Source organism: Schistocerca cancellata, chromosome 3 (assembly GCF_023864275.1).
Source record: "Schistocerca cancellata isolate TAMUIC-IGC-003103 chromosome 3, iqSchCanc2.1, whole genome shotgun sequence".
NCBI lineage: Eukaryota > Metazoa > Arthropoda > Insecta > Orthoptera > Acrididae > Schistocerca > Schistocerca cancellata.
In genome coordinates, this window is record NC_064628.1 from 22,221,387 (window position 1) to 22,293,475 (window position 72,089).

Here is a 72,089-nt window from a genome sequence, read left to right on the forward strand (position 1 = left end):
GTGCTGAAAAAGCGTTATCATGTCCAGACGACGCAGTGTTTGCTATCTGTTTCAGCCATTCGCAGATTCACTGTTGACCCGACAAATACTGTGGAGGGGAAGACCATTACCCTTTTGCTGCAACGTTTCGTGCTACAAGATGCTGTCAGGAACTTACTATCAATGACTGAGCAGTCTTCCGAAGAACCATAAAGAAGGGGTCCATCCTTTCTGCTGTACTGTAAGTGTTACAACGACATATTGTGTAGCAAAACACCTCGACTGAAGAGCCACCAGTAGTCGGGGTTGTACCACGTTCTAGAACTGAACACATTTACACGTCTTTGCAGTAGACTCTGAATCTCAGATATGGTATCTCTCGTATTCCTCTGGAGATTCATTAAAGTATGTGTATGTCACCATCTGGCTTAGCATAAAAGCGTAGAGGAAAGGTGCCTAATATGAGACACACATTTGTAAACCCATTTGAAAGATCTAAAAGTAAGTGCAATTGTATTTTTTATGATGATAATAAGATCTTGCATTATTTAATTTTATCAAATATTTCTCGTATTTGCAGTAATAAACAATCTTTCAGAGTAGTTACTAAATCTTCACAAACAAGGCATTTCGTGGAAATTTTTACATGTTCAGTCATTCCTATTATCCTTCACCCATTTCACACTACTTAGGGGCAAACAAAATTGTCTTCTGTGGCAGCGCAATCTTCATGAGCCCAGCGATAACATTTCGTGCACTGTGCCCACCTCTCCCCGTGTTTGTCTTCAGAAAAGCGCCCAGTACAGAACAGACACTCTGCGTCATCGTCATCACTGCTGTCTGAATCCCCACTGTCATCAAGATGGACATCGGATGCCGAGTCACTAGACGATTCTTCTGCTTTACGTCTACGATTGGAAGATTTTCCACTCTTCTCCCCAAATAACTTTCTCGCTGCTTTCTTAGCTTCGGCCTCTGATTTCTTCTGCTTATATTCTTGCTGTTGCTTCACATTAGGAGTTGAAGTTAGTAACGCAGCAGCGCACGAACGTGATGTTTAACCTATTTGACTATCTCCAGGTTGTTTTGCGATATGTGAGAGAGGTCTGATGTCTGCCGGGCTGACAGCTTGACCTTCACCATCAGTAGTTTCATTTTCGTTTTTGGCATCTCTTTCTTGGAGAGCGTTAGCATGGCGATGAATTGAAAATTCATGTTCCCTAAAGATGCTTCTGTTGCATGGGATGAGACCTGTTTTTCTGAAGGCATTCACAGATGCTTCCATTGTTGCTGCTCGGTTGTGAGCTGCCCCAAATAACTTGGCTATAAATAATGGGGTGATAACACGACCCGGGTTACTTGCCAACCACGTTTCTATCTCTTGGGCATAGTAGGTTTTCAAAGGCCCCATAAATCCGGCGTCAATTGGCTGCATTTTATGCTTTGAGTGAGGTGGCAAACATACAATATGAACATTGTTATAGCGTGCTTTATCTAACACATCGAGATTCTTTGTGGGGAATAATGCCAATCAAGAATCAAAATGACAGGGCCATTTGAAGATGGCCTTACATGACTCACAAAATGACCAAACCACTGAGTAAAAATGTAAGTTTGTATCCAGCCAGTTGGATGACAAGCTGATATTGATTCTGCAGGTGCACCGTTCGTGAAGTTCCAGAAAACATTCCAATTTCTGATCATAAGACTGGTCAAAGTAATCCCTGTTTATGATAATTTAATCGAATTAAAACAAACGCAGTTGCCAAAATTTTACTACAAAAATGTTATCTCATGATAATATGGCGTAAATTACATATAAAAAATCGTGAGAGAACGAGTTCCCCCCAATATGCGACAGGTATCGTAATATGCGACACTGTCGCGTATTTGGATCCCCATACTATCGCATATTAGGAATTTCGCCATCTTACACAAAGAATCACGCACTTGCTAACAACGTTCGTTGGAAAATGAATCTAATTGCCAATAATTATAGGTAATACCGTTACAAATAACAACAACAAAAGAATGCAATTTTGTCATATGATGACATGTCGGAGACCGTGGCTGTTTTTGAAGACAAATGTTGATGGTGTAATGACAGCAACCAGCCACAAATTTACTTTGAGTTCCTTTATTCAAGGGAAACCGTTACCGGTTTCGAATCGTTGCGATTCATCATCAGACGGTTTACATGCTTTCTTTCTGACATTTGGTGTGTTTTTTTATAGATTAATTGTCCTAAAATATAAATAAAACATAATTACAAACACGCCACACACAGATGGTTGCGTTGCAGATTTTCGTTGTATGTGACTTACGTGAAACGTCGGTTTCGAGTGATTGTTTCCATAACGTTCATCCAATCGATGTAAATGCATTTCCACTGCATCCTCGTTGTTGCACACGTAATAGTTCTCACTGTACACTTTAGATTTGTCGCTGAGATCATTCCAACCACGCACCACATGTTTTGGTACATACAAAGAGTTTACAAACATATGGGTGTCACAGATGCTATGATATATCGTAACATTTGACAATGATGTCCTATGTTTGGAAAGGATCATATATTCTTTTACAAAACTGGATCATAAATTCTTTTACAAAACTCTAATGTCTATTACATTAGTACAGAGAGATTGAAATTATTTTTTTTAAATATATATCTGTTATTGCTAAATTAATTATAAAGTTTTTTATATATATGTAGAACTGTATAGGCAAAATAGTATATTATTTTATTACATTTGGCAGCATGAGAATTATAGTAACATATAAATTTTCTACTTGATCTGCAGATAGGTGTATTAATATTATTTGCTTTGGAGGCTGGAAAGTAATTTTTGGAAATTTTTCAGGAAAGGGGTGTTAGCCAACTCTGTTTGTTCATTAAGGATATAGTCTGGGGTGCTGTTTTTGTGTGTGTGTATTTCTAATTCTTCTAGTATATTCATAGTGGCTCCTTTTTCTGTTAGATGCAAAATCTTTAAGTTGTCCTCAATGCTGAATGGTTTTCTTCAGCAATATGGGCTGCAAATGCTGATTTGTTCAAGTTACCAAGTCTTAGAGCGTCAATATGTTCTTTGTACCTAATTTCAAAACTTCTGCCTGTCTGTCCAATGTAGAATTTTGGGCATGTATCACATTTAAGTTTGTATATTCCTGATTTACGGTAGGGACTCTTGGAGGTGTATACATCATGGATTACTTTTTGCTGTAATTTATTATTTGTGGAAAAGCTGATTCTGATATTTTTCTTCTTTTTAAATAAGTTTGCTATTTGGTATGAAAGTGGGCCTATGTATGGGAGAGTAGCATATTTAGGTTTGTCTTCAGTGTCACACTGATTTGGCTTGAAGTGACTGCTGTGAAGTGGAACTGTGGGTTTTGTCTGCATTTTGTTGTGGAGTTTTTCTATTATTGTGGGTTTATATTCATTATTATGAGCAACTGTTTTAATTATATTGATTTCATTTTGTTGGTCTGTGTCACTCATTGGTACTTTTTTAATTCGGTGTAGCATCGTTCTGAAATATGCCATTTTTTGTTGGCGGGGGTGGCAAGATGAGTTGCTAATACTGACATCTGTGGTGGTAACGGTTTCCCTTGAATAAAGGAACTCAAAGTAAATTTGTGGCTTGTTGCTGTCAATACACCATCAACAACAAAAGAGTACAGTAATATCCACTCACCTTTAAGCTGATATATTGCCTCAACACCGATGTCGCAAAAACTCCAAACACAAGAAATTTCGTATCAACCTCTACGTACTGTGTCCGGCTCAACTATAGCGGCCTACTCCCTGTGTCGTCGTCTGGTACGCAATAGACGTGTTTAAGAAACCCTCCACCACAGTGCTACCCCTAACATGAGCACTGTTGGGGTGTCTCATATTAGGGAACTATCGCATAATAGGCACCTTTCCTCTACTTTGTACACTCCTGGAAATTGAAATAAGAACACCGTGAATTAATTGTCCCAGGAAGGGGAAACTTTATTGACACATTCCTGGGGTCAGATACATCACATGATCACACTGACAGACCCACAGGCACATAGACACAGGCAACAGAGCATGCACAATGTCGGCACTAGTACAGTGTATATCCACCTTGCGCAGCAATGCAGGCTGCTATTCTCCTATGGAGACGATCGTAGAGATGCTGGATGTAGTCCTGTGGAACGGCTTGCCATGCCATTTCCACCTGGCGCCTCAGTTGGACCAGCGTTCGTGCTGGACGTGCAGACCGCGTGAGACGACGCTTCATCCAGTCCCAAACATGCTCAATGGGGGACAGATCCGGAGATCTTGCTGGCCAGGGTAATTGACTTACACATTCTAGAGCATGTTGGGTGGCACGGGATACATGCGGACGTGCATTGTCCTGTTGGAACAGCGAGTTCCCTTGCCGGTCTAGGAATGGTAGAACGATGGGTTCGATGACGGTTTGGATGTACCGTGCACTATTCAGTGTCCCCTCGACGATCACCAGTGGTGTACGGCCAGTGTAGGAGATCGCTCCCCACACCATGATGCCGGGTGTTGGCCCTGTGTGCCTCGGTCGCATGCAGTCCTGATTGTGGCGCTCACCTGCACGGCGCCAAACACGCATACGACCATCATTGGCACCAAGGCAGAAGCGACTCTCATCGCTGAAGACGACACGTCTCCATTCGTCCCTCCATTCACGCCTGTCGCGACACCACTGGAGGCGGGCTGCACGATGTTGGGGCGTGAGCGGAAGACGGCCTAACGGTGTGCGGGACCGTAGCCCAGCTTCATGGAGACGGTTGCGAATGGTCCTCGCCGATACCCCAGGAGCAACAGTGTCCCTAATTTGCTGGGAAGTGGCGGTGCGGTCCCCTACGGCACTGCGTAGGATCCTACGGTCTTGGCGTGCATCCGTGCGTCGCTGCGGTCCGGTCCCAGGTCGACGGGCACGTGCACCTTCCGCCGACCACTGGCGACAACATCGATGTACTGTGGAGACCTCACGCCCCACGTGTTGAGCAATTCGGCGGTACGTCCACCCGGCCTCCCGCATGCCCACTATACGCCCTCGCTCAAAGTCCGTCAACTGCACATACGGTTCACGTCCACGCTGTCGCGGCATGCTACCAGTGTTAAAGACTGCGATGGAGCTCCGTATGCCACGGCAAACTGGCTGACACTGACGGCGGCGGTGCACAAATGCTGCGCAGCTAGCGCCATTCGACGGCCAACAACGCGGTTCCTGGTGTGTCCGCTGTTTCGTGCGTGTGATCATTGCTTGTACAGCCCTCTCGCAGTGTCCGGAGCAAGTATGGTGCTTTTGACACACCGGTGTCAATGTGTTCATTTTTCCATTTCCAGGAGTGTACTTTGGATCACAGAGCCTATGTCATTTCAGAGCAGAAAATCTGTCGGTTGATATAGCCCATCATGAAACTAGCTGTCATCTCAATGGGTATAGTGAGAGACACGTAAGACGTGCATTGCACTATCAGCCAACTATAAATGAGGTGAATGACAATGATAATGAGATGACCCGTGGAGAACAGCTCTCTTCGCCTGTAGGATTTGCAACAGGAGTGGTAATATTCCCAAGAAACGTAGTGTAAAGTGTGTTTCTCGATCACCATCTACGATCAAGGACCAGATACTGGAAAGCATAATCTTAGTTCACTTAAGGCGAATATTTACCGTATCCACAACAGATGTGTCTCATCGCACAACGGTCGGACTATCGGGACTGTTGAAGACTACTGTGTATAGCATAAGCGTCACACAAGCCAATAACAGCCTGGAAAGTCTGCAGTTGTAGAGTATTGCCTACTTACCGGTCACCCCATGGAATGTCACAATACAGATATTCTGGAGCACACTTCCAGTTACTGGGATAGTGTTATTCGGGAAATGCAGTTGTTATTATTCTTGTAGTGGACTGACAAGACAGCCAGTCCACAGTGACGGGTAACCGAAAGGCACGCGTTTACACACGCCGGCTGGCGTTAGGTCTGAAACAGGATACGTAATGAATGCTATAAAGAAAAGTACGTAGCTGCTGGAATACTTAACTTTAATCCATCATTTGTATACAGTATTCTGGATGATACAAGTGAGACTCTCTCTAGAAATGGTTAATGGCGCCTTGCTAGGTCGTAGCCATGGACTTAGCTGAAGGCTATTCTAACTGTCTCTCGGCAAATGAGAGAAAGGCTTCGTCAGTGTAGTCGCTAGCAAAGTCGTCCGTACAACTGAAGGGCCGAGTGCTAGTACGTCCCTCTAGACCTGCCGTGTGGTGGCGCTCGGTCTGCGATCACTGACAGTGCTGACACGCGGGTCCGACATGTACTAATGGACCGCGGCCGATTTAAAGCTACCACCTAGCAAGTGTGGTGTCTGGCGGTGACACCACAATTCTGAAGAAACGTAGTGTGCAGTTTGTTTCTTAGCCACCGTCTGTAATTAGGAAACAGTTAGTGTCTGGAATTTACCGTATCCCCTGCAGTTAGTCGGCAGGACCCAATGGAGGATCAGCGCCTCTGAAGATGCTCATCGCTCTTCTCGACGAAACATTAGGATCAGAAGAGTTTCGTGGACCACGACCTTCTACCCCCGAAAGTTTTACCAGCAGAAGTGTCATCCGGCCGTGGAAGCCTTCATTCTGTAATTGGAGAAACTACTGAAATAAAACTGCAAAACAGTCGTTTTGCCTGAATTCTGCTTCGAATCCTTCTCACTCCTCAGTAACACAGCATAGGCTCAGAGTGGTAGCTACCTGTCTTTCGTCAACGTTACACTGTCGGTAGCTTCTGCCGTGATCATCCTTGGCTATGTGATGTTATAAGTTGTTTATTGTGTGCATATTATCTTTCTACATAACCCATTGTTTGGTTTGTTCGTCCACCACAGAATGTCTATATTTTTACGATCACATCAGTATGTTAAGGAGATACGCTCCCAAAATTTTTTATTAATTAAGAAAAAGACCTGTTACGAAGGAATTATCCGAATGGGACGGAAATCGATATGATGTGCATGTACAGACAAACAAAGGATTACAATTTCAGGAAAAGTTGATGATTTATTAAAAAGAAACAGCTTCATAAACTGAGCATGTCTATAACGTGTTGGCCATTATTCAAGCAGTTATAAGGATTGGCAGTGAGTGACAGAGTTGTTGGAAGTCCTCCTGAGGGATATCGTACTAAATTCTGTCCAAATGCGCGTTAAACAGTCAACTTGAGATGGTTGGCCGAGATAGGTTTTGACAAGCACGAAAACAGGTTCGCCGTATGCGGACGGGCATTATATCGCTGAAAAGCAAGTCCAGAGTAGCTTGTCATTAAAGGCAACAAAACAGTGCGTAGAATATTGCGGTCATATCGCTGTGATGTAACGGCGCCGCGGATGGCAACCGAAGAGGTCCTGTTATGAAACGAAATTGCAGCCCAGAGCGTTACTCGAGGTTGTCGCGACGCATGCCGCACGAGGGTCGAGTTGGAACCCCACAGCGGTCCTATTCGACTTCTGACATGTCGTCGCTGATTATCGGGGCTCGGTTCGGAGCGGGACTCATAACAGAAGACAACTGTATCCCCAGCCAGTGAGGTTCTAGAGCAAGGGCGGGCAGGAATTCTGCACGTGTGCAGTGCACATGCACGTGTGCAGTTAACAGGTGTTCCGCGTGCACACAGGGGCAAGCTGGCCACCCGCTTCTCACCCCTCCCCACCATACCGTCTCTCCGCTTCTTCCTCTGTAATGCGTTTTGTTACCTCGCCGGCTTTATTAAATGAAGGAATAAGGTTAGTAGGGGTGCTTGACAGAAATCATGGTTTGAAAGAGTACCTATTACCTACGAAACGTTATATTTAATTATCACAGATGGAGTTTACAATACGTTTAATGTCTGGAACAAAATTTCTACATACAGACAAATGCAAACAGTTACGTAAATTTTCATTACTGATGTTTGCTCTTAACCGAGACTTATTAATTTTCATAACAGAAAAAAACCTCTCACAAAAGTATGTCAAGCCCAACATTGACTATCTTCATGGCTTCACGATGGAGACGAGGAAACTGTTGCTGTGGAAAGTCGTGATAAAAATCTATTACACGTCTCGCCAAAAGGATCTTGTCTCTCAGACGAGAATTACACTGTAGATCTATTAATTCCATTTGCAAACTGAGATGAATATCATCTACAGAAACTCTCTAGAACTATTCAAAACCTTGGGATAAGTAAGATATATCCCCAAATCGCTTGATAAATTCCTCTTTTATTGCACTAAGAACGGCAACATACTGAAATTTATTATAATGGCGTTCAATATTAAACTTCCGCTCACCAGCGTGAATACTGTCACATATTATACATTTCCAATTTTCACGTTTTTCCACAGAGAACAAATGATTCTCCCATTCCTTTTTAAAAGATAGCAAATCTCCAATTCTCCGTTTCCTTGATTCACTCTGCATTTTCCGGTTATTGAAATACAACGTTCACTACGTAGTGGACGCTTCGCTTCAACGTCCGCAGCTTAGCCTGGTACTACACTGCCGCAACCTGCAGGCTATGGGCACTGTCCCGTTCGACGATTGCACGCGAGCAGCACACGTGCAGCGCTGTGTGCTCATGAGCCGCGTGCAACGTTTGCCCGCCCCTGTTCTAGAGAGAGATGGGTACCAACCTGACTGTCGCCCGCCGTAGTCGTGGATGGGTCATAGCAGGACCCATTTGGTTGTCATCCACAGCACCCTTCCGGTACAGCGATTCGTCAACGCTATTCTACGCTCTGTTTATTTTTTTTTTTGCGCTTCATGGCAAGCCTCCTATATTTCAGCAAGATAATGCCCACCCACACAAGGCAAGAGGTTCTACTGCCTGTCTCCGTGCTTGCCAGACCTCTCCGGATCTCTCCCCAATTGAGAACGTTTGAGCGTTATGGGCAGCGCCCTCCAACCATCGTAGTCTATTGACGATCCAACGCGTCAATTGGGCACAATTTCGCACGATATCTCAGGAGAACATTCACCGTGTCTGTCACTCAATGCAAATCCGAATACCGCTTGCATAAGGGCCAGAGGTGGGCCAAGGCGTTATTGGCTTGCACCGTTTGTGAATTTCTCCTGTATAAATGATCCAGTATTTTTTCAGATTGTAATAACTTGTTTGTCTGTACATGGTCATGACATCTACCCAGTTCATTCCGATAACCCCTCTTACAGTGTATAGAGAGGGTGAACCAGAACTCCACCGACTAAAATTTCGGAGATGGTTCAGGGATATTTCCTGAGTATTTTGGTGTAAGGCGCCGTGCTCTCCAGTTGCTCGTTACGTTTTAATGATGTAGTTATTATTTATTCCATTTGTTACGCGAATAACATTTATTTATGGCGAGATACCTTTACAACGACAACACATGCGAGCGTACTGTCATATCGCTGGCTTAGTTGCCGAGTATCTCTGCGGGCAGCGCGTTTGCAGAGTCGAGCACGGGACACGGAACTGTTATGTTGTGTTGTGGGCAGCTCTGCATGTGAGGGGCATTGTTAATATGGGAGTTCGCATGTTGCAACAAGTGCTATTATAGTAAAGTGATGAAATATGGAAGTGATTCAGAGGAAAGTGCGTAATGATTTAATTAAAAATGAGCAGTGCCGCCGATAACATATTTGCGTATCCTGTCGTTGTGTGTCGCACCGTACGTCAATCATCCGCGCCGTGTTCTGCCTCTCAGAATGAACTAATGCCGATCAGCAAGATAGTTTACCATGAAAGAGAGCATTCAAGTGCCAGTGTGTAACGCCGCAAATGTATATCCTCCTATTTCCATCTATTGTACTATAATTTTTTTTCCCTTGCTTTGTTACCTCAAGATATGACATTTCTGTCTCTTTATATATTGTAATTGTTTTACTGTTTGTATATATATATATATATATATATATATATATATATATATATATATATATATGTTTGTTTGTTTTGTGAACATTATTTGTATTTATACGCTGGGTCTGGCCTAGGGAAAACTATGCTATCGAACGGATACATCGATAGGTCGTGTGGAGAACCAAAGTGTTGAGGATCTTTGGTAGTGTTAACTCTGTCGCGTGGAGCGCGGGCAGAGAGGGAGTCTGGCTGGAGTAGCGAGTGGAGCAGGTGTGTTGTGGGAAGCTCTCGCGAGTTGCCACGCTTTCGGGGTTTGGCAGCATGTAATTGCGCTCGACTTGCGATGATAGTTTCTGACATGGTGTCGCGGACGGGAAGCATTAGCTGGCCACATCAAGAACCCGTTTCGTCTGATGACCGTGTCGAGAAGAAGGGGCGCCGACATCCAGCTTCTGCAACAGCGACGGCCGACAATGAGTGACTGTCGCCACCTCCTCGATCGACGGCTTCAAACCTTCAATCAACCAACAAGGAAGACAGGAAGCACGTAAAGTTTTAGAACTGTATGGCAGACCTCAGCTTTTCAAACTTTTAAAATTGTTGCATCACAAAATTACAGCAACTTAGCATGAACCTTTGTTGCTCATTGTCCCAATTGCATTACCAAGCAGGGTCCCTTCCTTTTCCGGAATGAACCCGAGTGTCGTTGAAATTCGCATCATTCCATTTCACTGCTTTAATTTCAAAGTTCAGTTAAAGTATTCATAGCTGGCTACAATATTCAGATTACGCAAGCACAAATTAAGAGTGCGAGTTTTGTTACCGTATTTTAGCTTACCTGTGACAGCAGCTCAGCTTGGTACGTACTTAATTTTACTATTGTCAATTGTTCAGAATCATTTAATTCAAGTTCAAAGTTAAAACTCTTATTTCTAAATTGCGTAGATTCAAGTAGCTTTTGAAATGATTGTTGAGGTAGTCCAAGACTAGCCGTATTTTACTGAATTTCGATGTGCTTCAGAAAGAAAGTTCACTATTAACTTCAGTCACTAAATTAACTTTCGATTTTCCGGTTTTATTAATTCTTTTGCTAAATTAAGTCAGAGTGTAGCGAAATTTATTACTTCTGACAAACATTCAGTTTTCACACTACATGTGTCAACCTTCAGTTGCCACGCTTCTAGTGCTAATTATATGTGTAATAATCTTTCTTTTTCAGTTACTATAGTAATTGTCCTTAGGACTGGCGACCGTAATTTCCCCCAAATCTCAAATATCTAATTACAGCTAGTTGATTGTTAACGTAACGGCCGCACATTTACTTTCTTTATTAACCTTACCCCTATTTCAAAATTAATTTCCACCAGTTTCATTAACATTTTTCCTTTCATTTAGATGTAACCCTTTCCTCCCTCTTTACCGACAAATTAACCTCGGTGACGATTGTTTTTGCCAAATTTCCATTAGGCACACGCGGTTTAATTTTTCACTGTCATTAAGGTCGATAAGTGAGGGGGAGGTTACAAGTGTCTTGTAGTGACCGTGAGAACGTGCGTTCGGTTATCGCGTTCCGCATCGTCAACAATCAGCCGCGTCGCGACGGTTACGCGCACACTCGTACAAGTGGGAACTGAGAAAAATTAACTTTATGAACAGTGTTATATCATTAATATTGTCAAGGACGACTGGTACTAAATATCTGTGTATGTGCGACGAGCGTAAGAACTTTCGTTTGATCATTCGGCCTCTGCATCTTCAACAATCACACACGTCGTGTCCGTTATGCGTACACTCGTCCAAGTGATACTGTAGACTGGTAATCATCCATTAATTGGGATAAACACTTACGACTTAGAATGTAAACAGTGCAACCGACGACTTTCTTATCGCCTCAGAATATAGTTGTTCATACCAGACGTAGGACAGTGTTGTGTTTAATGTTGAGTAACTGCCCTAAAAAGGCAAACCTACGTTTATAGCATTTGTAGACTTTTGACAATGTTAACTGGAATACTCTCTTTCAAATTCTGAAGGTGGCAGGGGTAAAATACAGGGAGCGAAAGGCTATTTACAGTTTGTACAGAAACCAGATGGCAGTTATAAGAGTCGAGGGGCATGAAAGGGAAGCAGTGGTTGGGAAAGGAGTAAGACAGGGTTGTAGCCTCTCCCCGATGTTATTCAATCTGTATATTGAGCAAACAGTAAAGGAAACAAAAGAAAAATTCGGAGTAGGTATTAAAATCCATGGAGAAGAAGTAAAAACTTTGAGGTTCGCCGATGTCATTGTAATTCTGTCAGAGACAGCAAAGGACTTGGAAGAGCAGTTGAACGGAATGGACAGTGTCTTGAAAGGAGGATATAAGATGAACATCAACAAAAGCAAAACGAGGATAATGGAATGTAGTCAAATTAAGTCGGGTGATGCCGAGGGAATTAGATTAGGAAATGAGACACTTAAAGTAGTAAAGGAGTTTTGCTATTTAGGGAGTAAAATAACCGATGATGGTCGAAGTAGAGAGGATATAAAATGTAGACTGGCAATGGCAAGGAAAGCGTTTCTCAAGAAGAGGAATTTGTTAACATCGAGTATAGATTTAAGTGTCAGGAAGTCGTTTCAGAAAGTATTTGTATGGAGTGTAGCCATGTATCGAAGTGAAACATGGACGATAACTAGTTTGGACAAGAAGAGAATAGAAGCTTTCGAAATGTGGTGCTACAGAAGAATGCTGAAGATAAGGTGGGTAGATCACGTAACTAATGAGGAGGTATTGAATAGGATTGGGGAGAAGAGAAGTTTGTGGCACAACTTGACTAGAAGAAGGGATAGGTTGGTAGGACATGTTTTGAGGCATCAAGGGATCACAAATTTAGCATTGGAGGGCAGTGTGAAGGGTAAAAATCGTAGAGGGAGACCAAGAGATGAATACACTAAGCAGATTCAGAAGGATGTAGGTTGCAGTAGATACTGGGAGATGAAGAAGCTTGCACAGGATAAGGTAGCATGGAGAGCTGCATCAAACCAGTCTCAGGACTGAAGACCACAACAACAACAACAACAACAACTCCCCTAAATCAGATGCATATTTAGATACATAATTTCAGGAAAGCCAGCAGCAGTGTGGAGCAGAACAGTACGACCGCCGTGGGATTTGTCAGGTACGTGGTGTGGACAGGGCGCACGATCAAGGAACGCGAAGCGAGAACCAGTTTAAGAGGGGACCCCGCCATTTGTACCCCAGGTGTGTTACGCACAAAATACTGAGTACTGCCACAATCTTGAAACATGTTCAGAAGTAGTGTAATGGAAGAAATGTTTCCAAATAAAACACACAGTGCATACCGTCGACATTCGGAGTGTTACGCAGATATTTTCAGTGCAAAACAGATACAAAATTGAATGAACACAAGAAATCAAACGAAATTCAATTACCCTATAGTGAGAACCCGCAGACCATCTACATCTACATGATTACTCTGCAATTCACATTTAAGTGCTTGGCAGAGGGATCATCGAACCATAATCATACTATCTCCCTGCCATTCCACTCCCGAACACAGCGCGGGAAAAACGAACACCTAAACCTTTCTGTTCGAACTCTGTTTTCTCTTATTCTATTTTGATGATCATTCCTACCTATGTAGGTTGGGCTCAACAAAATATTTTCGCATTCGGAAGGGGGAGTTGGTGACTGAAATTTCGTAAATAAATCTCGCCGCGACGAAAAACGTCTTTGCGTTAATGACTGCCATCCCAACTCACGTATCATATCTGCCACACTCTCTCCCCTATTACGTGATAATACAAAACGAGCTGCCCGTTTTTGCGCCCTTTCGATGTCCTCCGTCAATCCCACCTGGTAAGGATCCCACAGTACGCAGCAATATTCTAACAGAGGACGAACGAGTGTAGTGTAAGCTGTCTCTTTAGTGGACTTGTTGCATCTTCTAAGTGTTCTGCCAATGAAACGCAACCTTTGGCTCACCTTCCCCACAATATTATCTATGTGGTCTTTCCAACTGAAGTCGCACAACAACGGGTCCATCGTTTCAAAAAAAAAAAAAAAAAAAAAAAAAAAAAAAAAAAAAAAAAAAAAAAAACTCAGAAAATACTCCTGAACAACCTCCGAAATTTTGTCGGTGGAGTTATTGACCACCCCGTAAATAAAACCGTAGAGATGATAAAAAGCACTTTTACAGACTTTTACACTTTTGGTATACAACAAGGATCAGGAATCACATTGGAACTGGGGGTTGGAAAGGCCATCTGGGGCTACTGGATGGCGTTACAGTTATTTAGTCACGTGCTACAAATAGACGCCCACTACAGGTGATGCTCCAAGTTTTGTGCAAACGCATCGAGACATGCCTCACATCCGCGCTGCATAGAACGGCGCACTCTCTCAAAGATACTTGCTGTACCTCGAAGACATCCTGCTGCAGCAACAATCTTGCCCACTAGGTGCTCCTGTGATGTTACTTACACGTGCTTCATACACAAGCCCCTTCAGATATCCCCACAGGAAAAAAAAAATCGCGTCAAGACAGATTGGGTGCTCGTGGTGGCCACGCTACTGACCCACCGCGACCAATCCAGCGGTCGGAAAGGGTTGCTTGAAGATGTGTCCCCACTTGTCTGTTGAAATGCGCGGAGCTTTCGTGGAGCTGAAATCGAATGCTGCGACAAACGTGAACGTGCATGAGAACATCATTCAGCATGTCCGACAGAACGTTTCGCAGTAATACGAGGCACGAGCGACCATCAGGTCGATCCGGGAGAACGTACACCCCATTTAAACAGTATCCGAAGATTCCAGCTGATTCGTGACCGTAGCGCCCTCTCATGGCGTTTGCGACCCCCGGTTCCCAGGTGATTACTGGTCCTTGGACATACCTGATGTTTCACGTCAGTTTGTAAAAGTTTTTTGAATCACGTTTTAGATTTACAGAGGTGAAGAATATATGATTTCAATCATGAATACTTGTTATATTAGGTCAACTCCACACGTTGTTTATGCTGCCATTTTAAATACTAGTTTTAGGATTGTCGAATCGCACCCTCTGAAATAATGGTCGTCAAACTGCGACCCGAATCATGTATTCTTGTGATCCGACGTATTTTATAATAATATGAATCTAGCAACTAACAGCCGAATTAGAAAAAAAAACATCAACTACCGTTAATAGTTGCTTAAGGGTGTAGTTTTCCTTCTAATTAACAAACAGCAACACTTACAGAGACCTGAAGACGACAGAAAAGTCTGCCAAAACCGGTTGTTTGTAAATAAAGAAATATTAATGCGGAACTCATGTTGGCCAACTCGGCCATGAGCTAAGGTGGCCGCTTACCTCAGGGTCAGAAGGGTAAGGAGCGCGACCACTGCGGGGTTAGAGAAGGAGGAATGTTTTTGTTGTGGGTTGGCAGGAGAGCCAACACCGGTCTGAGAGGAAACCGAAAAGCACGCAGGCTGGCGTGAGGTCTGGAACAGGACAAGGAAATTAGACTGTCGCAAAAAAGGACGTAGCTGTTGGAGTACTTAACTTTAATCCGTAAATTGGTGAACGTCGCTCTTGACGGTACATATTTTACAGCATCAATAGTAACTGGTAATGGCGCCTTGCTAGGTCTTAGCAAATGACGTAGCTGAAGGCTATGCTAACTATCGTCTCGGCAAATGAGAGCGTATTTTGTCAGTGAACCATCGCTACCAAAGTCGGCTGTACCACTGGGGCGAGTGCTAGGAAGTCTCTCTAGACCTGCCGTGTGGCGGCGCTCGGTCTACAATCACTGATAGTGGCGACACGCGGGTCCGACGTATACTAACGGACCGCGGCCGGTTTGAAGGCTACCACCTAGCAAGTGTGGTGTCTGGCGGTCACACCACAGTTTTAATGTTTGTCTTGCTGTTCTGACAACTCAACGGGCATGGGCAACGCGTACCGGTCACTTCCTACGGTACAAATTTTGACACGTTTGTAACGTGGATTCGTGAATCCGCATTATAGAGAGGGTTCTCTTCAAAAGTGGTATGTATTTGCAGCGAGGAACACGATATTAAATTAAGGCTGTTGTAATGCAACGTAGTGAGTTGAAGAAAAATCACATCCAAATAATTTAGTTAACGTTTGTGATCGTGTCTGCAATTAAATATAAGTGCAGTTACTTTAGTAATGAATTAATTATCCATTCACACAGACAACACAACAGCAATTCGCCCGTCAATTACAGTGTCACAGCTTTGGAGATGCTAGGAATGGCAGCAATACAAAGCAGACAACAGTCAACACGAAGTATTTCGAGAGATACCGATTTTTAACGATCGGTATTTGAGACCCGTCGGCCAATTTTTCGCGTATGTACTGTAGCTAGTCTGTTGCTGGCTCAAAACTAACTATACTTACTAATTAATAATAAGATCGGTACGTATGCAATCCGAGGGACTGCCCCAAAATGTCAGTGCTGACTCCTGACCCAAAACATTTGACGACACTGCTCTGAAATAACTGTAATCTTATTTCCAAATCGGATGATGGTAATTGCCGAAATATGGTGTAATACAAACAGTGGAAGTAACGTAAGCAGTACGAGGCGCATTCAAGTTCTAAGGCCTCCGATTTTTTTTTTCTCCGGACTGGAAGGAGATAGAAACATGCGCATTGTTTTAAAATGAAGCCGCGTTCATTGTCAATACGTCCCAGAGATGGCAGCACCGTATGGCAGATGGAATTTTACCACCAGCGGCGAGAATGAGAACTGTTTTAAATACTTAAAATGGCGACGTTTTCCTTACTTGAACAGCGTGCAATCATTCGTTTTCTGAATTTGCGTGGTGTATAAAAAAATTGAAATTCATCGACAGTTGAAGGAGACATGTGGTGATGGAGTTATGGATGTGTCGAAAGTGCGTTCATGGGTGCGACAGTTTAATGAAGGCAGAACATCGTGTGACAACAAACCGAAACAACCTCGGGCTCGCATAAGCCGGTCTGACGACATGATCGAGAAAGTGGAGAGAATTGTTTTGGGGGGATCGCCAAATGACTGTTGAACAGATCGCCTCCAGAGTTGTCATTTCTGTGGGTTCTGTGCACACAATCCTGCATGACAACCTGAAAATGCGAAAAGTGTCATCCAGGTGGGTGCCACGAATGCTGACGGACGACCACACGGCTGCGCGTGTGGCATGTTGCCAAGCAATGTTGACGCGCAACGACAGCATGAATGGGACTTTCTTTTCGTCGGTTGTGACAATGGATGAGACGTGGATGCCATTTTTCAATCCAGAAACAAAGCGCCAGTCAGCTCAATGGAAGCACACAGATTCACCACCACCAAAAAAATTTCGGGTAACCGCCAGTGCTGAAAAAATGATGGTGTCCATGTTCCGGGACAGCGAGGGCGTAATCCTTACCCATTGCGTTCCAAAGGGCACTACGGCAACAGGTGCATCCTACGAAAATGTTTTGAAGAACAAATTCCTTCCTGCACTGCAACAAAAACGTCCGGGAAGGGCTGCGCGTATGCTGTTTCGCCAAGACAACGCACTCGCACATCGAGCTAACGTTACGCAACAGTTTCTTCGTGATAACAACTTTGAAGTGATTCCTCATGCTCCCTACTCACCTGACCTGGCTCCTAGTGACTTTTGGCTTTTTCCAACAATGAAAGACACTCTCCGTGCTGCTATTGCCTCAGCGACTTTCCAGTGGTCAAAACAGACTCCTAAAGAAGCCTTCGCCGCTGCCATGGAATCATGGCGTCAGCGTTGTGAAAAATGTGTACGTCTGCAGGGCGATTACGTCGAGAAGTAACGCCAGTTTCATCGATTTCGGGTGAGTAGTTAATTATAAAAAAAAATCGGAGGCCTTATAACTTGAATGCACCTCGTATTATACTTAATGAAAGGCATGAAGGTGATCAGTACCGTTAAAAGACTTGATCATTTGCCACAGTGAATTTATTTATTGCTAGGGAAATAAGATAAGTGGTTTAAAGTGCTTCACATCATTCTTCAACATGATTTCCACCTTTCTTTATTATCGTGGTGAACGAGCGGCTCTCGCCCTGTGAGTGCGTGCGTCCATAAGTGTGATCCTCCAAGGCTGGTGTGCCGTTTGTGGTCGTGGTTTCAGCGGCTGCGTCACTCTTTGAGGTAGTGTTCGTAGTTCTTGTAGTAGCTGCCTTCCGGGTCGTACTTGGCCCTCAGCTTCTCCCAGATGTCTTTCTTCTCCTTCACCAGGAACTTGATCACCTTCTCGACGCCTTCCTTCTGCTTCTCGTTGCACTTGGCGCACTCGTTCTGAAGGGCGTCGGGAATTCGCGCTGCAGAAAAGACACATAACAAAGTTTTTTCAGTATCTCTAACATTACAAGTACTATTACTGCTCCGTTAAAGGAGATACTAGTTTAAATGTCAGTATATAATACTGATGAAGGAATCAGGGGTATTAACCATGCAACCAGTTTATGTATCCCTCTGTGCACCATCCCTTGCCGGAAGTTTCGTTTCGACTTCTTGAAAAATTAAATAAGAGAAACGTAACGTCCTAAGTGACACATTATGTACAGGGTATGTCAGCCATCCCTACCGACGTCATTTTATGCTACCCGCAACGTTATATGTGGCCTTCAGAAACCACACGCGAGATTTTCACATTCTATCTGTGGTGTCACCGCCAGACACCACACTTGCTAGGTGGTAGCCTTTAAATCGGCCGCGGTCCGTTAGTATACGCCGGACCCGCGTGTCGCCACTTTCAAGGATTGCAGACCGAGCGCCGCCACACGGCAGGTCTAGAGAGACTTCCTAGCACTCGCCCCAGTGGTACAACCGACTTTGGTAGCGATGGTTCACTGACAAAATACGCTCTCATTTGCCGAGACGATAGTTAGCATAGCCTTCAGCTACGTCATTTGCTACGACCTAGCAAGGCGCCATTACCAGTTACTATTGATACTGTAAAACATGTACTGTCAAGAGCGACGTTCACCATGTATGGATTAAAGTTAAGTATTCCACCAGCTACGTCAGTTTTTTCTACAGTCTAATTTCCTTGTCCTGTTCCAGACCTCACGCCAGCGTGCGTGAGCTAAAACGCGTGCCTTTCGGCTTCCTTTAACCATACCGGTGTTGGCTCTCCTGCCAACCCACAACACTATCACTCGCTACACACAGAGAATTAGTCCTACAGAAAAAAAAGAATGAGAGATATTTGTAGGAAATTTAATGTAATTCGGCTAGAGGAGATTCATGAAAAACCTACGAAAGTGACATTCAAACGCAGAAGCAGGCCCACACACAGCCTCCACTGGTCAGGATTTCTAGTGTGTTGTTCAAAGCACGCCTGCTTACCATTGTATAAAAATTTGCGACTGCACGAATTATTGTCCACATTCGACTTTTTTGTTCTACATTGACTGGCCTCATTACACCACCGGCTTAGTCGAGCATTTAAAAACTGTAAAACTGACGTTTGTGTAAATTTTATCCAACAATTTTAGCAGCATAATATAAACAATTACGTCGTTGTATTCGTCAGGCCTTCTCACTATGAAACTACAGTGCTTGTAAGGGTTAGGTTTGGGTCGAATGGCCAGGGTAATTAGTTTTAGGGTAACCTTTATAAAAGTCGTTTTCGTTTCATTAGCCTCACGGGCACGTTCAAATTAACAGCGTTATCGAAATGGTCGATTATACTGGTAGGATAATAACCCTCTCAACAGAGACCAAAAAAGATCCAGTATAGGAAATATCTACATCTACATCTACATCCATACTCCGCAATCCACCTGACGGTGTGTGGCGGAGGGTACCTTCAGTACCTCTATCGGTTCTCCCTTCTATTCCAGTCTCGTATTGTTCGTGGAAAGAAGGATTGTCGGTATGCCTCTGTGTGGGCTCTAATCTCTCTGATTTTATCCTCATGGTCCCTTCGCGAGATATACGTAGGAGGGAGCAATATACTGCTTGACTCTTCGGTGAAGGTATGTTCTCGAAACTTTGACAAAAGCCCGTACCGAGCTACTGAGCGTCTCTCCTGCAGAGTCTTCCACTGGAGCTTATCTATCATCTCCGTAACGCTTTCGCGATTACTAAATGATCCTGTAACGAAGCGCGCTGCTCTCCGTTGGATCTTCTCTATGTCTTGTATCAACCCTATCTGGTACGGATCCCACACTGCTGAGCAGTATTCAAGCAGTGGGCGAACAAGCGTACTGTAACCTACTTCCTTTGTTTTCGGATTGCATTTCCTTAGGATTCTTCCAATGAATCTCAGTCTGGCATCTGCTTTACCGACAATCAACATTATATGATCGTTCCATTTTAAATCACTCCTAATGCGTACTCCCAGATAATTTATGGTATTAACTGCTTCCAGTTGCTGACCTGCTATTTTGTAGCTAAATGATAAAGGATCTATCTTTCTGTGTATTCGCAGCACATTACACTTGTCTACATTGAGATTCAGTTGCCATTCCCTGCACCATGCGTCAATTCGCTGCAGATCCTCCTGCTTTTCAGTACAATTTTCCATCGTTACAACCTCTCGATACACCACAGCATCATCTGCAAAAAGCCTCAGTGAACTTCCGATGTCATCCACCAGGTCATTTATGTATATTGTGAATAGCAACGGTCCTATGACACTCCCCTGCGGCACACCTGAAATTACTCTTACTTCGGAAGACTTCTCTCCATTGAGAATAACATGCTGCGTCCTGTTATCTAGGAACTCCTCAATCCAATCACACAATTGGTCTGATAGTCCATATGCTCTTACTTTGTTCAATAAACGACTGTGGGGAACTGTATCGAACGCCTTACGGAAGTCAAGAAACACGGCATCTACCTGTGAACCCGTGTCTATGGCCCTCTGAGTCTCGTGGACGAATAGCGCGAGCTGGGTTTCACATGACCGTCTTTTTCGAAACCCATGCTGATTCCTACAGAGTAGATTTCTAGTCTCCAGAAAAGTCATTATACTCGAACACAATACGTGTTCCAAAATTCTACAACTGATCGACGTTAGAGATATAGGTCTATAGTTCTGCACATCTGTTCGACGTCCCTTCTTGAAAACGGGGATGACCTGTGCCCTTTTCCAATCCTTTGGAACGCTACGCTCTTCTAGAGACCTACGGTACACCGCTGCAAGAAGGGGGGCAAGTTCCTTCGCGTACTCTGTGTAAAATTGAATTGGTATCCCATCAGGTCCAGAGGCCTTTCCTCTTTTGAGCGATTTTAATTGTTTCTCTATCCCTCTGTCGTCTATTTCGATATCTACCATTTTGTCATCTGTGCGACAATCTAGAGAAGGAACTACAGTGCAATCTTCCTCTGTGAAACAACTTTGGAAAAAGACATTTAGTATTTCGGCCTTTAGTCTGTCATCCTCTGTTTCAGTACCATTTTGGTCACAGAGTGTCTGGACATTTTGTTTTGATCCACCTACCGCTTTGACATAAGACCAAAATTTCTTAGGATTTTCTGACAAGTCAGTACATAGAACTTTACTTTCGAATTCATTGAACGCCTCTCGCATAGCTCTCTTCACACTACATTTCGCTTCGCGTAATTTTTGTTTGTCTGCAAGGCTTTGGCTATGTTTATGTTTGCTGTGAAGTTCCCTTTGCTTCCGCAGCACTTTTCTAACTCGGTTGTTGAACCACGGTGGCTCTTTTCCATCTCTTACGATCTTGCTTGGCACATACTCATCTAACGCATTATGTACGATGGTTTTGAACTTTGTCCACTGATCCTCAACACTATCAGTACTTGAGACAAAACTTTTGTGTTGAGCCAACAGGTACTCTGAAATCTGCTTTTTGTCACTTTTTCTAAACAGAAAAATCTTCCTACCCTTTTTAATATTCCTATTTACGGCTGAAATCATCGATGCCGTAACCGCTTTATGATCGCTGATTCCCTGTTCTGCGTTAACTTTTTCAAATAGTTCGGGTCTGTTTGTCACCAGAAGGTCTAATATGTTATCGCCACGAGTCGGTTCTCTGTTTAACTGCTCAAGGTAGTTTTCAGATAAAGCACTTAAAAAAATTTCACTGGATTCTTTGTCCCTGCCACCCGTTATGAACGTCTGAGTCTCCCAGTCTATATCCGGCAAATTTAAATCTCCACCCAGAACTATAACATGGTGGGGAAATCTACTCGAAATATTTTCCAAATTATCCTTCAGGTGCTCAGCCACAACAGCTGCTGAGCCAGGGGGCCTATAGAGACATCCAATTACCATGTCTGAGCCTGCTTTAACCGCGACCTTCACCCAAATCATTTCACATTTCGGATCTCCGTCAATTTCCTTCGATACTATTGCACTTCTTACCGCTATAAACACGCCTCCCCCTTCACTGTTCAGCCTGTCTCTGCGGTATACATTCCAATCTGAGTTTAGGATTTCGTTACTGTTTACGTCTGGTTTCAGCCAACTTTCTGTCCCTAGTACTATATGGGCGTTGTGATCGTTTATTAATGAGAGCAGTTCTGGGACCTTTCTATAGACGCTCCTGCAGTTTACTATTAGCACATTAATATTGTTATTCCCTGTTGCATTTTGCCTACTCCTATCTTGCCGCGTCTCAGGAGGCGTCTTGTCGGGCCTAGGGAGGGGATTCTCTAACCTAAAAAACCCCCATGTGCACTCCACACGTACTCCGCTACCCTTGTAGCCGCTTCCGGCGTGTAGTGCACGCCTGACCTATTCAGGGGGACCCTACATTTCTCTACCCGATAGCGGAGGTCGAGAAATTTGCACCCCAGATCTCCGCAGAATCGTCTGAGCCTCTGGTTTAAGCCTTCCACTCGGCTCCAAACCAGAGGACCGCGATCGGTTCTGGGAACGATACTACAAATAGTTAACTCTGATTCCACCCCGCGAGCGAGGCTTTCCGCCTTCACCAATTCCGCCAACCGCCTGTACGAACTGAGGATGACCTCTGAACCCAGACGGCAGGAGTCATTGGTGCCGACATGAGCAACAATTTGCAGTCGGGTTCACCCAGTGCTCACTATCGCCGCCGGTAGGGCCTCCTCCACATCTCGGATGAGACCCCCCGGCAAGCAGACAGAGTGAACACTGGCATTCTTCCCCGACCTTCTCGCTATTTCCCTAAGGGGCTCCATCACCCGCCTAACGTTGGAGCTCCCAATAACTAATAAACCCCTCCCCCCGTGTGCCTGCTCGGACCTTGCTGAAGGAGCAGCCACATGTCCCCTCACAGGCAGAGCGGGCGATGCCACACGGCCAGCCTCCACATTGACCTTCCGCCTCGTGCGCCGCGAACGCCGCTGAACCCGCCACTCCCCTTGGGGAGAGGGTGGCCCAACCGCGCCCGGTACCCGCGAAGATGTCTCGACAGCAGGGACAGTGGGTGAAGCATGTAACACCTGGGGTGTACCTTGCGACGCACCCGACTCCCCACTGCCGCTACACTCCGAGGCAGCAGCCTGAAGACGGCTGACCGCGGCCATCAACACGCTCAGCTGTTCGCGAACAGTGGCCAGCTCCTCCTGCGTCCGTACACAGCAGTCACACATCCTATCCATCTTAAGGAAACAATTTACTGAAGAGAGTTAATCAACCTTTAACTAGCCTGCTAATTCACTAAAGGCGGCTGCTTATTCACTAAACTGTGGTTGCTAGCCACTTCTTGTAGAAAACAATGAAAATAGCACTACCTGTCTCTGGACTGTATTGAAAACAAACTCTAGCACTACTGGCACTATGGTTGACTACAGGGACTCTCTCTGACTGTATTCAAAACAAACACGAAATCTATGGAACACTATTAAGAGCACTCGAAAAATAAAGCTTCCTAAAAGCAAATACACACGGAAGAAGAAGTGACAAGTAAGAAAAATACAGTTAATACTTAAATTAAGGTAGCTCGCTGCACAGCAGACGTGAAGCAGGCGGCAGTTACGACGTTCGTGTAGTCGTAAATTCTCGTACCAGCGCTAGGACGGAATGTCACAAAGAACATACCAGAAATCCTGACTGGTGAGGGGTGAGTGTGGGGTTGGAGTTGCGTTTGTAGGTCACTGTAGTACGTTTTTCTTAAATAACTCAAAAACCTTGGCCTCCAGCGAAAACGTACCCAATACAAAATTTAACTACACTTAATTTCCTACAAAAAGTTCCAGGCTAGACATGAAATTGCAGCTTGCAGCTTGCATAAACTACAACGGTATATCCCACTTGTCTTACAAAATTTCTCTGGTGTTTGGACAAATATTTGCAGTTCCGTTTCTGTCATGTGTTGACGGAGTTATGTGATGGAGGTACGTCAAACAAGTACCGCCCACCACGTGTTTCATGTGAAGGCTGCTAACAACGAGAAGTGGTGCTTTGTTTCTCGTTACAGCACAATATTATTCAATACAACATTTGTTTAAATGAAGTTTTGTATGCCGTTTTGATAGAGCGGTCGCAAATTAGATTAATGAGATGCTCGGTACGACTATACAGGGTGAGTCACCTGACGTTACCGCTGGATGTATTTCGTAAACCACATCAAATACTGACGAACCGATTCCACAGACCGAACGTGAGGAGAGAGGCTAGTGTAATTGGTTAATACAAACCATAAAAAATGCACGGAAGTATGTTTTTTAACACAAACCTACGTTTTTTTTTAAATGGAACCCCGTTAGTTTTGTTAGCACATTTGAACATATAAAGAAATACGTAATCAGTGCCGTTTGTTGCATTGTAAAATGTTAATTACATCCGGAGATATTGTAACCTATGGTTGACGCTTGAGTACCACTCCTCCGCTGTTCGGTCGTGTGTATCGGAGAGCACCGAATTACGGAGGGATCCAAAGGGAACGGTGATGGACCTTAGGTACAGAAGAGACTGGAACAGCACATTACGTCCACATGCTAACACCTTTTTATTGGTCTTTTTCACTGACGCACATGTACACTACCATGAGGGGTGAGGTACACGTACACACGTGGTTTCCGTTTTCAATTATGGAGTGGAATAGAGGGTGTCCCGACATGTCAGGCCAATAGATGTTCAATGTGGTGGCCATCATTTGCTGCACACAATTGCAGTCTCTGGCGTAATGAATGTCGTACACGCCGCAGTACATCTGGTGTAATGACGCCGCGGGTTGCCACAATACGTTGTTTCACATCCTCTGGGGTTGTAGGCACATCACGGTACACATTCTCCTTTAACGTACCCCACAGAAAGAAGTCCAGAGGTGTAAGATCAGGAGAACGGGCTGGCCAATTTACGCGTCCTTCACGTCCTATGAAACGCCCGTCGAACATCGTGTCAAGGGTCAGCCTAGTGTCAATTGCGGAATGTGCAGGTGCACCATCATGCTGATACCACATACGTCGACGCGTTTCCAATGGGACACACTCTATTCCACTTCGTAATTGAAAACGGAAACCACATGTGTACGTTTACCTCACCCCTCATGGTAGTGTACATGTACGTCAGTGAAAAAGACCAATAAAAAGGGGCGGCCAGAGTGGCCGAGCGGTTAAAGGCGCTACAGTCTGGAACCGCACGACCGCTACGGTCGCAGTTTCGAATCCTGCCTCGGGCATGGATGTGTGTGATGTCCTTAGGTTGGTTAGGTTTAAGTAGTTCTAAGTTCTATGGGACTTATGACCACAGCAGTTGAGTCCCATAGTGCTCAGAGCCATTTTGAACCAATAAAAAGGTGTTAGCATGTGGACGTAATGTGCTGTTCCTTTCTCTTCTGTACCTAGGGTCCATCACCGTCCCCTTTGGATCCCTACGTAATTCGGTGCTCTCTGACACACACGATCCAACAGCGGAGGAGTGGTGCTCAAGCGTCAACTTTAGGTTACAATATCTCCGGATGTAATTAACATTTTACAATGCAACAAACGGCACTGATTACGTATTTGTTTATATGTTCAGATGTGCTAACAAAACTAACGGGGTTCCATTTAAAAAAAACGTAGGTTTGTGTTAAAAAAGATACTTCCGTGCATTTTTTTATATGGTTTGTATTAACCAATTACACTAGCCCCTCTCCCCACGTTCGGTCTGTGGAATCGATTCGTCAGTATTTGATGTGGTTTACGAAATATATCCAGCGGTAACGTTAGGTGACTCACCCTGTATTTATTAAGAGCAATAGGAAAAGTCGTAAGTAGCAGTCGAACAGCTGCCGTGTAGCGGCAGCGGACAGGTAGCGTGGCGCGGGTCCGCAGCCGAGACGAGCAGGGGCAAGCGGCTTTGCGGGAACGGAACACAAAACTGTTCTGTGAATCCAGGAGAGAGTGGATGTTTACTTTCGAGGAAACGAGAGGAGAATAACTGAGTGACCGTAAAATTATAATTATATAAATACATGTAATGTAAGATCGAGCCGAAGTGGTGTCAAGCCTTTGAGTGGTGCAGTGATAAACAAGCCCTTGAATGCTCAACGGTATCGGCTGACCGCCGTCTCTTCCTCAGCCCTGGGGCGTCACCAGGTGCGGATACGGAGGGGCACGTGGTTGGCACACCGCTCTCCCGGACTTCGTCAGTTTCTCAATCAAGTAGCTCCTCAGTTGGCCTTACAAGGGCTGAATGCATCCCTCTTGCCAACAGCGTTCGGTAGACCCGGATGGTGACCCATCCACGTGGTGGGCGAACCCGACAGCGCTTAACTTCTGTGATCTGACGGGAACCTGTGATACCATTGCGGGAAGGCCGTTGGCAACTGATGCGGTGGTAGGCGTTCGGAATTGCGAGAAGTTACCACTTGTGTAAATTGTGTTCATCCACTTATTACAAAACCCAAATTACAAATATATGCCGAAGGAGCAAATAAAATGACCGTCATGAATCGTAGGTCTGTCATCTTTGTAGATTCGGTGTATCATAATTCATACTGAAAATCGAAAATGTATACAAATCAAAAACTTCAGTAAACATGGTTCCATCGACGAGCTGTTCGCGAGATAGTTGCGAATGTCTAGTTACGAACCACCACTGATTTCACTGCGAAGTATTGTTCTAGTCCAGTAGTTCCCAAACTGGGGTTAATTACTCACTGAGAGGTAAAATGAAATTTTATGAGGAGTAAAAACTAAATGATTTGATTCTGTTGCAGTCATGAAGCTAAATTATTTTCAAAAGATTATTACTATTATCACAATCTTGTAAGACTCTAATATTCCTTGTAGGAATTGTCAATAATTGCTTATTCTCAGTTAGCAGCATTAACACGGTGGAGGTCACAGGTTCCTCACATAGTCCACCCACAGCACAAATATGTTGTTCTTTGTCCCGTACATTTCTGATGATAGAAGTGAGACATATACTTAACAAATGCTAAATATCTCAAAAAAAAATGTTTCCTCCAAGTTACAGATAGTATCAGAAGTCTTCCAGAAAGTGTTTCATTACTTGCTTCGAAACAGATAAATGTATTAATTGACACCACATCAGTATCTACATAACGCTGTACACGGTTGCCGGCCGCTGTGGCGGAGCAGTTCTAGGCGCTTCACTCTGGAACCGCGCGATCGCTACGGTCGCAGGCTCGAATCCTGCCACGGGCATGGGTGTGTGCGATGTCCTTAGGCTAGTTAGGTTTAAGTAGTTCTAAGTTCTATGGGACTGATGACCACAGATGTTAAGTCCCATAGTACTCAGAGCCATTTGAACCATTTGTACACTGTATTACTACAGTTATTAGACTGATAAGGCACAAAGTATTAACAGCCTGAAGTTGGCGTCCAGCAATTAAGCGATTCACAAACAGTAAGTATAATGCACACATCGGAAGTGGTTTAACTTTAAATGGGGTTGCAGTATGCAGCTTAAGCAAATTCCTCATTAGAGAGGACAGTGCTGCCAAAGCAGAGTTACTAAACACAGCCGTCCGAAACGCCTTCGCAAAAGAAGACGAAGTAAATATTGAGGAATTCGAATCGAGAACAGCTGCCAGTAGTGAAGCAACTTCAATCACTTAATAAAAGCGAGTCTTCTGCACCAGATTGTATACCAACTAGGTTACTTTCGGAGTATGCTGACGCATTAGATCAATACTTAACAATCATAGACAACCGTTCAATCGACGAAAGATCCGTACCCAAAGACTGGAAAGTTGTACACATCACACCAATATTCAAGAAAGGTAGTAGGAGTAATCCACTAAATTACAGGCCCATATCGTTAACGTCGATATGCAGCAGGATTTTAGAACATATATTGTGTTCAGACATTACCTCGAAGAAAACTGTCTTTTGACACACAGTCAACATGGATTTAGGAAACATCCTTCCTGTGAAACTCAACTAGCTCTTTATTCACATGAAGTGTTGAGTGCTATTGACAAGGGATTTCAGATCGATTCCATATTTCTGGATTTCCGGGAGGCTTTTGACACTGAACCACACAAGCGGCTTGTAGTGAAACTGCGTGCTTATGGAATATCGTCTCAGTTATGTGACTGGATTTGTGATTTCCTGTCAGAGAGGTCACGGTTGTAATTGACGGAAAGACATCGAGTAAAACAGAAGCGATTTCTGGCGTTTCCCAAGGTAGTGTTATAGGCCCTTTGCTGTTCCTTATCTACATAAACGGTTTGGGAAACAATCTGAGCAGCCGTCTTCGGTTGTTTGCAGATGACGCTGTCGTTTATCGACTAATAAAGTCATCAGAGGACCAGATCAAATTACAAAACGATTTAGAAAAGATATGTGAATGGTACGAAAAGTGGCAGTTGTACCTAAATAACGAAAAGTGTGAGGTCATCCACATGAGTGCTAAAAGGAACTCAAACTTCGGTTACGCGATAAATCAGTCTAATCTAAAAGCCGAAAATTCAACTAAATACCTACGTATTACAATTATGAACAACTTAAATTGGAAGGAAGAAAAAGAAAATGTTGTGGGGATGGATAAGCAAAGACTGCGTTTTATCTGCAGGACAGTTAGAAAATGTAATAGACCTACTAAGGAGACTGCCTACACTAGGCTTGTCCGTCCTCATTTAGAATACTGCTGCGCGGTATGGGGTCCTTACCAGATACGACTGACTGAGTACATCGAAAAAGTTCAAAGAAAAGCAGCACGTTTTGTATTGTCGCGAAATGTGGGGGGATTGGTTCAAATGGCTCTGAGCACTATGGGACTTAACATCTATGGTCATCAGTCCCCTAGAACTTAGAACTACTTAAACCTAACTAACCGAAGGACAGCACACAACACCCAGCCATCACGAGGCAGAGAAAATCCCTGATCCCGCCGGGAATCGAACCCGGGAACCCGGGCGTGGGAAGCGAGAACGCTACCGCACGACCACGAGATGCGGGCTGTGGGGGGATTGTCATAAAAATGATACAGGATTTGGGCTGGACGTCATTAAAAGAAAGGCATTTTCGTTGCGACGAAATCTTCTCACGAAATTCCAACCACCAACTTTCTCCGCCGAATGCGAAAATATTTTTTTTTTTTTTTTTTTGACATCGACCTACATAGGAAGGAATGATCACCTCTATAAAATAAGGGAAATCAGAGCTCGTACGGAAAGATATAGGTGTTCATTCTTTCTGCGAGCTATACGAGACTGGAATAATAGTTGTGAAGGTGGCTCGATGAACCCTCTGCCAGACACTTGAATGTGATTTGCAGAGTATCCACGTGGATGTGGATGTAGATGTACAAGGGAATTATGTTTTGTAGTAAGTGTATAGCCTCATTGTGGGTCTGGAACCGCGCGACCGCTACGGTCGCAGGTTCGTATCCTGCCTCGGGCATGGATGTGTGTGACGTCCTTAGGTTTGTTAGGTTTAAGTAATTCTAAGTTCTAGGGAACTGATGACCTCAGATGTTAAGTCCCATAGTGCTCAGAGCAATTTGAATTTGAACCTCATTGTGAATAGTTAGCTTTCTTATCTGAGAAGCGAGTTGTGGGTAGCACTTATGAAGCTCCGTAAATTGCTTTAGCATTCATTCTACACACACACACACACACACACACACACACACACACACACACACAATACCGTTCATATTTCATCATTTAAAAAATAAAACTTTTCCAAGAAAAGTCTTTTATACTATTGTTTACTTACGCATTTAAGTTAGTGATGATGTAGGGCGGGGATCAACAGATAGCAGAGGTTGGGGGAGGAGGGAGGGACACTAGGTAATGTCTAATTGCACTCAGGGGTAGTGGTCTAAGAAAGGTTGGAAAGCACTGTTCTAGTCAGCACATGAGCCGCGTCGAATTATCGGCCTTAGTAGATCGGGGCCGAGCAGTAGTTTTTCGCCTGTTTTTCAGAGAAACAAATGGTTCAAATGGGTCTGAGCACTATGGGACTTAACATCTGAGGTCATCAGTCCCCTATAACTTCATCTACATCTACATCTACATCTACATCCATACTCCGCAAGCCACCTGACGGTGTGTGGCGGAGGGTACCTACAGTACCTCTATCGGTTCTCCCTTCTATTATAGTCTCGTATTGTTCGTGGAAAGAAGGATTGTCGGTATGCCTCTGTGTGGGCTCTAATCTCTCTGATTTTATCCTCATGGTCTCTTCGCGAGATATACGTAGGAGGGAGCAATATACTGCTTGACTCTTCGGTGAAGGTATGTCCTCGAAACTTTGACAAAAGCCCGTACCGAGCTACTGAGCGTCTCTCCTGCAGAGTCTTCCACTGGAGTTTATCTATCATCTCCGTAACGCTTTCGCGATTACTAAATGATCCTGTAACGAATCGCGCTGCTCTCCGTTGGATCTTCTCTATGTCTTGTATCAACCCTATCTGGTACGGATCCCACACTGCTGAGCAGTATTCAAGCAGTGGGCGAACAAGGGTACTGTAACCTACTTCCTTTGTTTTCAGATTGCATTTCCTTAGGATTCTTCCAATGAATCTCAACCTGGCATCTGCTTTACTGACGATCAACATTATATGATCATTCAATTTTAAATCACTCCTAATGCGTACTCCGAGATAATTTATGGTATTAACTGCTTCCAGTTGCTGACCTGCTATTTTGTAGCTAAATGATAAAGGATGTATCTTTCTTTATATTCGCAGCACATTACACTTGTCTACATTAAGATTCAATTGCCATTCCCTGCACCATGCGTCAATTCGCTGCAGATCCTCCTGCATTTCAGTACAATTTTCCATTGTTACAACATCTGGTACACCACAGCATCATCTGCAAAAAGCCTCAGTGAACTTCCGATGTCATCCACAAGGTCATTTATGTATATTGTGAATAGCAACGGTCCTATGACACTCCCCTGCGGCACACCTGAAATCACTCTTACTTCGGAAGACTTCTCTCCATTGAGAATAACATGCTGCGTCCTGTTATCTAGGAACTCCTCAATCCAATCACACAATTGGTCTGATAGTCCATGTGCTCTTACTTTGTTCATTAAACGACTGTGGGGAACTGTATCGAACGCCTTGCGGAAGTCAAGAAACACGGCATCTACCTGTGAACCCGTGTCTATGGCCCTCTGAGTCTCGTGGACGAATAGCGCGAGCTGGGTTTCACATGACCGTCTTTTTCGAAACCCATGCTGATTCCTACAGAGTAGACTTAGGACTAGTTAAACCTAAGTGACCAAAGGACATCACACACATCCATGCCCGAGGTAGGATTCGAACCTGCGACCGTAGTGGTCGCGCGGTTCCACACTGAAGCGCCTAGAACCGCTCGGCCACAATGGCCGGCTCAGAGAAACAGGGTGAACAGCTAGTCTATATAATCGATATCCGAGTGTCGTGGAGGGGGAGCAAAGGGAGCTGAGTTGGAGAGCGGAGCTGCGGACAGAGCGGCGAGCACGAGTGTGGCGTGGCTGTCTGCAGGCAACTGTGGTCGTCAAGGTAGGGCGCACCGAGACGAGCAGACGATAGCGATGGGCACTGACGCACGGCAGCAAGGAGAGCGGCCAGCTCTGCAGCTGGTGGCGGGGCGGAAAGCTCGGGCACGGAAGTTGTATCCGGTTACTGCTCGACAGTCTTATATCATCGTGAGTGGATTGGCAAGGCTTCCGCGGGGACAGAGGTACGTGCAGCTGATGTTCGACTACGTGCTAAGGCAGATGGTAAGTGGATCTGGGGAATCGGCGGATTTAATAACCAGTGAATCGACGTTTCTGCCATGTAACTGTGCTGCCCAGAGGTTTTATTCAGTACGGGTAGAATGTGTCAAGGAAGTAGGACTCTTGTTCTACTGTAGCTGGTAATTTGTTAAAATATGTTCAATTTTGTTGTCATATTCATGTAAAGTCAGAGAGAAAGGACGTCTGAAGTTCGGAGAAAGAGACCGATGAAAGGGTGGGTAGAGCTTAAGAAGTAAATTGCTTTCAGTTATGAGGTTTAATCTAAACGCTGATTACATATTTTTGTATATTTTAGAACGGATGTTAACGCTTGCAAATTACAAGAAAAGATTTATAATTTTATCTGCCTTATTGTGAAACTGTTTAGAGCGTAGGTCCAAAAATGGTTCAAATGGCTCTGAGCACTATGGGACTCAACTGCTGCGGTCATAAGTCCCCTAGAACTTAGAACTACTTAAACCTAACTAACCTAACGACATCACACACATCCACGCCCGAGGCAGGATTCGAACCTGCGACCGTAGCGGTCGTGCGGTTCCAGACTGTAGCGCCTTTAACCGCTCGGCCACTCCGGCCGGCAGAGCGTAGGTTCTCAAAGCTCAGTGTGATATGTAAGAGCCTAGTGAGACAACTAGCACCATATGAAGTTTTCATTTCTGGAACTTTTAATTTTTATTAACTTGTTTTCTACATCAAACTGCAAAGAGAATATAGTTTTGTGATCAATATTTTTGAGAAGTAAACTTTTTGCTAAAATTAACTAATACGATAGAACACGGTACTACTGTGCAGCAATGTTCACTTCTCATTTGCGCCACTGATGTCAAATACATGTTTTTAAAAGTTTATCCTGACATTCAGTAAACATCTCGTACGTTCCACTTCCCCAAATCCGTATATTGTCATTGGTCAGTGAATCTAAACATTTCGACTGGATTCCCATCTAATTTGACTAATATTGGGCTCATATTGAGGAATGCTGTACGTACATACGGGGGTATCGGCACATTTTGCTGCTGATGTAAATCGCAGTCAGATACGCAAATATGGTTCGGGACGCAGAACATACATCTCGATTTCGAAGAGCACTCAACCTCTGGATATTTCAGAGCGAAATGCGCAGCGCTCGTGTTGATTCTGCCGAAGAACTGAAGAAGTGAACTGCACTGTTTTGTCAAGATTTACGAGATGATCCGGGGACGTTTGAAAGAATTCGTATCTCACCGCAGAGACGAGTGGAGTACTTTAAAATGCAAACTTTCAAGGCTGGAAATGTCACAATTTTGCTGCAATCAGTAGCGAGTCAGGGTGTGAATCGGACATTCAACAAAGATCCATTCGACCACAGCATAATAGCACGAAACATTTTATTAAATGTGAGTGGAGCACTGCATTCAGATTCGAAGACGACAGTTCCTTTAACAGGCACGAGTGTGCAGTAAATGATTAACCTACAGCATGTTGAAGTTGCAATGTATTTGTTGTTGAGGTCCGCCATGGTCAGATTTGAGCCCAAGTACATGAGGAATAAATCGAAGTGTTGATATTTCAAACTTATTTGTGCTATCCGGGATAATATTTCATGTTGAAGTCAGTGGCGATCTGTTACCACACATTTGCAATTATGTTCACTAGAACGTTTTTTCTTCTAGTATATTTATTTTTATGTGTGTGTGTTTGTCTGTATAGAGTCAGCTGTGTGTTCTATGCGTGATTTCGTGCTGCAATTTAAAAACCTAGAAACACATACGTAGGTATTCCTCAGTACTGTGCAAGAGCTGGAAAACTTTTACTGCACAAATCGTAAAGATTTGCTTGTAACATAAAGACGAACTTTAAACACTGCAGGATCCCCGTTTTCTAGCTTTTTAAGTAGTTACGTTAATGGAGAATTAAGAATAAAATGTGTCCATTAATGTAGCCGTTCACAGTGAAATAATGGACCACTTTGTTTGCCGTATGAGTAAGTTGCAGATTATTTCGCATTTTATAGAATATGTGACGGTTTTATCAAAGTGTTGGAAGTCGAATCCTTTCGAGTATCAAACTGAAATAAACATTACTACTGCTGCTGACAGTCGAATCCGTTACTCGTCAAAGTTACACAATTGTAAATATAGGAAGTATAATGGAAACAGTTCTACAATCAGCTGACTTAACAACGAGTGCGCTGTCATTTACCTGCTTTGATGTACAAATGGAGAATTGAAAGCTCGTGCACGGGGTAGCAGTAAAATATTTATAGACCCACCGACCGAGTCGTAAAACGGAAATCCTTGACAAACGCAGCACTGAAGCGTGGCCGTGATGAGATACGGGAGCCGTGATCCGCTACAACAGCAACGCCGGAATACGTGTGACTGTTGTTTCACATCTAAACAAACTACAAGATCACTAGTTAGTTATCAATAAACGGGATCTCCCTGCACAAATACAGAATACACGTATTCAGCGAACCAACAATTTTTATTTGCGAAGTTTCACAATCCAATAGGTTAGAAAGAGATATTTTCAATACGAAGATGAAGAAATTCTACCACCATTCCGTCCTCGTACCACTGCAAAAATGAATGATAGAAAATTATATGCAAATTGAGGGTGGAGAGAGGCAGCAAGGAAAGGAAAGGGAGCGGAGCACTTATGTCAGCTGCACCGGGACATTACGCGGACTGAACCTCTCTTACTCTCTATATACATAACTGATCTGACAGGGTGTTTTCTGACTGCTGTGGCGAACGGAAAGGTGTCGTCGTTGAGTGACCGTAGGAGGATTCAAGACGACTTAGACAAAATTTTGAGTTTGATTAATGGTAGATTGCTCTAAACGTAGAAAAAAAATGTTAGTTAATGCGGATGAGTAGCAATCCTGTAGCGTTCGAATACAGCATTAGCAGTGTAATGCTTGCCACAGTCACAGTCACGTCAAGACGTAACATTGCAAAGCGGTATGAAATAGAATGGGCACGTCAGGTAGGCAGCAGGAAAGGCGAATGCTCGACTTCGTTTTATCGGGAGCTTTTCTGTAAAGCAGACGGCTTACAGAAAGCTGGTGTGACCCATTCTTAAGTACTGCTCGATTGTTTGGGCTCCCCATCGGGTCGGATTAAAGGAAGATATGGAAGCAGTAAAGGAGTTTTGCTATTTAGGGAGTAAAATAACCGATGATGGTCGAAGTAGAGAGGATATAAAATGTAGACTGGCAATGGCAAGGAAAGCGTTTCTCAAGAAGAGGAATTTGTTAACATCGAGTATAGATTTAAGTGTCAGGAAGCCGTTTCTGAAAGTATTTGTATGGAGTGTAGCAATGTATGGAAGTGAAACATGGACGATAACTAGTTTGGACAAGAAGAGAATAGAAGCTTTCGAAATGTGGTGCTACAGAAGAATGCTGAAGATAAGGTGGGTAGATCACGTAACTAATGAAGAGGTATTGAATAGGATTGGGGAGAAGAGGAGTTTGTGGCACAACTTGGCTAGAAGAAGGGATCGGTTGGTAGGGCATGTTCTGAGGCATCAAGGGATCACAAATTTAGCATTGGAGGGCAGTGTGGAGGGTAAAAATCGTAGAGGGAGACCAAGAGATGAATACACTAAGCAGATTCAGAAGGATGTAGGTTGCAGTAGATACTGGGAGATGAAGAAGCTTGCACAGGATAGAGTAGCATGGAGAGCTGCATCAAACCAGTCTCAGGACTGAAGACCACAACAACAACAACAGTGGAAGCAATTCAGAGCCGTGCAGCTCGATTTGCTACCGGCAGGTTCGATCAGCACGCAAGTATCACGGAGATGCTTCGTGAACTCAAATGGTCAAATTGGAATCCCTAGAGGGAAGACGATGCCCTTCGCAGGAGGAATTATCGCCGAAATTTAGAGCAATGGCATTTCATGCCGACTGCTGTATGATTGTACTGCCACCAATGTATATTTCGCTTAAGGATCATGAAGATATGGTGAGAGAAATTAGGGCTCGTACGAAGGATTGTAGAAAGTTGTTTTTCCTCTCTTCATCTGTGAGTGGAACAGGAAAGGAAACGAATAACTGTGGTGCGTGGTGTCCTCCACCATGCACCGTACGGTGGCTTCCGGAATACGTATGTAGATGTAAAAGTAGCCCGCGTTTCTGGTCTCCACACCACAGAAAAATAAAATTTGGTTACCCTGAATCGAAAACGGGACCTTCGCGATTGCAGTCACCAACACTGACTAGAAGACAACTGTTATCTTTTATATACCGGCCTGCAACCTCTCCCCTGTGACCAGGGTAGCGGTCGTCAAATTGACCTTCGTCACATCTTGTTTCTGGACCTGACCTCGCGGAAACAAGGTAGATCTGGTTAGTCGATGTTGAATTTACATGTTACAGCTCCTCTTGATAACCAAATAAATTGTCCAGGTGCGAGGAGGACTGAGGGTTCTGTACAAACTTAACTGCGTATACAGGCAGTCCGTCCATTCGGAAATCGATAATAATGACGATTTTTACCTGTTACAGACACTGAAACTTGTACGATACGTGTCCCATTGATTCCAAGACGTTCGTGAATTTTTTAAGTTCTGCAGAAACGTAAGTACAACTTCAAACAGCCAAGATCGCTGTTGTACAGCCTTTATTGTGATACCGCTAGCAGTGCATGTAGTGCAGAAGACCTGAGGATGGCAACGCAGTTTGCTGAAACCGGCCATCACAATAAAGGCTGTACAGTAGCTGTTTGAAGTTGTACTTCTGTTTCTGCTTAATCTATATCGCCGCCTAGCTTGACAATGTCAGGCATTGACGATTCTAATTTCTACTTTGAGGCAGGAAAAAACTGAGAAAAGAAATATTTTTACATGTGATGTAATCATAAATTAACAGTTTTCTGATTTTTTTCCTTCAGTTGTACTGAGAAACCTTTCTTATTGTCAAATTTCATGATTACCCCTGAGTGAGTTTACGAGTATCAAAATATGTTACATAAATGGCAGCATCTTTTGCTTGCATTGACTTAGAAGCGTCACTTTTATACATCGCCAAAGTTATGTAGACCTTAATACGTGACATAAATTTCAACTTGATACGACTACCTGTACCTGAGAAAAAAGGTTTGTAACATGTTCTTTTGTAGGGCGGGCAACCATAGCCAAACTTCATTTTTTCAAAGAAAATTCCGCATTGGCTGTATGAATGATTTTTATTAAATCAACGACCGGTTTTGCACCACTTATCGGTGCATCCTCAGGCAGTATACGCTATGGGCAATGTTCAACGTTACTATTGTAAGTAGGCTGTTTAGGTTTTTATGTTGGTAACGCCACGTAGCGCTCTGCATGAAAATCACTGACTGTGCTGTGTGCAGTCTGTGACTGGTTTGCATTATTGGAATTTGCTATTGTAGTGCTGGGCAGTTGGCGATGTTGATTGTGCACCTGCACAGTCGCAACATATGGCTGCTGGCCGTCTCTACAAGGACTACAGTGGATCGATCTCTACCAGGACTACAGTGGGTCTGCTCTGTGATGACCTAACTACCAATATTCTTCAACTTCGACTGACTCTGCTGTGTTCAGATGTTCAGATGTGTGTGATATCTTATGAGACTTAACTGCTAAGGTCATCAGTCCCTAAGCTTACGCACTACTTAACTTGAATTATCCTAAGGACAAACACACACACACACACACACACACACCCATGCCCGAGGGAGGACTCGAACCTCCGCCGGGACCAGCCGCACAGTCCATGACTGCAGTGCCTAGACCGCGCAGCTAATCCCGCACGGCTACTCTGCTGTGGCTTTGCTCTGTTGTGGCCCATTATCTGTCTGCATGTCAAGAGTCAGCACTGTCTTTCCGTTGGAAGGACAACAAGACTACTTCTTCAAGACTTCATGGAAATCCACTACTTCCGTGTGAATTTTCTTTTACTGCTCAGACTTTGAGAAAAACACTCCAATTTTACTGTGATGAACGATCATGACTGTATTTATGGACAGTGAGAAAATCTTTGCTTTTGACCAACAGTGCATCAATAAGTGTGTGCAATGATTTCTTTGTTATTGTAATTATAAAAAAATTCTTCAAAACAATTTGTAAAATATTTTTGTGGGGAACATGGGGGCTATGTAAGTAGGCTGTTTAGGTTTTTATGTTGGTAACGTCACGTAGTGCTCTGTCTGAAAATCACTGACTGTGCTGTGTGCAGTCTGTGGCTGGTTTGCATTGTTGCAATTTGCTATTGTAGTCTTGGGCAGTTGGCTGTTAACAGCGCGTAGCGTTGCACAGTTGGAGATGAGCCGCCAGCAGTGGTGGATGTGGGGAGTGAGATGGCGGAGTTTTGTGAGCGGATGATCTGAACGTGTGTCCATCAGAGAGAGTAAATTTGTAAGACTGGATGTCATGAAGTGATACATATATTATGACTTTTGAACACTATTAAGGTAAATACATTGTTTCTTCTCTATCAAAATCTTTCATTTGCTAAGTATGCCTATCAGTAGTTAGTCCCTTCAGTAGTTAGAATATTTTATTTAGCTGGCAGTAGTGGCGCTCGCTGTATTGCAGTAGTTCGAGTAACGAAGATTTTTGTGAGGTAAGTGATTCATGAAAGATATAGGTTATTGTTAGTCAGGGCCATTCTTTTGTAGGAATTTTTGAAGGTCAGATTGCGTTGCGCTAAAAATATTGTGCGTCAGTTTAGTGCTGATCAGAATAAGTAAAGAGAGTAATGTCTGAGTACGTTCAGTTTTACTCAGCTGTTTGAAGATCAAATAATGTAAGAGGTTCATCAGCACAGTAATTCATAAATTTTTCTAAGGGGACGTTTCACTATGTTATAAATAGCGTATGGGCAATGTTCAACGTTACTATGTTGTAAGTAGCGTATATTGCCTGACGATGCACCAGTAAGAGGTGCGAAACTGGTCGCAGATTTAATAAAAATCATTTATACAGCCAGTGCGGAATTTTCATTGAAAAAAATGAGAAAAACGGGTTTTGAAAGGCGTTTTAAAAGTCTGTGGGTCTGACAGACAGGCGAACAAACAGCATGTGGTCCTATAAAGGTTCTGTTTTTGTCAATCGAGGTACGGAACTCTGAGAAGCACCATTAATCGAAAAACAGAGGAAGAACTCTCGGCATAAATAGATTCCTCTTGGAGGAACTAATTAGTCTTCCTGGAAGAACTAGCAAACTCCTCTTCTATAACAGCACGGAGGTGACCGCCTAAGGAACCTGCTGTTGTACTCTGATAAAACTGTAGGAGGGTCTTTCCGAGGTGAAAAACTACCGAGGTTTTGAAACTTCCTGGCAGATTAAAACTGTGTGCCCGACCGAGACTCGAACTCGGGACATTTGCCTTTCGCGGGCAAGTGCTCTACCATCTGAACTACCGAAGCACGACTCACGGCCGGTACTCACAGCTTTACTTCTGCCAGTATCTCGTCTCCTACCTTCCAAACTTTACAGGAGCTCTCCTGCGAACCTTGCAGAATTAGCACTCCTGAAAGAAAGGATATAGCGGAGACATGGCTTAGCCACAGTCTGGGGGATGTTTCCAGAATGATATTTTCACTCTGCAGCGGAGTGTGCGCTGATATGAAACTTCCTGGCAGATTAAAACTGTGTGCCCGACCGACAGTCGAACTCGGGACCTTTGCCTTTCACGGGCAAGTGCTCTACCATCTGAGCTACCGAAGCACGACTCACGCCCGGTACTCACAGCTTTACTTCTGCCAGTATCTCGTCTCCTATCTTCCAAACTTTACAGAAGCTCTCCTGCGAACCTTGCAGAACTAGCACTCCTGAAAGAAAGGATATAGCGGAGACATGGCGTAGCCACAGCCTGGGGGATGTTTCCAGAATGAGATTTTCACTCTGCAGCGGAGTGTGCGCTGATATGAAACTTTCTGGCAGATTAAAACTGTGTGCCCGACCGAGACTCGAACTCGGGACGTTTGCCTTTCGCGGGCAAGTGCTCTACCATCTGAGCTACCGAAGCACGACTCACGCCCGGTACTCACAACTTTACTTCTGCCAGTATGTCGTCTCCTACCTTCCAAACTTTACAGAAGCTCTCCTGCGAGTCGTGCTTCGGTAGCTCAGACGGTAGAGCACTTGCCCGCGGAAGGGAAAGGTCCCGAGTTCGAGTCTCGGTCCGGCACACAGTTTTAATCTGCCAGCAAGTTTCATATCAGCGCACACTCCGCTGCAGAGTGAAAATCTCATTCATACCGAGGTTCTGGTGGACGCACCTTTGAGCTCCTTGCCGTCGGCGGTGCAGCGTTCGTTGCCCTCGTCCAGCAGGCAGTCGGCGTACTTGCTGAAGAGGCGCTCGTTGTGCAGGATCTCGTCCACGTCCACGTTGTCGTACTTGGTGGTGTACTTGTCGCCGTCCGGCGCCGCCGCGACGGCGGCCACCAGGAGCGCGAGAGCGGCTGCGATCTTCCACATGGCGTGCTGGAGCTGGAGCTGGAGCTGGAGCTGGAGCTGGAGCTGGAGCTGGTGCCGGTGCGAGTGCCGCCCTGGGCAGAGGCGCGCGCTTTTAAGGCCAGGCCGTGCGCGCTTGAGCAAGCGCAGCCTCCAGCCGCGTCCGCGTTTCCAGGCGTTTCCGTAATCCCCGTCCATCATCACGCCACGCCAAGGAAACCCGGCCTCGCACCGCAGCCTTTCCACTTAACGAACGGACGCCGCAGCCTCAAATCTCTGGCAGTTTTCCTGTCTTCTGCAGATAATTGGCCCGTCGGTTGTAAGCTTCTACCGTCCAAAGGCTATTTCTCTCTGGGAGATACGTAACACTAATGGTCAACGCCATAAATGGGCATAATCTACTGCGCATGTTCTCAACATCAAAGCGAGCTAGTCACGTCAGTTTGTAACGACGCTGCTTGTCTACAATTTGCAGTAATAGCAGAATTTGGATACTGCACGTATTCGCCTTATGTTATATGCGTTTATGTATGTTTGAGTATATGTAGCAGTTATGTTGCGCTCTGTCGTTCCTACAGATTTAAAGAGAAGTATGTGAAAGAAGGACAAGTTACTTTTCATAGTTATGTACAACAGATGTATAATTGCAAATTTTGTGTTGATTTGGGCACTATATACGTTCAAAAATACCGAGACACAATGTTATGCCGGCCGTAGTGGCCGTGCGGTTCTAGGCGCTACAGTCTGGAACCAAGCGACCGCTACCGTCGCAGGTTCGAATCCTGCCTCGGGCATGAATGTGTGTGATGTCCTTAGGTTAGTTAGGTTTAATTAGTTCTAAGTTCTAGGCGACTGATGACCTCGGAAGTTAAGTCGCGTAGTGCTCAGAGCCATTAGAACCATTTGAACACAATATTATAAAGTTTCGTATTGTAGAGATAATTTCTGCAATTTTGTGGCCACTTGTTTACGAGACAAGTGCTAGATAAATTTGCAAGTGTATTCGAGTAAACTGACAGAGTACATATCAGTCTGTGTTCAAAAGTAGATAGAATTTGTAAATGACAACCTCATTAATTCCCTCAAGTTTAAGCAGGTTCCCAAACACTTGTGTCTAATCGGAACAGCTACGGCAATATGAATCAGTGCAACAGAAATCGTAGAAAAATATTTTTCGCTCTCACTTTTATTACTCCAAAACTCGAGCATTGATCCTGTATTTTCTAGTTTTTGTGCTTTGTTTATGGTTTTAACTTTGTGGTGAAAGCACTCCGACTTCAGGCCACGAGTGGCCCACCGGTACCATCCGACCGCCGTGTCATCCTCCTAGGAGGATGCGGATAGGAGGCGTGTGGGTTCAGCACACCGCTCTCTCGGTCGTTATGATGGCATTCTTGACCGAAGCCGCTACTATTCTGTCGAGTAGCTCCTCAATTGACATCACGAGGCTGAGTGCACCCCGAAAAATGGCAACAGCGCATGGCGGCCTGGATGGTCACCCATCCAAGTGCCGCCCACGCCCGACAGCGCTTAACTTCGGTGATCTCACGGGAACCGGTGTATCCGCTGCGGCAAGGCCGTTGCCAACTTTGTGGTGAGATGGCGAAAAAATTTTATGCATATTTTATGTGTCTATAAAAATCAGAAGAGTAAATAAAGAAAAACTGAAAATAGTAATGGACAAGCAGGAGGTACAAATCGCTTACCATGTTTATTGGAAAAATTTCATAATTACAAGTGCGTTGTTTCTTCGCCATTCTTCGGCGCCGTGTACATTGTCACTGTAACGTAATTGATGGGAACAAAGGTTCGACAATATCAATAAGTCCAACAGAAAACGTTGAAAAAGACATTGTTGGCTGTCACTTCTTATCCTGTTACAGAAAAAAACCTGAGTAAATGGAATCTGAACTATGATATTGTGGCGAAAAAGCATAATACCATTGCTCTTCACATCTTTAAATCAACTTCGGTTCCTGATAACAGATTTTTAAGATGTCAGTAAGAATCATATTAGAAGCTTCACTGTTCTTCTGAAGGCGACCTGTCTGTGGCAGAAGTAATCACACTCCAAATATGCAAAGTGCTGTACAGGCTAAAATGCGCTGTCGCAAAATCACGTGACTTGAACTTCAGAGGATGTTGCAGACAGAATTCTCGTTCTGTGCATCCGAATGCTCAGTCCACAGATATTTATGTTCTGTGGTTAACGTCACTTCCAAAGAGCCTTCAAACGGGGAGGAGATTTAAGTCTCGCTAGGATTATGTAAAGCGGGGATGCCACAGGCTTCTGCTCCGGATCCATCACTTTTCTTGAAATGTATCTTTCAAGATGGCAAGCGTTGTAATAGACGTGGAACTTATTGTAAATGAGCTCGCTAACACAATAGTTAGTAACACGTGGCTTCCAGAGTTCAGGCTAACGCTTAACTTCAACAAAACAAAATCTGATCCGGAATCCTTGAAAAAGCGAAAATTAACTCTCCTAATCTACACAAACAGTTGATGAAGCCAACTATTTGAAATTATTTGGACTGAAGGTTGATAAACAGCTTTTCTGGAAGGTTAGCGAGATGCGACATTGTCTACATCTACATCTACATTTATACTTCGCAAGCCACCCAACGGTGTGTGGCGGAGGGCACTTTACGTGCCACTGTCATTACCTCCCTTTCCTGTTTCAGTCGCGTATGGTTTGCGGGAAAAACGACTGTCTTAAAGCCTCCGTGCGCGCTCGAATCCCTCTAATTTTACATTCGTGATCTCCTCGGGAGGTATAAGTAGGGGGAAGCAATATATTCGATACCTCATCCAGAAACGCACCCTCTCGAAACCTGGCGAGCAAGCTACACCGCGATGCAGAGCGCCTCTCTTGCAGTCTGCCACTTGAGTTTGCTAAACATCTCCGTAACGCTATCACGGTTACCAAATAACCCTGTGACGAAACGCGCCGCTCTTCTTTGGATCTTCTGCATCTCCTCCGTCAACCCGATCTGGTACGGATCCCACACTGATGCGCAATACTCAAGTATAGGTCGAACGAGTGTTTTGTAAACCACCTCCTTTGTTAATGGAGTACATTTTCGAAGGATTCTCCCAATGAATCTCAACCTGGTACCCGCCTTACCAACAATTAATTTTATATGATCATTCCACTTCGAATCGTTCCGCACGCATACTCCCAGATATTTTACAGAAGTAACTGCTACCAGTGTTTGTTCTGCTATCATATAATCATACAATAAAGGATCCTTCTTTCTATGTATTCGCAATACATTACATTTGTCTATGTTAAGGGTCAGTTGCCACTCCCTGCACCAAGTGCCTATCCGCTGCAGATCTTCCTGCATTTCGCTACAATTTTCTAATGCTGCAACTTCTCTGTATATTACAGCATCATCCGCGAAAAGCCGCATGGAACTTCCGACACTATCTACAAGGTCATTTATATATATTGTGAAAAGCAATGGTCCCATAACACTCCCCTGTGGCACGCCAGAGGTTACTTTAACGTCTGTAGACGTTTCTACATTGATAACAGATTGTCACAATAAAAAATAAAAACAACAGGAGATATTGATTTTAGTGCTCTATCGTCTCGGTGCTTGATCGCAATTGTATATGTACTGATTATGGACTTCGGTCTGTGATGCTCTTCTTGTGATCGAAAGGCAGTAGATAAAAACTCTTAAGAAATTACACCAAAACGATGATGTCAATTAAAATCAAATGCGAGATACATCCAGCATGTCCTGGCATGTAGAAATCAACAACTTGGCCCTCATAATTACCATATGGTGCGACTGTTAACGTTCTACTGCTGTTCTGTACGTGGTGGAAGTACTGCGGTATCGTGAAGAGACTGAATACTCTTATCTCCACTATAAGAATAGCCTCCACCGTCTCGCCAATGAAAGGCGAATGTTTCTTTAATTTGCTTAGTTTCATTTTAGAAGAGCAACATACTTTTTTTTCTGAAACTGGTTGGGTTTATTGAAGGCCCCAATATACTATATTATTCCTCACTTTTTCGGCTATAAAACTCAATTTTTAACATAATCTCTGTTGAATGCGACGGCCTTACGCCAACATGGTGGGAGCGTCTTTATGCCCGCATGATACAATTATGCTGTTCGACGTCGGAGCCAACACCTTCTTAAGGGGCTCCGGAAAGGCTCAAATCATGAAAAGTTCAATTTTTACTTTTTTGCGTTTTCTGAATCTGCAGACTATTACCTTTTAATAGATATATAATTTATTCAATTCCGAAGACTACAACTATTTTTAAATTTTCTTTGAAATGTGTTCTACATGGGCGTGACCCACTGTGGCGCTGTTAAACTGCTGTCAAATGGTGTTATTATTAACGTCCGTGTTCATCAGGTACATTTTAGTGATGTGAGATAAAGTATGTGTTGTGGCTAACCTATTTTCAGAGACTTAGCAGCACCTGAACTGTTGAAAAAGTGTATTCACGGAAAAACTCAAAACCCCAATGAAAGTGTAAATAGTGTTATATGGTCGAGAATCCCCAAGACTGAATTTGTTGGAATAGAAACACTTCACTTTGGTGTGTATGATGCTGTTGCGACTTTCAATGATGGCAACATTGTAAGGTGCAAGGTATTTAGAAATATGGCAATGAAGATAGGTTCTAACATGGTACGAGCGATGCTTGCTTTAGGCAAGGAACGCCTTCGGGCTGCAGACAGGGCTGTAAAGAGTCTAGAAATACAAGCAAGAGTAAACAGGAGGAGGAACAAGAGGAAGCTGGAGGAGGAGTTTGCAGAGGATGAAGATAATCCATCCTATGGACCTGGAATGCACTAAAAAGTTAATCCAATCTTTGTCGCTCGATTCTCAAAACTTTTATTTTCTCATACTAATTACATGTTTTCTAAGGATCTTCCAAACATATTTGTTTCAAACTTTCAGTAAATGTTACACAGTACCTTCTGCATAATTTAACACAGCCTTTTTTCAAAAAACTGTATATTTTTGAATATATAAATAAAAAATTGCAAAAAAATGTTGTGAATTTTCATTACAATTGAAAAAAAATCATCTTTAATAACTGAACCACAATTTTGTAAAATCCCTGTGTTAAGTTGTAGCCCATATTCCAATAAATAATCTGTAAAAAGTTCAACTTCCTACCTCAAATACTTTGTGAGGAAAGATGTAATTTATAAGCGTTATTTTAACATTGCAAGTATATCAAAGATTTTCCGATCGTCCACTACTGCTTCATTGAACCAAACATATGGAAGTCAGAAGCTGCGACATCCGGGCTGCAAGATGGATGAGGAAGAAAAGCCCAATGCATTATTATGAGCTCCTCTCGAATGCGCAGACACGTCTTGGGCCTTGCGTTGTAATGGAGAAGAGAAAGTTCGTTTGCATTCTCGTGGTGTCGAACTCGCTGAAGTCGTTCCTTCAATTTTGTGAGGGTGGCACAATACACCTACAGAGTTCATCGTTGCACCATGAGGGAGGATATCAAACAGAATAACCCCTCCAGAAACCCAGAAGACTGCCGCAAAGACTTTACCAACTAAGGGTGCGGCTTTGAACTTTTGCTTCGGAGGAACTGTGATGCCACTCCATAGATTGACGATTTATTCCCAGCTCTAAGTGATGAACCCGTCTTTCTCATCACCTGTGACGATGTTCAATGAAAAATTGTCATGATCAGCCTCGTAAAGCGCAAGCAATTCCGCATAAATGGTCCTTCCCTCGTCTTTGTGGATGCTCTTTCGTTGCTCTTTTATGGTCTTCTGTTAGGCGGCGGGGGGACCCAGCGGGCACACACCTTTGTGTGAACGAGTGTGTGTCAGCACTGCCAACAGAGGCGTCCAGTTGTGCAGCAAAGTGTTTGATTGTTATCCATCGCTCATCTCGAATGAAAATGTTCGCACGTTTCGACATTGCAGGAGTCACAGCTGTGGGCAGCTGGCCGGCAAGCGGGAGTTCAGACACGTTTGCTCGAGCTTGTTGCGATTATGACCAGACGCCAGGTGCGAAGACTCGCCGTACTTTTGTTCACTGAGGTCTTCGTAGACATTCTGCAGGCGCCTATGAATATCTGCTATGCCCTGGTTTCCCGCTAAAAGAAACTCAGTGAGAGATCCCTGCTTGGAACCAGGCCCCCACAACCGCACGAGTGGTCGACTGTGAAGAGCGGACAAATTCAATAGCTGGCCGGCGGCCATTAGAGTGGTAAACTGACGCGCGGATTTCGAATGTTTATACATCGCTTTTGGTTGTAAAATGCCTTCCCTAGAGTTAGGTCACAAACATAATGCCTCATTTAAATACGTTACTACAATATAGTTTTTAATTTATGAACGAACAGCAACTACTCACTGTTTATGAATTTATGTTACGTAGTACATGGAATCTACCGTAGCTAAAAGTTATGCACTGGACCCCTAGCATTTTTCGTAGTTCATTTACGATAGATGTACGCAAAATGCATCAAAATACTCGAAGATTTGCCCACTATGTTAATAGATATTTTCTGACTCTACCTTGCTTTAGATTTTATGATGAAAAGTGCGTTATATATGGCGTAGTGCTTTGGCAACTGACGACCAAATTATCAAGATTCAACCTAACCTAGACCATGAAAACACCACCGATCAGCCAGCTACAACAAACAAGACTTCAGGCAGGCAACCAGTATCGCATTAGTCACAATATTTACTTTCGAAGATGTACACTTCAGTTTATATGAGTGGTTTTCTCATATAATAAATAAACCTCAACAACTGTTCCATCGAGAGAAGTTGTGAAATCAGATTACAATTACACACATTCAGTTGCATTTTACAACAACAAAAAGCCTGCTAACTCAAATTTCGTGTTGCTTGCAACTCAACTTTTATAGTTAAAATAAAATGTGGTTCACTAAGAAAAATTTATCTTCTGCTGTATATGGTCTGGAAAACGAAAGATGGATGGAACAGCATCATTTTTCAGCTTTCTGCGATTTACATAATTTTCAAGGAAACAACTTTCTTCAAAATGATCGGAACATATGAAATGGTATTCTGTCGGTCGGAAATCTTGCCTCCTGACAGCGTGTAACCATTTTTGTAACAGCTGTGGTTTTGAGAAAGGAAACCTGCAAATATATGCACAGACATTATGCTAATACCGTGTTACAAAAACATTTACTAAGCAAGTGCACCGACATACAAAACAACTTAAATCGCTGCACAACTCTTCACCATTGTACTTCTTTTGATTGGAACGTACAGACAGTAGACTTACGAGTAACAAATACTGTATGTACGCCCCAACAAATATGCAACGTTGAATCAGGGTCTTCATAAACAACAGTACTACACAACACATCAGACTACAACCACTATAATGGCGTCCAGCCGAAGGTTCAAATTACCCCGCGACTGCAGCGCCATCAGTGAGTCTAGTTATTTTTTACAAGGTCTTTGCTTGGAACGCACCTCTGTTGCAGACGCCGTTTTGAAGGCTATGTATAACCCCGCCACCTATTGAAACTTATAGAAACTAAAAAGGCTGGAGCGAGAAATTCAAAAATGTCTGACAACAGATTAGGCATTTTATCAACCGAAGTTGGTCAAGGAAAAAAATATTTCCATTACTTATTGAGCGGGCAACGGCCTTGCCGCAGTGGGTACTTCCGTTCCCATGAGATCACCGAAGCTAAGCGCTGTCGGGCGTGGCCGGCACCTGGATGGGTGACCATCCAGGCCATTTTTCGGGGTGCACTCAACCTCGTGATACCAATTGAGGAGCTACTCGACCGAGTAGTAGCGGCTCCGGTCAAAGAAAAGCATCATAACGACCGGGAGAGCGGTGTGCTGACCACACGTCCCTCCTATCCGCATCCTCCTCTGAGGATGACACGGCGGTCGGATGGTCCCGGTAGGCCACTCGCGGCCTGAAGACGGAGTGCTACTTATTGAACGCCCCTCGTATTATCGCCTATTGTTTCACATTTTGGGGCAACTCTGTCCACACACCGAGAACCTTCTTGGAGCACGAAAGATCAGTTAGACTGATATGCAGTGTCAGTTCGCGAACTTCGTGTAGGCCGTTGTACAGAATATAACCCCCATACCTCTCCAGCGAATTAGGCTTTTTTTATATGACCGCGTACCTAAAGTCCCTTATCTGTGATGAAGTTGTAACCGAATCGCCACTGCTGAGCACTTCAGCAATGCCGATTAGAAACAATTATCTTTATATATTTTTATTGCGTAAACTAATTTTTAATTGACAGTAGTTAGTGGAAAATTTGGAAAAAAGGTTTTCAGAGTATGTCATTAATGAAAAGAACCAAAGGTCGCCAGTTCCTCACCGGAAGAAGAATAATGAAATTGAAACTGAACTTTAAACTCGTAAGCACTATTATGTAAGAACAGTTATTGGCGTCGTGACGGAGGAATAGTACCTAACGCACCCTTTCAAGTACATCACACCACACATGTCACAGTAGTCATAATAATCAAATAGCAAACAGATAAAACTTATTATAATAAATTTTCAAAGATTAACTGAAATAAGATTGTTTACTGGCTGTGGACAGAAAATTTTTGGTTACGTAACACTGACTGTCGTAGCTGTAGCAAGCTGAAAGATTGTATGAATTTACTCTGATGTTTTTTTGTAATAAAAGTTATAAATAATGCCACAAGCTATAAATTAGATACTGTGCTTTGATAGTGAAAGTCAGTGTCCATTTTACGTAAAGTTTTACTACCAATTTTTTGCTATGAAAGTTACTCTATTTTCAGCAAATGAATTAATAGTTGCTTTTGCATCATTCTATTTCACACATTATTCATGCCACAGCCAAAGATTTCATTATTACGTAATCGTCCAAAATTTGGAAAAAATTATGTTTTGATAATCTAATAAATTAATGTTCACTTCATTTTATGATTATCTCGGTTCGTACAAAGGGATAGGATGGATACTACCTGGATAACGACTTAGGAAAATTATTTACGTGACAATATGCACGAAAACAATATTATTTTACCAACTACGCTGGTCAGCCTATTATACTTCTAGTTGTAAGAAGTCTATACTTACTGCACTTTATGATCCCATTGGTTCGTCGAGCTGCTTCATTTAGCGGTAAAATAGGGCACAGGTTGATCTTGCCATGCCATAGCCATTAACAAGGGCCCACAGTACTCTTGATGTTATGTGAATTACTCTTGCTGCATTTGTAGTGTGGCCAATAAATGCCATAGACATAGCTTACCCATATTAAACATACGTCAAAACAACCATTTCAGTTTTCACTGCTCTGCACTTCGCAAACAGACTTTTCATCTCCACTCTTTTGCATAGCCACACCGGCGAATACACACAACCAACGACATCAACAGTCTCCTCGCGATCCCCAACTGATACTTATTTGCTGCGCTCGGCTGCCCAGCGATAATGCATTTAAAATTTATTACACTCTTTGACAATAGCTTTTACCTGACTAGGCCAACGTGTCTACTTACAAAATGTTAACATTCCTTGCGTATTCTCTTCCTTAAAAAACAAATAGCATCTGTAGTTTGACAACATATTAACAAGAATGATATTCAGCACAACCAATGGGACAAGCTTCGTAAAACACGTAGAAAATGTATTATCATCCACAGAGTTGTGGTGTCATAAGATGTCGCAAATTTCTACCTCTCGCATCCCTGTAGGAACACCTTTTCATGTGATGTTGTATTTGGGATAATGACTCATTCAAGGGAAACCGCAACAATCATTCCATGAACATTATGCGGATAAAGGATCTCCATTTGGATAACACTTCCTTAAGCATGTACAGAAATTGGTGCAGTATTCAGCAGGTTCCATTTATCATAGACTTCAAGCTTCAATGGAAAAAGTAGTTGTAATCTCCGACTCCTGAAATCTCAGTTGCAATTACCTTATGGTACAGCCCTTCCGTACAAGAGTTCTTTACCGTAATTAGAAATTTTTGTCGTAGTTTGTTATTTATTTGTATTATTTTACAATTTCGTATGTGTTTTACCAATTATTTAGTAAATATGTTTTCCAATCAGTATGTATAAACTTCACTCATGACCAAGTATCATTGGTTCACATGAACCAACAGAACCTGGTAAATAAATAAATAAGGAAAAATGAGATAAAAGAAAATGCTGTTAATACTACAAACAAGAAGTGTGGTAAAATACACTATAGTCTGTAAGGTTATTATTTGTTTGAGGAGTGACGGACTATGAACGCAAAATTTTTCAGAAGAATGGTATAAAGACCACATTTCTAAGTAAACAACAAAATAGAAGCCCTCTCACAACAGTCAACGGACAAGAAAATCGCTTCCACTTTTCGGGAGTCAATGAAGTGATGTGTGGCTATGGAAAAATACACAGGATGTCGCAGGATAAATGGTCAATATTTAGGGATATAACGGGAACGGTCCTTCGAAGCAAAATTGTCTGTTAAATATTGGCTGCATAATGCATACCATAAGAGTTATGAGCACTTTTTCATATTGGATACTGTGAAACAAATCTCTTCTGCTACAAGCTCGATGCTTCCCATATTCTGGAAGGTGGTAGTATGAATTGCAGCAAGAAAAAGTTGTGTAGTAAACTTGAGATCTAAAATGCATAGCTTAAGAGCTATGAGCAGGTTTTCAGTAGAAGAGAGGTGTCACTTTAGCAAAGATGAACAAGTTCTCATCGCAGTTAAGATCTGCATTTTAGAGCTCATATTTATTGACCACTTTTTTCTCGTTTCGGTTCACACTACCCCCTCTCAACAGACGATAAGCAAAGAGCTTGTAGAAGATACTTGATTCACAATATCGAAGTCCTCATAGCTGTAAAGGTATGCATTTTATATCCAATGTTTACTAGAATTTGTGCCTCGAAACATCGTTCCTATGATATCCCTGAATATTGACCATTCTTCCTGGGACACCCTAATATATAGGATCTGGGATTACAACAACGGAACGCATGAAAGAGAAGAAATCCCACACGCATGTGACACAAAATGTAAAATCTGATCTAGTGGACGACTGTGGGTTAAGACATACGAGGGTTGGAACTTTAATTGTGGCAACTATTTATTTACAGCTCGTACAAAATAGATACGTGTATCAACGTCTTACTGACCTTCAAAGTAATCACCAGCATTGTGTATAAACAGTTGCTAGCGCTGTGGAAGTCGTAGAATACTCTTAGCAGTACCAGTTGTGTTGGCAGTTCGAGCGGCGCGGTCTATTGCCCGACGAATTTATAGCAGTTCTGAAGCGAATGCCGTGAAGTGTTTCCTTCAGTTTAGAAATCGAGTTGAACTCACGAGGGTTTAAGTCAGGGGAGTGCAGTAGGTGGTATAGCACATAGCACCCCCATCAGTCAAACAAATCAGTAACAGCTTGCACTGTACGTGCCTGAGCATTCCCCTGCAAAATGATGATGGTTAGGTCCTGCAGAAAGTGTCATCACTTCTGTCTCTATGCTGTTCATTTTTGGAACGCAACCTACGACCAGCTTAGAGACAGAAGTGATGACACTTTCTGCAGGACTTGACCATCGTTTTGCAGGACGGCAAGCAATTTAAATTTCTAAGAACGAATGAAATTTCAATAGAGATGTCGGTTATAGGCCTCCGGCTTCGTGGTTTCCCGTCATCAAGGAAGTCAGTACCAAAAACAGGTACATGAATAACATAGCGACAATAAGGAAGCCACCTCCGCGGAACGGAAACATTAATTCTTTGATAATATCCCCACCTCCGTTTCAATACCGAGACAATGACGAAGGCGTACCGATGATATATTGTTAGTATATTTTGTGTGCTAAGTTTTAATGATGTATCAAAAATTAATTTGTGGAACTTTGAAAGAGAAGTTATGGACTTCGAGGTTATGTAAGCAATGGGAAACCGGTGCGTGTCAGTGGAAGGCAGTATCATAGACGCATAACTAATGCGCGGTATGGGGTTGCACAGTTTCAAGTGGTAGAAAATCCCACGTACGTTTCGGGTTCTCTTACGAATACAAGCTGTTTACGATGCAATGACCAGTGCAACACTACAGACATCACATGAGCTTCACCCGTAACATTAGGTCCTCGTTTGATGTCGATAATGCAAGAACTTCTGTCTGGTGGTCGCTGATTGGACGAATGCAACAGAACTCTTACCTATAGACCCATTTATTCACATGCAAACAACTATTCAATCGCAATGTATATGAAACCTTAAACATTGATAGTGAACTTACATGTGCTTCAGTCTAGTATGACACTTCATAACAGAGGTGGAGGCCTTGTATATCTCAGCCACACTCTACTCCAAATTTTCATGTTTAGACTTTGCACTAGTCGTGAACAGTTTAATTTATTGTGCACAGTTAATCTCGAACTTGTACCTCTTACCAGTTATAGGATTGACAGCAAGTCATTTGTTGTTACTCGAAGTATTTCTACACAGAAATTACTGTTAATATGTCTTTAAAAACTAGTGGAATAGTCGGAGTGTTCGGCAGGTACATGGGACCCCCGGAATTGGTTCATAGTGCTAAGAAGCATTTATCCTCCTTGGGTGGGTTAGAGCTGTGTGGTCTTCATTTCTTGAAGACAAGTGAGGAGCGACTTGGGTTAGAATTAGTGCCTCCATGGTAGGAAGCCAATACGAAAAAGTTTAAGAATAAGTGGCAACGTAGTCCGTTTGAAAAAAAAAAAACAAATAATTAAAAGATAGATTCAGGAATAAACCAGATGTTAGGCTACAATATGCAAGAGCTGGAATGCAATTCATTCCTCCATCATACTGCTTCTGCACCTCTGGAAATGTTTGCTAATGTGAAATTGCGTCAACACGCATCTCAGATTAGAGACTACGATAAACTGTATGTTTCCCTACAGTTTTGTGTAAGTCAATGAACAGGTTGCTGGAAAGAACGATCATGCACAGTAATGCATTTGGGTGATCAGACTAGCCTTGGTATCGAGGAAGGCTTTGCTTGCTACATTTGTGGACATTTGTATTACTATAAAAGCCGAATGCGTTGCTGACGACAAATTTAATGGGTAAATAAATATGCTGTGTGGTTGTAGTTAATACGTACGAGTGGTTAAGTAAAAAAAAAAGAGTTTTTTGTGTGGCCATCCTCCGCAGCAAGCACAGAAATATTAGTTTCGTAAATAAAAAAGTCTTCTCTTGCTGCGCTGTATTTTATTTTCTCTGATGCGTTCCGCCTTTTTTTCACTTTAAGACATCTCAGTGGGATCTCTAATGATACAATTACGATACACTTTTGTTTTGATATGTACTATTCGAAAATCATAAAACAATTTACTTATATTTTGGAAAAAAAAACATTTTTGTCATGGAGTGAGTGATTATTTTGTAAAATTTTTTTGTTTATTTATAGACACAATCACATTCGTATGACACAGTCATAACCGGTGCAGTGACCATCTTCAGAGCGTATAACAATACAAAAGAAAGTTTATATTAAAACATAAAAAATAAGTGCAATAATTAACCAGGCTTATTAGTCATCTAACTGAATTTATGCAAAATACATATAGTTCATACCTAAAGGTGACAACGCATGAACCTGTGTTCAGTGTATATCAACCTGGCTATAAAATGTAAAACACCGGTCTTATATAGATATAAAAATTTGTTCGATTTTGTTCCCACTCTTTGCGCTAGATGCGAGCGTCTTCTGTAAGAAAGTCTTTATTTCTCAAAAGCCTAAAATATGACAAATGTACTATTAATATTTAGGTCAAATGTATATAAAATTTAAAATTACGGAACAGATGGTTAAATCAGTGCAATAACATTTCAGAACAAGGAGAAACCATTGCTATAGTTGAAAATAGTAGTAGCACTTCTAGAGTGTATTTCTTACCCCCGATTGCGCTATATTTCCGACTATTGCCTGTTTGTGCCGTTGTCCATTAGCACGACAGGGACGACACGGGCAGGACGACGAGTGTAGTGCTCTGCTGCAGGTGGATGGCACACTCCACCGCCTTCTTATGAAAATAAGTCATTACTTACGGTTCTTTCTGTTTTTAGTTGCCATCTTTGTTTCCTCTGATCTGATCACCTGGAGGCCGCACTACCGCTCTATTTACGAAAGATATGCATGTTTTTGTGTTTCGAATATGTTTCTTTCATATTTTCATTTGTTTTCACTTGTAGTTGTGGTGCACCCTGAGTCTTCTATCACTAATATAGACATAAAACTAATATAGGCACAAAAACTTTGAGTTCACTGTGTGTCTCATCCTCTTTGGCTTGTTCACATACACGTATATGTCGCCAACCTAACGAAGTACGTATTGAAAACGTGTATTTCTGTCATCTTTGTGTGTGTGTGTGTGTGTGTATGAGCAAGAGAGAGAGAGAGATAGATAGAGAGAGAGAGAGAGAGAGAGAGAGAGAGGCGGGGGGGGGGGGAGAGAAAAGTAGAGTATACCTGTATGGAATTTTTTGTATTCCATTTGACTTGAGTTTGGATTTAAATGTTTTGTCTAGAGGTTCATGGAGAAGTGGGCGGAAAGGGGTTGGGAGAAATTATTATTGTTATTATTATTATTAATGTTATTATCATTATAGTCCTCTTTTGTTGTGTTACTCTATCTGTTTCACATATTTGTGTATACAATGAGTTGTTTGGTATATCATTCAACTGGGTTCCCTGTTCTGCTTTGGTTTTCTGTATGTCGAAATTTACTTGTAGGGTTAGGAAGTGTTTTTTATTGTTGATTCTAATTATCTTCACGTCTTCTTCTCTAGTGGTTGGTTTACGATTGTGTGCTCTTAGGTGGCTTGCAAATGTGGAGTGGTTTGTCCCATACTTCCAGGCTCTCATGTATTCCCTGTATCTGACATAAAATGTTTGCCTGTTTGTCCTATGTATCTGCCATCGCGTGTGTTACACTGTAATTGATTTTTGTGTGTGAGTTTGTGTTTGTATGTCATTGTGTGTCATCTTGTGTTTTCTCCTATGTTGTCCTTATTATTTTTAGTTGTCATGGTATGACTGATAGCGATTGTGTTCGGTTCTGTCGTGATATTGTCAAAGGTTTTGTGCTTCCTGCTTTTATTTTACTTTTAATTCTGTTGTTTAGTTGCTTGACTGTCATTATTGTACCCATCATTTTGGGCTATCTTCATTATTATCTTCAACTCGTTTTGGTAGTTTTCATTGTCGTGTAGGACTGTGTTGACTGTATGGAGATGTGTTGAAGTCTGCTCGTTTTTGTGACTGTGGCTGGTTTGAGGATTGGGGGATGATAATGTCAGGTGCTGTTGGTTTATAGTAAATTTCAAACATATACTGATTGTTTTGATTTTTGATTGTTATATCCAGAAAGTTAAATTGGTTACTCTGGTCTCTTTCCATTGTGAATTTTATATTTTTGTGTACCTGGTTCATGTCAGTATGTAATTTTTCAATTTTTGTTTGTGGCTTATCTATTAAGCGTAAGATGTCATCCAGATACCTGAATTAGTATAGCATGTTGTATTCTTTTGCTACTATTTTCATGAAAATGATCTGTTAAGTGTGGTTTATAAAACTATTTGTTAAGGATCCTGACACTGAGGACCTCATTGGTTATCCTTCTTCCAGTAAATAAAATTCATTGTTGAATTGGAATGAATTATGTTCTGTTATCTGCTTTATTGATGTGAGTAATTCTTTAACCTGTTCATCAGGGAGTTGACTATGTGTTTTCTGGTTATTATCGATTATTTCTATTGCTTCTGGTACTGATATGTTGGTATGCATGCTGTCTGTATCAAAAGAGAGGGGGTCTTGCTGTGTCTGCGATTTTTATATCTTCCATTTGTTGTATAATTGTGTAGTGTTTTTAATGTTTCAGTCTTTTTGTACTTTGAAATTTTCAGACAGTAATTTTAACATGTATCCTGCAAGCTACCACGCAGCGGTTTTTCTGAAATCCAGTATTTGTCTCATAGGAAGATTTGGTTTATGGATCTTTGGTTGGTTTCGGAGGACAGGTGCAGTACGATTAATCTGTGTCAGCTTTCTTTTATCTATGTTATCCAGTGTGGTCTAAATTTTTCAGAATGTTTTTACTTTTGTCTGGAATCTGTTTGTTGGGTGTGATTTTAATTTTTAAATGTTTTGTGAGATGAATTATTTTGTGTATTTTTAAATGTATTGTTCTTTCTGTATAAGTACTATTGTGTTCCCCTTGTATGTTTTTGAAATGATGACATCTTGATTTTGAAGTTTTTTCCTAGGCTTTTTGAGTGTTATAGCTTCTGAGATTATGTTGTTTTTGAGTTGTTGTGTTTTCATATTAGTTATTATATTAAGGATATCTTGTTTTACTCGTTCTCTAGTTAACTCAGTGTTGACACTGCTGTTCTCCCTCCTCTCTTGCCTTGTTGTTACACTTTCTGCTTCTATAATTAGATTTTCTATGTAATCTTCATCTATTTTTGAATCTGCATTGTATTTTAATCCTTTCTTCAACAGTTGCCTTTCGTTACTGTTCGTATGGGTGTATTTAAGGTAGAATAATCTTGGGCAGAATTTGTGTGTTTGTTTTTGTTGATTGTGTAGAACTATAGTGTTGTGACTAAAGTTTTTTGAGTTGCCTAAGCTTTCATCTACGAACTGTTTCCATTCTCTGTACGGCAGGTTTTGTGTGCCTTTCGAGCTTGTTAAGCAAATACCTGAAAGACGTTAGTGTGGTTGGTAGATATATTTGCCAACTTCAATAATGGCTGATAATTTTCATTTTGACTGGAGCCACCGTCTTGGTAATGTTTCTGAATGATGCTGCCGCCATTTGACTGTAATAATTTTATTTTATCTTTATACGATTCAAATTTTTGTCTTAGGCCATTTTCAGTACAACTATGCTATGAGGTCCAGAAATGAGTGTGCGTAATGTTTTAGAGACGTTCTCGCTTTTGTTGATGTCAGATTTTGCGTATACGACCAGATATTTCTTTTCGACAGGGACTTGTATTTCATAGCAGTCTGATGACTTTTGACATATGAATAAGTTTTTGTACTTGCAAATAGCCTATGGCCGAAATCTGGATCGTATAACAATGAAATAAAAATTATTACGGTCAAATGGCGTCAGAATCTTTAAAAAAAATCAATAATGTCTGTTCTGCAACAACATTAAAAGCTATGAACAACTACCCAGGAAAAAACTACTATTTTTAACGTGAAAATTGTCAGCTCATGTCATAACAGCAATGAAAAATGAACTCTCATTTCGTTCAACTACCCAAAGGGTTTGTCAAAATTAGGTAACATTCACACTGTTCATTGGGAATGATCATGGTAGGGCTATGTTTCCTATCATTCCTTGTATGTTCAGGGTGGGAATTAAAATGTGTAAATTAATGCCTGTCATAAAAATATTCTACCTATCTTTCCAGGGACGGATCATATAACACAACATGTAGTTCGTCATGCGAGAAATTACGTGATGTAATCGTCACGACGCTTCCGACACGACGAAGAACAGGATTACAACAAATAAATAATGAAATATGAATCCTTCGGCGTTGAGAGATTGTAATAAATCTTGAATAAGTACTCTTCGAGAAGCAGATCTCCCTTCACCGCGTTTCTTAGTTCAAATGATTTACTGTTCAGCTGTTAGATATTTTAAACGCTTTACAGAAGAGGAATCATGTAATTACATTGGTGAAATATTTAATGAGCAACGAAGGAAGGCGACTTATTTCTCATTATAACGACCGATAGCAAGTAAAGGGACGGAGTTAATGGATCTTTAGAGTATCCCTAAGCAGGGTCGTTAACTTCATTTTAGGTTGATGAATGGAGTGTCGCCAACTAGGGAAGACTATTTTATTCGTATTGAATTTTCAGTATGACAGAGAATAGTGAAACGTCCCCTTTGAAAAATTATACAGGACTGTGCTTAAACTGACACACAATATTTTTAGCGCAACGCTATCTGACTTTCAAAAATCCCTACAAAAGAATGGCCCTGACTAACATTAACCTATACCGTTCACAAATCACTTACCTCACAAAAATCTTCATTACTGGAACTACTGCAATACAGCGAGCGCCACTACTGCCAGCTAAATAAATGATTCAAACTACGGAAGGCACTAACTACTGATAGGGATAGTTACCAAATGAAAGATTTTAATAGAGAACAGACAATGTATTTACCTCAATAGTGTTCAAAAGTCATAATATATATATCAGTTCATGATATCCAATATTACAAATTTTAAAACTCCGCCATCTCTCTCCTCACATCCACCACTGCTGGCGGCTCACCTCCAACTGCGCAACGCTACGCGCTGTTCACATCCAGCTGCCCAACAGTACAATGGCAGACAACAATGCAAACTAGCCACAGACAGTGATTTTCATCAGAGCGCTACGTGGCGTTACCAATATAAAAAACCTAAACAGCCTACTTACAATAGTAGTAAAAAGAAACTAGAAATGCTATTTCATTTTTGACAAAATAAAGAAAAAGAAGAAAAGTCACATTTTATTTATCTGAAATCTAACAGTACAGCCATTATTACTGTTTGGTCCTCAAATTAAACGAACCATACCACATTAATTAGTGTGGGAGACTGGTTGGCGCAGTCAATAAGTTGGCACACAACGTCTTTATTCCAGTACCCTAAACACTGTGCACAAATATCACGTCAAACAAAAAATGTTTTATTTTCTATTTTAGCCAGAGAGCAGGCTATAGTGTTCCTGATTATATAATAGTGAAAATTGGCGGAGCTGTCATTATTTTGCACTCAGCTGATTCATGTGAAAAGGTTTCCGGCATGATTTTGGCCGCACGATGAGAATTAACAGACGTTGAACACGGCATGGATCATTCGATTTCAGAAATAGTTAGGGGATTCAATATTCCGATATCCATAGTGTCAAGAGTGTGCCGAGAATACCAAATTTCACCGGCCGGGGTGGCCGAGCGGTTCTAGGCGTTACAGTCTGGAACCGCGCGACCGCTACGGTCGCAGGTTCGAATCCTGCCTCGGGCATGGATGTTTGTGGTGTCCTTCGGTTAGTTAGGTTTAAGTAGTTCTAAGTTCTAGGGGAGTGATGACCTCAGAATTTTAGTCCCATAGTGCTCAGAGCCATTTTTTGAATACCAGATTTCATGCATTACCTCTCAGCACGGACAACGCTGTGGCTGACGGCCTTCACTTAACGACCGAGAGCAGCGGCGTTTGCGTAGTGTTGTCAGTGCTAACAGACAAGCAGTACTGTGTGTAATAATAAGAGTGGAACGTACGACGAACGTGTCCGTTAGGACAGTTTGTAACGCCGAAAATGCATATCCTCCTATTTCTGTCTATTGTACTATAAATTTGTTTTCCTTATTTTTGTTACCTGAATATATAACATTTCTGTGTCTTTACATATTGTAACTGTTTTACTATTTGTATATATATATATTTATGCATTTATGTCGATGTATAATTGGTTTGTTTCGTAAATATTATTTGTATTTTTACGCTGGGTCTTGCCTAGGGAACACTGCTATCGAACGATTACATCGATAGGTCGTGTGAAGAATCAAAGAGTGTAGGATCTTTGGTAGTGTTAACTCTGCCGCGTGGAGCGCGGGCTGAGCAGAGAGGGGGTCTGGCTGGAGTAGTGCAGTGGAGCAGGTGTGTTGTGTGACGCTCCCGCGAGTTGCCGCGCTTTCGGGGTTGGGCAGCATGTAATTGCGCTCGAGTTGCTATGATAGTTTCTGACATGGTGTCGCGGACGGGAAGCATTAGCTGGCGCACATCAAGAGCCCGTTTCGCCTGGTGACCGTGTCGAGAAGAAGGCGCGCCAACATCCAGCTTCTGCAACAGCGACGGCCGACAATGAGTGACTGTCGCCACCTCCTCGATCGACGGCTTCAAACCTTCAATCAACCAACAAGGAAGACTGGAAGCACGTAAAGTTTAAGAACTGTATGGCAGACCTCAGCTTTTCAAACTGTACCATTTTCGTAACTATAATTACAGCAACTTAGCATGAACATTTGTTGCTCATTGTCCCAATTGCATTACCAAGCAGGATCCCTTCCTTTTCCGGAATGAACCCGAGTGTCGTTGAAATTCAAACGCCAGCATTAAATTAATATTATAGCATCTCACTGATTTAATTTCAAAGTTCAGTTAAAGTATTCATAGCTGGCTACAATATTTAGATTACACAAGCACGAATTAAGAGTGCGAGTTTTGTTACTGTATTTTAGCTTACCTGTGACTGCAGCTCAGCTTGGTACGTACTAAATTTTACTATTGTTAATTGTTCACAATCATTTAATTCAAGTTCAAAGTTAAATCCCTTATTTCTAAATCGCGTAGATTCAAGTAGCTTTAGAAATGATTGTTGAGGTAGTCCAAGACTAACTGTATTTTACTGAATTTCGATGTGCTTCAGAAAGAAAGTTCACTATTAACTTCAGTCACTAAATTAACTTTCGATTTTCCTGTTTTAATAATTCTTTTGCTAAATTGAGTCAGGGTGTAGCGAAATTTATTACTTCTGACAAACTTTCAGTTTTCACACTGCACGTGACAACCTTCAGTTGCCACGCTTCTAGTGCTAATTATATGTGTAATAACCTTTTTTTCAGTTACTATAGTAATTGTCCTTAGGACTGGCGACCGTAATTTCCCCCAAATCTCAAATATCTAATTACCGCTAGTTGATTGTTAACGTAACGGCCGCACATTTACTTTCTTTATTAACTTTACCCCTTTTCAAAATTAATTTCCACCAGTTTCATTTGCATTTTTCCTTTCATTTAGATGTAACCCTTTCCTCCCTCTTTACCGACAGGTTAAGTTCGGTGACGATTGCTTTTCCAAAATTCCCATTAGGTACACGCGGTTTCATTTTTCACTGTCATTATGGTCGATAAGTGAGGGGGAGGTTACAAGTGTGGTGAAATCTGGCTTTACTGGGCTATAGCAGCAGACGACCGACACCAGTGTCTTTTCTAAGAGCACGAAATGGCCTGCGCTTTTCCTGGGATCATAACCATGTCGGTTGGACCCTAGAGGACTGGAAAACTGTTTCCTGATCGGATGAGTCCAAATTTCAATTGGTAAGAGCCGTTGCAGGGTCTGAGTGTGGCGTAGGGCCCACGAAGCTATGGGCCCAAGTGTCGACAAGGCATTGTGGATGTTGGCGGTGCCTCCACAATGATGTGTGTTGTGTTTACATGGAATGGACTGTGTCCTCTGTCCAACTGAACCGATCACTGACGGAAAATGATTATGTTCGGCTACTTGGAGACCATCTTCAGCCATTCATGGAATTTATGTTCACGAACAACGACGGAATTTTTATGGATGGAAGTGTCGCCATGTCATCAGGCTACAATTGTTCATGACTGCTTTGAAGAACATACTTGAAAATTCTGACGAATGATTTGGCCACCCAGATCGCCTGACAAGATTCCTAACAACTTTATTTTTTATTTATGTTTTACTTATCTGAGTTGCCAGTCTTATGACTGGTCTGATGGGCCCACCACGAATGCCTCTTCTGTACCAACGTCTTCATCTGAGAGCAGCAACCTACGTCCTCACCAATCTGTTGGACGTACTCCAATCTCTGTCCTCCTTTACAACTTTTACCCTCTACAGCTCCCTCTAGTACCAAGTTATTCCGTGATGTCGTAATAGATTTTCTTTCAACGTGTCCCTTCTTTTTCTTCCTTTCCTCGAACATCGTGCACAAAATACTACACCGGCAATATTTCTGTAGGGAACTTCCAACCATTTGGTGATTCCATGTCACGTCGAGTTGTAGCACTACACCAGAAAAAAAAGAGGTCCGACATGATATTAGGAACTATGATTGTATTCTGGAGAGGTAATTTGGTGCAGTTTCCTGGTAGTGAAATATAGTGCTCGATTATATTCTGGGAAAATAACGGAAATTGATATTGCTTCCGCTACGATGAAAGAAATGAAACCTTGAAAATGACCAGAAATTCGCAAAACGATTTGGTATAAATACAACAACAAAAACCACCATTTCACGTGAGCATACGACTTACGTTGTTGGTCGACATGAAGCTATGATTGATAATCCGCACTTTGTTATTTTCATGTAACTTTTGTTTCTTCATTAATAATTTTATGTATTTAATTTTAATAATGACACTTAACACACGAACAACTTTTTCGATACTTTTTATGGACATAAGTTACGTTGTTATTAAGTTACATTTATTTCTCAGATCATATTAACCTCATATCCCTCTCTGTACCAACTGTCTTCAAGGGGTTTGGGGGAAGATGACGATAGAAGTTTTTCAGGAGTTCACAATAGAATTTAAGGAATGTTTTCATCGTCAGTTATAAATTAAACAGTAACACTGTCTGTAGAGTTGATCAAATAAGCAGAAAGTGTTACACAGAAAAACAGAGTTCCAAAACTAAACACTGTGACGTCTGTGCCTTCTCCCCTATTCCCATCATTCGTAATGGTGGACAGCTAAAACTCATAATATTTATAACACGACTGTTGCAAATCATTTCACGAACCTGCAGCGGTCCTGTTGCGTTTATTTCTCAAATTAAAGTGAGTTGTGTCGTGGCTGAAATGTTCTCACGCATCGGAGCAGATTCCATGATATGCTATCTTTGTTGTAGTGTTTCAGCAGTGAAATTGTGCTCAAGAGTTGGGTGGTAGTCTGGGAGGCTGCCAGGGCCTTCTCGGTGAATTCCGATGCAGCGGCTTCCCCGCCGGTAACACCAGACTAACAGCCATGAACGTGCCTTAGCCCGCAACTGCTCACTTGAGACCTATCAACTATCTATTCAGCATGGATGTGAAGAAGAGTCCTACCTTTCTATTCCCATGAAATGTGAGACATTTCGCATCATCTCAATAGTACTGCTGTTTATCCAGTCATGTGTATTAGCTTCTCCTCTAGATTTTTTGTGCATGCTTCGTCAACCAATAATAGAAAGACGTTCGTTACGAATCTGGTAAATTGTTTATGCGTATTCTATTCTGATGCTTCGAGGAACTTAATCGTTCGCCACATTGCCTAAAAGCATTCCGTTGCCCCTCCAACAGAGTTTGGATTGATAACAGAGAGCTTAGTATTCTAATCACTGATTTCCTAGCGTTGCCCCATGCCGACAATCATTTAATTCGATTCCTGGATGTTAATAAGTGATGACTGTGCAGACCGAAGACAAAAGTGTCGCATTTTGCTACAGCATGAAGTGTTAGCTTCACATCACAGAGTCCTAACTGCAGCAATTCTCCTGTTACCGATTTCCTTCAATATCGGCAGTGTGAAAGCTTGAGGATCAAATCCTAGCTTACGTAGAGTTCTTAGTCCAATGAAGCAAGCTTCAGGTTGTAATAGTGGATCTACGCACAGCTTTCGTAAACTCTACTGGCCCTGTGCAAGTTTTTGCCAGTTATTATTTTTGTCACACTTACAAATGTAATTGGAACGTAGTAGCCAGGAATTGAAATTTCAGTGCTGTGGAATAAATGAAGAGCCAATAAAAAGATTTTCACAATGTTGCTTAGTTCATTGTACGAAAACCTCCATTATATCACACAGTCACCTCCGACCTTGACCACACCCTCCACACACTACGCATTAAACAGCTCTTTATGCCGTCGGTACATTCGACGCATTGCATAATTTGGAAAGCGTCAAAACTGCGACTTGTCGGACACACTACACGGCTCCAGCCACCTGCTAGCCAGTTTCTGTGTTCTTTGGTCCACTGGGGACTTGCAGCTTTATGCGCCGCAGTAAGCGATGGCTCTTACGGAGTTCCCCTCAACCCACACCACCCCCCACCCGCACCCCAATTCCCTTTGGTAGCGGTTCCCTTCGCAATGTTCGCTCGGAAACTGATTGATATTATCCTCTATTCGCTGACAGCAGTAAATCCTGTCAGTTTAGAAGCCATTTATCGTCGACAAAGTCCGATACCCTTCTTCGGTCTCTTGTCAGTTAGGCTCTGTCTATGAACACTATTCTTGAGCTGTTTTACACACACGCAAGTCGTACACCATCCCTTGTACACTTGTTGGACAGTCCACGCTGGTACACCAATAGATCTTTTGAATTCATTCATTGCGTGGTCTTGGCCAAGTCGAAACGCGACTGCTCCTTTCTGTCGTTCGTCGCGTCTGCATGGCGACCCACCTTACTGTATTGATTCCATACAGCCAACTGGCCTGGCACAAACTCATCACTCCTCTGCCGTTACTTAAGTCAGAGTGAAACTAATTTTTTTCTTTTCTTAAACACTAAGCAACAGAATTTTTCATGACAAAGACAACTCAATTACCCATAATATAAAAGCCCAACGCAATCTGACTGATACATTGACAAAATGACTTCTAATAATTAACACAAAAGAATGGCCCTGAATTGCAAGAAATCCTAACAATAATACAAATCCAAAAAATATGAAATTAAAGAATTATGAACCTGCCTCGAACTCTGTTAATTGCCTAAACTCATTTCAATCACGAATCCCGATAGTGGAAACTCAATAAGTCACTTACCTCACAGCAAATCTTCATAATACGAACTACAGCAATTACAGCAAATAGCAACAACGGCCAGCTAAATAAAAAGATTCTAACTACTATAGACTCTAATTACTAGCAGGCATATGGTTAGCAAAAGAAAGATTTTGTTGTAGAGCATACAGTGTATTTAGAAAATTTTACCTTATTCATGGGACATCCAGATCCAAAAATTATATAGTTGTCAATAATTCCACTTCCCAAACATTATCAACCATATATCCATTATCATACATTTCCTTGCGTCTCACTTTACAATTAATGTCCTACCAACACAGAGTCTCCACTAAGAACATCATGTCCATACACTTCCCTATCCACTCGCTAACTGCTAGTCCGTCCAACCACAGAATCTCTTGCCAGGGCGCAGAGCGCTGTCAGCGATATGAACACAATCTACAGCGCTGCCAACATATGGTTCAAATGGCTCTGAGCACTATGGGACTTAACATCTGAGGTCATCAGTCCCCTAGAACTTAGAACTACTTAAACCTAACTAACCTAAAGACATCACACACATCCATGCTAGGAAGGATTCGAAACTGCCACCGTAGCGGTCGCGCGGTTCCTGACTGAAGCGCCTAGAACCGTTCGGCCACAACGGCCGTCTGCCAACTTTAAAAAGGTTACTTACAAGTGAAGGGGATCACAGGAGCGTCTGGTACCAGTTCTGTACCATCAACAGCGCTACAGAGCGACCAATATACTGTCTTCAAGTGAGTCGTTAATCTTTCCTCTGGTCTTGATCAAGAACCAAAAGGCAAAAACGTGATTGGAGAACCAAGAGAAACGTGCTTCGATTAAAAGGTGCGTTAGGCAGGTAAGCAGTTTCTCTTCTTCTGTTCAATGAAACAATGAAATAAATAAAAGAAATGTTCAGAAGCTGTATTAACTGTCATGATGAAACGCCTTCAGTGATAACATTAGCTAATGATATTACTATCCTCAGAGAAAGTGAGCCCAGGTCTAATTAGTCTAGATTTACCGTTTTTCTATCTTTTGTTTTCTCAGTAAACTAAAGGGATTGCATTTAGCGACAACTACCATGTGTCTGTCTTACAATGATCAGTTATCAACTGTTAGGAGCTCTGCAGAAGTTACATAATTACTTTAATTGTCAGATGTATTACCTATCTAATAAAGTTCGCAAACCATTGTATTTATACCAAATGTAATAACGTTAATAGTAACAACATCAAAAATTAAAAATAGATATCATCCGAAGTGTATTAGATTACTCTGTTTACACCAAAGCAGCTAACCATAATAAGAACTATAGCTGGATCAGATATTACCAGTAGTGTACGCCATTGTCCTAGACGTGTTTCTGCTGGCTGTATCAGACAACTATGAAAACAACAGTTAGTTGGTTAGTTACTTATTTTCATGTAGTACACTGTATATCACATTGACGATAAACCCTATGAAGTTGGAAGTGTTAATTAAACAAAAGGGGTACATTTTCCTTGAAAGAAATCACATGATGATCACTCGTAGGTTTGAATTTAAAGGAATATTTCTCGTCAGGAAGCCCTCTATGGGACTGAGTTATTAAGCAGAAGCTACTAAAATCTGCGTTTCAATACATTTAGTTTCATCAGAGTAATTTTCAAGGAACTATACTCATAATATAGTATCTCCATTACCTCCTCATTCAAATAGAAAAATGAGAACGAATTTCAGCAGTGAATAGACGTATCGCGAGCTTATGGTTAACATGTCAAATTATATCCGTCACAACTTGCAGTACAATTTTGTACCTAACTGAATTCTCGAAGATAGAATTTTGGAAATAGTTATGACCTTACAGCTTTAAAAATAGAGAGACAATGGTAACTGCTGAAATCGTTACAGGTTATGTATATATCATGCTAAGTTATTGTTTTGCGGTTTTATGACTATTTTGTTGATGGAAACTGGTACTGCAATAAAGCGATTTAGCTAGTAGGTAAAGATGTGTTTTCTAAAGTGACTTCTTAAAATAAGTTACAGATGACGAGTACTGCTTCTCGAAAACACGTCAAAAAATTCGGTTAAACTGTACCCATGTCCAAAGGAATATGCACAACTGTGAAGATAGCTACTATATATAATTATTTGGCTTCTCATAAGGATTAGAACTTCTCCACACTTTATTTCTGGCTAATTCCCACTTTCTTTTATCATCAAAATACCCCAGATGTTATTCATAACGCATCACTATTGATTTTATTCTTTTTTGTGAAAACGATTCAAAATTGTTAACCTAATGCAGCGAAAAATTACATAAATTAAGAATGGCTGCTAAATATGATTCACAGACTTGTTTGCTCGGATACCTTACGCCCAGGCAAAATATACGAGCTGCACGGTTCACATGGCTCCATCAATATGAAACTAATCAGCATCAGTAACTGATAAGTTTCAAAGCTTTCAAAAATACACTATTGGCCTTTAAAACTGTTACACCACGAAGATCACGTACTACAGACGCGAAATTTAACCGACAGGAAGAAGATGCTGTGATATGCAAATGATTAGCTTATCAGAGCATTCACACAAGGTGGCGCCGGTGGCGACACCTACAACGTGCTGACATGTGGAAAGTTTCCAACCGATTTCTCATACATAAACAGCAGTTGACCGGCGTTGCCTGGTGAAACGTTGTTGTGATGCCTCGTGTAAGGAGGAGAAGTGCGTACCATCACGTTTCCGACTTGGATCAAGGTCGGATTGTAGCCTATCGCGATTGCGGTTTATCGTATCGTGACATTGCAGCTGGCCTTGGTCGAGATCCAATGACTGTTAGCAGAATATGGAATCGGTGGGTTCAGGAGGGTAATACGGAACGCCGTGCTGGATCCCACCGGCCTCGTATCACTAGCAGTCGAGATGATAGGCATCTTATCCGCATGGCTGTAACGGATCGTGCAGCCACGTCTCGATCCCTGAGTCAACAGATGGCGACGTTTGCAAGACAACAACCATCTGCACGAACAGTTCGAGGACGTTTGCAGCAGCATGGACTATCAGCTCGGAGACCATGGCTGCGGTTACCATTGACGCTGCATCACAGACACGAGCACCTGCGATGGTGTACTCAACGACGAACCTGGGTGCACGAACGGCAAAACGTCATTTTTTCGGATGAATCCAGGTTCTGTTTACAGCATTATGATGGTGGCATCCGTGTTTGGCGACATTGCGGTTAACGCACATTGGAAGCGTGTATTCGTCATCGCCATACTGGCGTATCACCCGGTGTGATGATATTGGGTGCCATTGGTTACACGTCTGCGTCACCTCTTGTTCGCATTGACGGCTCTTTGAACAGTGGACGTTACATTTCAGATGTGTTACGATCCGTGGCTCTACTCTTCATTCGATCCCTGCAATACCCTACAAATCAGCAGGATAGTGCACGACCGCATGTTGCAGGTCCTGTACGGGCCTTTCTGGATATAGAAAATGTTCGACTGCTGGCCTGGCCAGCACATTCTCCAGATCTCTCACCAACTGAAAACGTCTGGTCAATGGTGGCCGAGCAACTGGCTCGTCACAATACGCCAGTCACTACTCCTGATGAACTGTGGAATCGTGTAGAAGCTGCATGGGCAGCTGTGCCTGTACACGCGATCCAAGCTCTGTTTGATTCAATGCCCAGGCGTATCAAGGCCGTTATTATAGCCAGAGGTGGTTGTTCTGGGTACTGATTTCTCAGGATCTATGCACCCACATTGCGTGAAAATGTAATCACATATCAGTTCTAGTATAATAGATTCGTGCAATGACATCCCGTTTATCGTCTGCATTTCTTCTTGGTGTAGAAATTTTAATGGCCAGCAGTGTACATTGATTTCGCTACATACATTTTTCAAAAGAGGAACATTTGCAGCCAGCCGCTGTGGCCGAGCGGTTCTATGCGGCCGGCCGGAGTGGCCGTGCGCTTCTAGGCGCTTCAGTCTGGAACCGCTTGACCGCTACGTTCGCAGGTTCGAATCCTGCCTCGGGCATGGATGTGTGTGATGTCCTTAAGTTAGTTAGGTTTAAGTAGTTCCAAGTTCTAGGGGACTGATGACCACAGATGTTAAGTCCCATAGTGCTCAGAGCCATTTGAAACATTTTTTTTGGTTCTATGGGCTTCCGTCCGGAACCGCGCTGCTGCTGCGTTCGCAGGTTCGAATCCTGCCTCGGACATGGATGTGTGTGATGTCCTTAGGTTAAGTTAGGTTTGTGTTAAGTCTAGGAGACTGATGACCTCAGATATTAAGTGTCATAGTGCTTAGTCATATTTTATTTTATGTTTAACATCTGCACTCAACTTGTTAAAAACATTTCGACTGTCTTTAATTAAAAACCTACAACGCCAATAAGGAAGAAATTTGATGTGTGTATACATAAAACATTGCTTAAAATTTGTGTTCAATGTAGTTACATTGACTTGAGAATTTTGAACTTTTCGAGATTTTTTTTGCTTTTAAGGTATTGCAATTTTCCACACGTCTCCTCCAAAGCCCATTGATTGTGAACATAAACCAGGATGTTTAATTTTCCTAGATGACCAAGTACTGCTTCAAGATCTCAGTCCGTGACCTTGTTAAGGCACAAGATCGCGAGAAATGGCGACAACGAGACTAAACAGCGGGCCCCGCCAGCACGCGGGACAAACGCTAAGGAAGAAGAAGAAGAAGAAGAAGAAGAAGAAAAGAAGAAGATATAATCATCCACTACAGTCCCCCAGGAGACAACACTTGCCTTCACAGGCCTACACGCGTACATTCCAGATTTGCCGATTACTTGGGCACCCTATTGCGCAGCACTTGCTTCTATAAATCGCACTGTGCTAATCCCATAGACAATGTCTGGGACCGTTTGGAATAACACCTGAAACATAGCAATCATTACCCCCTCCTAATTAGGTAGCTCTAAGGGATTTAGTTTTCAGTGACTGGCTTCTGCTGGGTATGGCGCACATGAGGAAACTTGTGAACTCTCTTCCTTGCTGAACTGAAACCACTATCAAGGCTAGAGGCGATGGCACTCGGTATTACTGTGCTGTCTGCTAGTATGTCGTCGTGTGTGCTTGTTGTGTAGAACCCGTGTTGCCCTACGGCGTCCAGCCATTTTTATGAGGCCTTGAGACATCTTTTACTTTATTTAGTTCTAAAACAGCTTGTGTACATCAACGTCTCATGCTTCAACTATCAAGCGTGACCTTTTAAGTTTGTAACGACGCCTCTGCATGGGTTCAATTAAAACGTTAAGCTGCTGGGTCCGCGGATAGCGCAAGCCGGAAAACTGGTAGAATTTCCCAGGTGGGAGCGAATCACGAGAGTGGAAAAGCCCTGCAGCCTCACCCGTGACGGACCAGTCGGCTGTATTTCTCCTCTTCCGTTCCTGGCCTCCCTCCTAGCGCCTCGGAATAAAAGTAACGTTCAACATTTGGCCTCGCCACGCTTACAGCTCTTGCTCTCCATTTGCTTTACGCAGTAAGTCAGCGTGTGTTGCCAACTTTTCGCGTTAAAGTAACACAAAAAGTTATTCACTTACATTTTACGGCTGTTGCTGCGTATAACTTTTTAAATTTGTCATGCTTATGCTCTTCAGTCCTAACACTAGGTTGATGAACCTTTCCCCACTGTTATATCCCGTGCAGGCCTCTTAATCTCTGCATAACTATTGCAACCTCTACCCAGTTCACCTCTTACTATAGTCAAGACTCGTTTTACTTCTGCAGTTTTCACTCCCCACACTTTTCTACAACACCAAAGTGACAATTCCGATCAACCGACCCCCTTCTTTTAGTCAAATTATGCCATAAATCTCGTTTCCCCAGTAGCACCATATTTCAGATACTCAGTTCTTTTCTTAGTTCAAGTATTTTTTTCTTGTATACGTTTTATTTCAGGATAAGACTAAACTTCATATACCTCCAGAGGAAACGTCATAATATTTATATTTCCTCCTTCGCAAGTACTTTTCTTACTATTGCTACTCCCTTGTACTGTGGAAAAGTCATTGAATAATTCAAACATCACAATCGGCTAATCCATTTCTAACACGTGTTGCCATTTAAATCGACTGGAACCAATTCCGTTGCTGTTATTTCATTTACTGTTGCAAATAAGAATGTTTTTCACACCTTAGCTATGTGTGTATAGCTTGTCGCTTACATTCGTCATTCTTATACAGTCACTACTTCCATTTCATCACGAATATCGAAGATGTGGCGCAATCCGTCGTTGACGTCACATCAAGAACCAGATTTCTGGAAAGACCACGGTGTGATGTGTGGCTACCCACTTTTCTTACTAGCAGCATTGCCCAGATGATAAATCTGAATGACAACAGAGGAATGGGAGTATAAAAAACTACGAAGTCTAAGAACGAAACTTTCTTGTAACACGGAAACGAGAAAAATATGCAGTCAAATATTTGCCCACCTCGCTTATTAACTCTTGAATTTTAGTCTGACATAACATACAGCAGTGTTTTAGCAGAGCTGATATATTAAATTAGTCCACTAACTGATGTGTTCCTCTTCATTCCAATTTGACGCAAATTTGATCAGTCTAAAATGTTAGTAACTAATCTAAATTACGAACTTCAGAGTGTAACGGAACATATTAAAGGCTTTACTTTACCGAAGTATGCGATACCCTCCAAATTCAACCAGTTTAACGAGTATTTATGATTATAGAAAAGTTATTGTGTATGTTAACAATGATTGCATAACATGTCTGCATAAACAGTCAACCCATTAAATTATACTGAGTAACTGACCCACACAAAAGTTTATATCACTTGATCACTGATACAGCAAATGTCATCATGTAAAAACACTAAGTTCATCTTAAATAATTAATATGAAGTACGAAAAATAGTGGCCAACTTAGGTATTTTGGATCTCCTTAAATAAAAATCACCCAGTGAAACCTATTTGTTCACTAGCAGCGTTTTCACTCAGTATTCATGTAATCAATCCTATTTTAGACGAAAACCATTGTAATTCTTAATAATTCATGTTATTTACTTATTTATGCAAATTAGAGAAGTCAATTGACAAACTTCTAAAAAACGGCCTTTTTGTAACAAAGAATTATTCTGTCAAGTCAACAAATCTGTCTGTCATTTTAATAACATG

The 72,089-nt window shown here is 42.4% G+C and overlaps 1 protein-coding gene and 1 pseudogene across 1 annotated transcript; both read right to left on the reverse strand.

Moving 5' to 3' along the window:
- Positions 1–17,804: 17,804 nt before the first annotated feature.
- Positions 17,805–40,447, reverse strand: LOC126176024 (ejaculatory bulb-specific protein 3-like). The gene is made up of 2 exons (XM_049923151.1): positions 40,194–40,447; positions 17,805–18,187 (listed from the first exon to the last, which is right to left on the reverse strand). The coding sequence occupies exons 1-2, from the start codon at positions 40,390–40,392 to the stop codon at positions 18,006–18,008; spliced, it is 381 nt and encodes a 126-aa protein (XP_049779108.1). The 5' UTR covers positions 40,393–40,447; the 3' UTR covers positions 17,805–18,005.
- A 1,388-nt stretch (positions 40,448–41,835) lies between these two features.
- On the reverse strand, positions 41,836–41,953 carry LOC126177286 (5S ribosomal RNA; annotated as a pseudogene).
- Between the last annotated feature and the right edge of the window lie 30,136 nt (positions 41,954–72,089).

What these genes read in the sequence shown, in the direction of transcription:
- LOC126176024 (XM_049923151.1), bottom strand. Translation starts at nt 40,392, where the DNA reads ATGTGGAAGATCGCAGCCGCTCTCGCGCTCCTGGTGGCCGCCGTCGCG. An exon ending in CGACGGCAAGGAGCTCAAAG is followed by an intron (nt 18,188 to 40,193) that starts GTGCGTCCACCA and finishes TCTTTTCTGCAG; the next exon opens with CGCGAATTCCCGACGCCCTT.